The sequence below is a fragment of the Folsomia candida genome, unplaced genomic scaffold (genome assembly GCF_002217175.1).
Source record: "Folsomia candida strain VU population unplaced genomic scaffold, ASM221717v1 Fcan01_Sc013, whole genome shotgun sequence".
NCBI lineage: Eukaryota > Metazoa > Arthropoda > Collembola > Entomobryomorpha > Isotomidae > Folsomia > Folsomia candida.
Window position 1 is genome coordinate 663665 of NW_019091205.1, and position 57711 is coordinate 721375.

Genomic DNA, 57711 nt, shown 5'->3' on the forward strand with positions numbered 1-57711 from the left:
TATGTATAGAATTCATAGTGCATTTACTCTTCAAATATGTAACATTATTTTTATCATTGTAATATTTGAAATATAGTGCTAATAATTTAATGACCTTCCAGCCAGTCGAAAATATTAGGGAAAGGTTTCCCCCTTTGTCCAGAAGATTGTAAACCTGGGTATGAGGATTTAATGTAGCCCAAATTTGAATTGGCATCAATTCTGCCATTATTTCCTGGTTTCTTCGAACTGGGTGCCATTTTTTCTTTTTTGACAATTTCGGGAAATTATGTAAATATGTATAAGAACGAATTATTCACAGACTAATTGCCAACCCGAGTCTGATCAAGTAATTGGGTTGTAGAGGAATGTACAATGTATGTAATTGAGTACGGCATATCTGATAACAAGTGGTGATAAGACCACACAAATTGCCTAATGTTGCGAAATGGATGGAAACCTGAAGCGTGCAATTAATTTAGCAGGTGAGCATGTTGGACTTTGTCTTAAGTGGATTACATACAATTGATGCGGACAAGTGCTTCATACAACACTTGAGTCATTTGATGTTATGCATATGAATTGATTTATTATCGATGATTGTGGAAAGAAATTTGCACAATTTATGTACTCAAGTAAAATCGAATAAGAATAAATAGTGTTCGATCAATAAAATCGAGACGAAAGTATTTCAATTTTTAGAAATTTAATTTTTTAAGCGTAGCAAACTTCAATACACAGTGATTTTTTTTGTCTCAATGGTTTTTATTGAATTGGTATATATTTTTTTATTCTTACTAAAATTTACAAATATGCTTCGCTGCATTCTCAAACCAAAGCAGATATGTATAACTTGAACATTGAATGCATAAAATTGAGCAAGGTTTGCGGTAAATGTATAAATTTACCTCAACCACTCCCGAAATCTCTTTATTATACACATTCCATGGGCAGGTATTTTTTTTACAGTAAAAATTTACTAACGGAATGTTTCTTATGCAAAAAAACTTTACTATTAACAATTTCAATATTATATATATATTTACATAATTTATTAGAATAGCAGTTCACTTCCTCCATCTCCTATTGTAATATTCGAATAACTATAATTGCTAAAATTAAATATTAACTGACCGTAACTTATATGCAGAACAAAGAGAACAATTAAGCATAAAAAGTTTAAAATTACTCCCGGCGTGGCCATATCCTTAATTCTTAATTCTCCCGCGGCAAAGCAGATCGCATTCGAGGGGTTCGATGTCGGGAGGACGAACGCGTATTGAGACACGATCACGGCAGCGAAGGAGACATAGAGCGGGTGAATGTCTAACCGGCGGGATAGCGAAAACAGGATGGGCGTCAGGAGGCTGACAGTGCCCGAATTTGAGGTGAATTCCGTCAAGACGGAGACAATTAGGAGGATGATGAAAAGTAGGACGGGATGCGGAAGTGAGGAAAGGCCCTCGAGTTGTTGGCCGACCCATTCGGACAGACCGGAAACTTGGGCGCCGTCCGAGATGGCGAAACCTCCGCCGAGAAGGAGAAGCACGCTCCAGGGAAAATTGGACTGAAGATGAGACCATGTCATTAATGTTTCGGTGGATGAGCCTGGCACAATAGGGGGAAAGTTATCAAAATAGTGAAATATTTAACGTAGGACTAGACGAAGCAGGCCTAAAACCGTCATGATCAGCACATTTGTATCATTTATCCTTTCTTAAATTCTGGACGATATGTTTGTAGTCGTTGCCAATTTAACAAAATACCCAGTCCAGATTTTTAAGGAAATTTCAAGTTAAGAGGTCATCAGTAAAATTTTAGCAATTTGAAACTAGCTTATCTCACTTAATTTAAAAAAAACTCTATTCTATTAATTAAATTACGGACTACAAATTTGTGGTCGAAATTTAAAAAGAAATTCCCAGAGCTGAGAAATAATTAAAAATGTCTTGATCTTTACGATTTTGGTGATAAGCCATCGAGTCCTACATAATATAGATATGTACCGTGAACGAAATTAGGAATTTTTGCGCATACCTAACTTCTTCCATTTCAAGATAACCTTGGGGTCCTTGGGAATCGTGAACATTACAAACACCATAATTATGGCGACGGACGAATCTCCTATTTTAATTTGTCCAGAGGGAAATAGTACTTCCTGCCACCCGGGGAAGACTTGAGGGTCCCTCGTGAACCAGAGGAGTACAGTAAGCCCAAAAATTACAGAAATGGCCTTCTCATGGAAACTCAAGGGCCCTAAATCTTTCAACTTTTGGGACAGATTTTTCCTCACAGTGTGTGCATCCGTATCTTGAGAAATGTCGTCGTCCACATCGTCTGGCAAGGATTTCTTTCCTCTTAAGTGAATAAAGCCAAGGACACCCCACACAATGAGGATGTTGACGAGGGCGATGGGAACGCCGAAGGCGGCCCACGTGGCGAAATTTATGTCGCGATATTTACCATTTTGACCAATGTTTTCTCTGTTGTGAAAAATAGGATATTTCTGTAAATTAAGGGGTGGATTTTCATAAATAAATAACGGGTCCTATTTAACTGATCATAATTTAATACTACTTCCGACCATAATTAATACTTTTATCCCAAATACTTTCTTTCATCATAATGGAGTCTAATTTGACCATAACTAGAATACTGACTTATTCATAATAAATCCTCCGTCTACCATAACCAAGTTATTGGCGAATACTCTTCAGTTTTTTATGCCAGAGCGAGGATTATACAAGTATTGAGGAAAAATATATCTTTGTTAAACATAGTAGGGTCAGTGCGGATTAGTCTGGCCACTTTTTTCCGAATCTGCGTTCTTCAGTGAAACAAAAAATGGTTCCGAGTCAAAAATACTTATTTTGAACATCATGCATTATAAACTAACTATTTCGCTTTAGTTTATGATCAAAAAAAGTTTTAAAATATAATTGGAAGTAATATTTATCAATTATTTAAAATAAATAAAACAAGTGTGCACATTAACCCACCAAATGGGGTAAGTGGGGCCAGTGGAGGGGTTAGTGTGGACACGCATATGTTTTAGTGCAAATATATTTGCATATTAAAATGCTTTTCGAATTTAAACATTTTCGAATTCATGCCAGATTATACAAATATTGCGTAATTGCGTATATTTTTTAAAGACGGAATTTGAAAATATTCGAATATAAATTTGGACAATTTACGGACAAGATATCTGCCGAGAATAATTACCGCTGCAAATTGTCCAAATTATGCAGTAAGGATTAGAATCCAATTACTAAAATCATTCACACATATCCACTGTGGGAAGCAAGCGATAGAAAAAGTTGATACATAAAACGTTACTTAAAATGCTGCGTTTAAGGAATGATTGCCGCTACATATGTTTTTCAAAAAAGCATTTAAAATCTTCCAACGCTGGTCTCAATTACTCAATTATCGATCAAATTAAAGGTTTCGCAGCCTCCACAAGACACTAAATGTATACCCATTGAAGAGAAATGCAAGCGTGGTACACCAGAAAAACCTTCCAAGAAATTTGTAATTGACTAAAAATCGAAAAGTTTGTAAAGTTTTTTAAAGTTTCATATTTTAAAGCGATTTTAAAGTGTATTTTTACTTATGGTAAAATCAAGTAATTATTATACACAAGGAAGCACTTTATTATGGTGAGAGATAGTATTCGGGGGAAAAGTATTAATTATGGTCAAAAGTAGTATTAAATTATGATCGGTTAAATATTATCCATAAATAACTACGCAGTTCTACCCTTATGTTTGTGCACGGATTTACACTCTTGAAAATAATGTAATCCTTTTGAAAAGTAAATAAATGCGTTTTAAATTCTATATTAAGTAAACTATTCGATTTCAGTACAGATTAAGCTTTGCTCTGTATCAAACTAACGTTACCCTGAATTCAGTATACTTAAGCGATTATAAAGTCGAGGTGATTGGCCATCATATAAATGAACGCTTATCACACCTAGATAAGCACTTAATGTACAGACATATGTATGTACATACATAATTGTTAATCTGTATGTTACATGTATTCCGCATTTCCTCATTATTTAAGCTCTCACACGATAAATGAATAATTGGAAGGTTTTACATATGTACAAACTGCATGCTTACAGTGCGACAAGATCCCGGAAAATGAGATTGGCACTGGACCCAATGATGACCGCTGTTCCGCCAACATTCGCCCCATATCCGGCCGCCAGGAAGAATAAAATCCTCAACTTTTTTCTCTCCTTGTCGGAAACATTGAACGCTTCGACCAATCCGGAAACGATGGGGACTGCCATGGCTGCTGCCGTCGTGCTGACAACCCAACAAGACAAAAACGAGGTTGTTAGTAAGACTCCTGAAAAATGTGAAATTAAAAGAATGAAAATGTCATCAATTTCAAAAACTCGTCAGATGCGTCAATTTTAACAGATTTTGAACACGAATATAAATATGTACATAATACTCATTTTGCTCTGTGGCACACTGACCGTTTGAACAGTGTTCAATCTCTGAATTAAAATGTGTCAGCTTTAAAAGATTTTCAAAACACGCCTATACGAAATATGCTAATTATTCGAATGCAAAGTTTCACAAACTGATTGTATGCGGTATGTTTAGCAGTTTATGAAAGAAAAAATGCTTTGTTCATTTCACCTTGCTAATACCGTAAATACTCTATTTATAGCCGGGGCTAAAATCCAAAATTGAGTGTCACAGACCCGGTTATAATTGGAGACCGGCTATAAATAGAGACCCGGCTAAATTTTGCTTTGGTTCTAATTTGGATTTCAAATTTCAAATTTTGAAACAATATAAGTGCAGCCAACACAATTTGAGTAATGATTTTCCAGTTTAAGCAATTAAAAATAGATCCTATAAGTACGCCGATAGACTTTGTAAGAAGACTTTGTAATCTAAAATTTTAAAATCCGGGTCTCTGGACCCGGCTATATTTGGAGACCGGCTATAATTAGAATAGGGCTATAAATAGAGGTTTTACGGTACATACATAATCTGCCTGACAGCTTAACATATAAATAGTTAGTGAACATGAGAATGCATGTACATATATATGTATAACATACATAAATCAGTAATTAATTACACGACATATGGAACCACAATAGTTCACCCGCATGGCACATGATTTCTGCGAGATTGCAACTAAATGCTTGCACATGTTGACATACATATGTCCTTACCAAAAAGCAATCTCCACGGGCTGGTCCCTATGACGAGTAGGGTTTTGAGGGCGAGGCGTTTATGCAGACCGCAATGTGATATCCCCAATGCTAATGAAATCCCTCCTAAAAACATCATCCCCGACTCTTTCATGTAATTTCCGACAACCTGAGCTAAAAGAGACAGAATTTAAAATATGCTAAAAAGGTAAATTTGTCTAAATAATTTTACAAGTGCTCTGAAGTCCCAGCAGCGGAAAGAGGGCTACAGGTAAAAGTGACGTGATAGGAATTGGGAGCGCTTCCAGCACCCAGAACAACGCCATGAGAAGAATCACGTAGGAACATTTTAGCTAAAAAATGGTTAAAATTCTTAATTAAATATTAATAAACTCCGGTATTAAAATGATATCAAGCGGTATTAATATTCATATGCCACTAATAAATTTCTTTTGCCAAGAAATAGCTCGGCATTAAAGTTTTTTCATTTAGCAGTAAATTTTTACCAGTGTAATTTTAATACTAAGCGGTATCAACTTTAATACCATGAAATTAATATTTGCCTGACTACACCATATTTCTAACAGTTTATTAAAATCGACAATATTTTACCATAGGTTTTGACTCCTCATTTCCAAAAATTAGGAATGGACAGAGTAAAATAGGAAGTAAAATGCACCACCAAAATTTCCAATTAATCGCCATTTTAATACACAAGATATGATGCACGTTTCACTACGTGAGTGATACTGCATCACATCTTTTACGACAAGGCATTGACTCGTGATTTATATATTTTTTGCCACGAGTGAAACGAATGTGATTCGGAAAATCCAGTTGTAATCAGATAAAAGCTGAACTATGCAAAAATGTAACCACAACTGGTAAATCAATATGTAGACAAGCGGGATGTTCCCCTTATCACGTAAATATTTAACGTGAATCACATTGTTTGCCAGTGATGCAAAGTCCAAGGTGGATCCATAGCCCAAACAAATGTCATGGTTATTGGTTATCTCCAGGGTATTCCGACCCAGGGTTTTATTGGGTTGGGTTTTTTGGGTTTTAATGGGTTTTAATGGGTTGTTAACGAATAAAACCCATTGAGTTTTACCATGTTAAATGGGTTTTATTTGGGTTTTAATGGGTTTTATTCGGGTTTTAATGGGTTTTAACTGTGTTTCAGCTTAAAACTATATTCTAAAAGCTGAAAACAGCTGTCATACGTTAGACGAAGTTGTTTGATGGCAGCTAAGCAGTTTATTTGATTAATACTGTAAGTTTTGAAAACCAGGAATAAATCAGCGAGTGCCACTACAGGTTTCAAGTGACAAAAAATATAAAAAAATAATTTCGAAACGAGGTATGTTTAACTGAGCATACATAATTTAATTACATTTAATTTAGATTTTGCTGTCATAATTAATGCTTTTTTCCCGAATACTTCCTCTCATCTCAGCGAATAAATTAAACAAAACACTATAGTATTTCTTTAATTTATAAAGTTTTTTGAAATGTTTAAAGGCGATCTTAATTATCACCTCCGGAAAAATCGAGTACTTATTCTCGAACATAATACATACGTACTTTCGTTGTTCATAAGTACTCGATTTTTTTCCAGAATTGATAATACACGTTAAGGTCCCATTGAAATATTTAATTTTAAAAACTTTTAAACAACTTGCATTTCATTATGATGAGAGGAAGTGTTCGAGAAAAAGGTAATATATGTAATTATGGTCTCATAAAGTATTAAACTATGCTCAGTTTAATAGGACCCTTTCGAAAAGGATACAAATTCTAACATGGACAAGGAGGATTTGCATATTAACTGAAATTGGATTGCAATAGTAGTGAAAATTGTTGTTCAATGTATTACTTATGTAAAACCTAATAAAACCCAATAAAACCCATAAAACCCAAAAAACCCATTAAAACCCATTAAAACCCGTTACTTGGGTCGTTACTTTTTGATTAAAACCCTGGGTTTTTCCGAACCCTGTTGTAAATTGAAGAACTCAAAATTGTGCTGTTTGCGTATGCACGTATTACTTTGATATTCTCGACGTATTCAGTTACTGCATTTTGTGCAGTCTTTTCGTCAATCGCCACTACTAACTTATAAGATCCGGTACTATCTAAGGAAATACTTGCAACGAATGCAGACAAAAGAACGATTGACGGTCAGTTTGGCGAAAGCCAGTTTGGCGAAAATTTTTTTTTCGCCAATGTGGTAAAAAATTGTCATGAAAGTACTAAATGGCGAAATTATTGTCACATTTGGCGAAAGTGGAAAACTCGTAAAAGTACATTTGGCGAAATTTAAATTTCGCATTTATGTATGTCAAATCGCTCAAAATCACAAAATCCTCGTTTTCGCCAAATGCGACATTATTTTCGCCAAAATGTACTTTAAATAAAATAAAACTAACGTACGGTGAAATGCATGAAATTTGTTTTTCGCCAAATGGGATTATTTTTTGGCGAAAGTTTTTCGCCAACAGTGTTTTCGCCAAACTGACCGACTACGGCAACATCACGATTGGTTTCCTTTTTGCACATATATTTTCAAATGAAATTATTATTACATTAATATTGACATATCTACACTAGCCAAAACACCCCCTTTTCCAGCCTTCCAACAGACGCTGCACCGTGCTACGTGCCTTGCGTAGGTAACTGCGAAGTTGCCGCATAATGGCTCTTGCGGTTGCTATCAGACTCCTTTTGATCTCATGCCTGCACTCAACCAACAATGTTCCGACCGCCACCGCGATAATCGTGGCACATAAAACTAGGACATAATACAGCGCGGGAAACGCTTTCTGCTGAGAATTATTGATTTGGATACTTTCCTGTCTAAAATTTGACATAAGCTTTAGAAATAATTTCTTGTTCAATCCTTGATCAACACTAAGCATGAAATCTAATTGCTCCCACATAGCTTCGAGTAATTCCCATCTCCCACTAATCCCCGATTCCGTTAGTCTTGAAATTACTGTATAAATTGCCGGAGCAATATAATTTTGCCTGCCGAAAGTTATCGTGTTATATCGGAAAGGCGTATCTTGCAAGCTATCGATGACAAACTGCTTTCCAATTGTTCTTAGTGCCGCAGTGAGTTTGGCATGGACAATGGTTTTTTCCATAATTGCGAACATATCTCTTGTCTGAATCTCGTAATTGTTGAGATAGAAAATCTCTGATTTTGAAATTATTTTCGTAATATCAATGATATCGTATTGCAATGACGAAATGAAGACTATCCGTTGTAAAACGTTTGACAGAAGTGAGGCAAATTTGACGTCATCGGTGGTTCTAATAAGTGGTAGTAGAAGTATTTCAAGTAGGTATTCACGCCGGTTGGATCCGGTAACAACTCGGCTGGTCGTAATTATTGTGAGGTTGGATTTAACCAAGTCTTGCAAACTTCTAGAAACCACGGGGACAGGTATAACCGTCAGATCTGACGTGATTGATCCCTGGTACAAATTTTACATGAGGACGTTACATCCAAAAAACCACACGGTAAGCAGGGGAACAGCTTTCCTGTGCTTTTGTAACCAATTCGCTACATCGCTACCATACTGACTGAGCAAAATGGATGTAAATGTTATAAAATCACGAATGAATATGACACTATACTCTGCCTTGTTTTTAGGGAGATTGCGCATATCCCGGTAAAATTGAATTAGAAGAGTTGTTACAATACAAAAAGTTGAGACTAATCCTAAGGTCCACGTCCAGATATCAAAAGGGGTAAAAACATTCCCAAAACTACTTTCGGCTCTAGGAAATTGCGTGACTATTGAAAATTCGTACTTTTCAAACGTTAATTGGGTGAAAAACATTTTATCTCTGTTTCTGTGAAATAAGTCCCAATCATAATCCGTTAAAACGGATCTGAAACCAATAACCGTTATGGGTCTACGTCTAGAATGTATAAAACTGTGGGGCAATGCGGTCATATTGATGCGCATTCCGATCGTATAACTCACACAGTATGGTGCAGACTCCGAAGCGGGGAAGTTACTTAGGCCAATGCCGCAAGAAGGTGGCTTGTCGTAAACCATATCATCCTCCATAGAGTTTAGGGTAAGCAAAACATTTCCCTGCATGTTTGTATGATATTGGATCCAAATTGAGTTGACCAAGTCGAACGAAAATTTGTTGATTAACGTTCCATTACCACAGGGAAAGCACGGAACGAAAATATCATCTTTTACGAAAAATATTATTTTGGACAACTCAATAACAAATGCAATTTTCTGAAAGCGAAATGAGCGAGAGGGAAAAGCCATTATGTATTCCGTGTTTAATTTGACGTTGACGTTTGAGAATAATATTAATAATGGATCTGAAGTAAGTAAAATTTCTGGACGAGCGGATCGTTTTCAGGAAGGAAGTATTTTTTATGGGATGATTAAAATTTCGTATAGTTTTAATACTTTGTCGGTACGAAAGTGGTAGGAAATTTTGTATTCTATATTCCCAAATATCCTTTTCCCCTTTGTCCACTATGATATCAAGGTCAAACTTATCTAGCGCCATTATGGTTATCATTCCTAAAGCTAGGAAAAGTAATATCGAGAAGGGATACATTTTTATGATGGGGTTAAATATGTGGATTTCTTTCAATCTCCGATTTTGTGTTTTAAGACGCGAGTCGAATGTAACTAAAATATTGACGTCAGGTCGCTGCGGAGAAACCATGTCGTTCAAGGCTAGGATGGGGAATCAATATATTATTAGTACAAATGTGTTATAACTACAATGCATGTATAACACGCACTCTTAGAAATGCGGGGAATAAAGTACATAACGAATCCTTGTCATTAAAATTTCCGTGAATCTAAATGATTTGTTCTAGAAGAGAGGATTGTGAAAAATATACTTTATGTATTAAATATGTGAAAAAGGTTTTAAATAGAGAATCTCCCATTGTAGTGATAAATGAATGTTTACTGTTTACTCTAGTTTCTTCACCTGTCGCGAATCATATGTTATACACTCTTTTTCAGATCAAGACACAATCGACGAAATATGTATATATTGTAATAATTATATACATACATAAGTTAAGCAATTTATGAAATTAGTTGTACTATTATCATTATTATTTTGTTTAGTTTATTTGACCAGTGATGAACTTGCAGAAATTAGTTGTACTATTATCATTATTATTTGTACTAATATTATCATGTGTTGTGGTCATGCTTTTCAGTTTAGTTTATTTGGCCAGTGATGAACTTGCAATGTAATTATTAGAGAAATGTATCGGAAAGGTCAGATTCAAACATTGGTTTGCATTTTTACAACCTCAAACTAAGCTAATGTAAATATTAGAATTATAAAATAATGGAAACATTTGAAACATAAAAAACATTTGTATTTATGCAATTTTATAATAATATGTACATATACATATATGTAAATATGTATGTATCCGTTTAAAAATACAATTGTAAATAAACACGGTTTATTAATAAAGAGAAGAATTTGAGCGAAAATAGGCAGTACCGTGATTTGGCTGCGTTAACTTTTTAATCTCATTAAACAAAGTAAATTCCGCTTGTACAAACCACGAAAGAAATACATACACAACTATTCAATTTTACGCAAAAAATGAAAGGCTATGTACATAAATCCGACTAGAGGTAATATGAGTTTTTACTGTAATTCTTTTTTTCTCTCGATGGTTATGCAATATTAATTTTATCAGTTTCAATAATTTTGTTGACTGCGACAGATTTAATGAAGCATTACATTATTGTGAAATCGGTCACAACTTGTGAGTATTTAAATGCATCCAAACATTGGGTAAAAGTGTTTTTCTTTTCATAAAAGTCGTAACATTTTACCAGTTAGTGAAAATTGGTAACCGTTAAGGTAAAACTATTATTGCGACAGGTGTATTTGGCCATAAGGTACTAGATAGGTATATAAAAATATGTATTAGTATACTAAATACAATGGAAGGGTAATTCGTATCATAGCACACGGTACCATTTTAATTTTAATACTCAATTTCTTAGATTTTACTCACCCAGTTGGATTTTAAACGGGCACTCTTTGGAACTATGTAAAAGTAGATTACTTTTGCATGTTTATGTCGGCCAAAAAAATGGTAAATTTTAAGGTAGGCGTAACTAATTTTTTAAAAGCATATTTATGTAGATTCGTGATAACGGCGAAACACAATTTCAAACCATTTTGCCGTACGTAAATATACTCAGATATGTATTTATCTCTCGCTATGTTTCTGATCTGAGTCGAAATTGCATGAAATATTAATCTTAGTTTGTTCATGCAGAACACAACATTAAGGCTAATGCTACCCTTTATATAAACATCTAAACTACGTACATATATTATATACTTCCCGACTAAACTTTGCTCTTGATAAAGTTATGTAGCGTAGCTCTGGATTTATCTATGTACTACATATGTATATGTGATTTTCTTCATATAGAATTGAGATTACGTTTAATTAATAATTATGCAAAGGGTTAAATTATTTTTAAGAGTGTACCCGGGAAAGGGCTAGTTTTCTCAAAGTTGACGTGGATACCCACCGAAAGGAAAAATACTTGAGTAATGCCTCCTTCATGTTTGCCAAATCTGCTTGCAACATGATGAAAACGTGCGTTAGATGAATTATGGCGGGTAGTGCTCTTGACGAGCATACATATGTACGTATGTAGTTATGTAGCTGGAATTTCATAATTCCTTGGGTTGGAGGGTTCCGGGTGGGTCTATCCTAAGGCGGGGAGAGTCCTCCTTAGTCGCGCTTAAAAAAACGTGGGTCACCAAACACTGAGCAAAATCGGGGAGAAACGATGACGCCCATTGAGTTTAATTTGACCCCTGGGGTTTCAACAGATTCTTTAAATTCGGACAGCCCGTTCCTGGAATAATTCCTTAGGTATGTGGGCACATAAAAAAATCACGTTTGAACGGATCGCCCGGGATTTGGTCTTTGTACAACTCGGAACGGTCCCGAAAACGTTGAAATTTTGGAAAATTTGTAAAGACAAACAGATGACCCCCAGCTCGGGGTCACACTGCATCTGGCTCATTTCTCTGGAGACAACTTCTGGATACCATAGGCAAATTTTGGTCACCATTTGCCCGCGAAATTCGACAACAATTTTTTCAAGGTTTCAAACATCTAAGGGGTACCCCTTAGGACTTTTGAGGGTGAAAAATTAAAGTATTGAAATGTGCCAATTTCTGTCTGGAATATTATGTAGACCCAAAAAATAGGTGATTCGGGTGGGTGTGACCCATCAAAAACGTTTGGCATGTGCTCCAAATTTGCCAAAAACTGACATTTTTCCCAATTTCTAGGCATATCAAAGCATCAACATCAACATCTTGTCGACAGGATTTTATGTATTTTTCGTAATATTCAATCAAGATCATGTTACCTCTGCCCAGATTTCGACAAAATTTCAATTTCGCGCCGTCTTTACAATTTGGTCGTTAGCATGCCTTACTTTGACGGATCACTATCTCGGAGTTGCAATAAGCGACTTAACCGCACCACTGGAGGCCACGTCCGTTTCAAGGTTTGCACAGTTGACCAAACCATTTTGCAATCCGAATAAGGATAAAAAATGTTTGCAAAAATCGTACGCATATTTTGCGTTTGACCGGAAAAAGAAGGCATCTTTTCGTAATGATTCCAACCAGCTTAGAAAATTTGATGGGAAATCGGATTTCAAAATATATTCATACTTGATAACGAATGAAATGGATAAAAATTCAATCCACTCTTACACAGTTCATCGATTCTTGAGAAACCACGTGCACGATAAATACATGAAAATTAGATTTCAGAAACTTTCGAAAATTCTCCCTAAAAATTTGACCCAAGTTGAAATAGCCTTAGTTAATTTGTATAATCCGCAACATATCAATATCCCGGGAGATTTGGGGAAGGACAATAATGTTGAAAATGAGATCGAGGGGGTCATCACTAATTGTGGGAGGACCGCTTTAATGGAAAAGACAAGTTTGGTGTTAGCGGAACGAAACCATTTGGCTAGATTCTACCCGGGTGTGTTTACCCTTTCGGGGGAAACGGTGCAGCCTGAACAACACGGATGGTCTTTCCAACCTCCGGGTTTTTCTGGGATTCCAACCTTTCTACATTGGCTCACGGAAGCGGGAATGGCACAATTGTTGAGAAGGTATCAGACCGAGCTTACCTATCAGGTGAGGAGAATCTCTAGCAGGAAGAGGGCAAGGAAGGAGAGTGGGAATAATCAGATTGAGGGAAGCATTCACTAGATTTTTTTGCTATGGGCACACTCACAGAAAAATCGACACCGAATTGACACCATGCCGGTGTCTATATATGACTCTACCGGTTTGGTGTCAAACTGACACGGCGTGGTGTCAATTTCGTTGCACACCGGTGTCAAACTAACATACCGTTGTGACAATACCAACAACGCGAATTGAGAAGTGGTTGTGCGCAGTTATGTTGATTCGATACTGCTAGGTAACAATATATGCGCATTTTAATATATGCATGTCACCATCTGGTGAAAAATCGTCCCCGCATTGTGACAACTGAACTGCAACTTTTAGTGACAAATATTTTATTTTCCATTCAATAATATTAAGCACTTCAACATTAAACACATATTTAAAACATATTCACAATTAACAAATTATTCACTCGCACAAATTAAATAATATTTGTTTTACTTCATACCTTATGCACTTTTACAGAAAAAGCTTATATGTATGTATTTAACACGGTGATGATCTTAAATATGAGTAAATCTTTAAGTTAAATTAAATTTGCAACAAGAGATTTAATAATAATTAAATAGGTTGCCGGGCGGACAAATCCTTATCCGTCAATTTTGGCTCCCTCGTGAGGTCCAGCGACGAATTTTAGCTTTACTGGAAACAATAGGTTTTCTAAAATAAAAATGCACACAGTAAAATAATTTTAATTAAATGAGGGCAAATTAATTTGTGTTACACAATAAGATAAGCTCAGCTGCACAATAATATATTTGAGTTCTAAGTTATTCCAGTTTTTTAAGAAGAGTCAAAATTAATTGTTATAATATTAATTAACTAATCATTAATCTTAATTATTCATTGTAAGTAAATGTATGAACATGCAAATATGGGCTTCATAAGTATGCATTCATAGTTGCCTTCAAAAACATACGATAATACTTCATACGTTAATAATATTTGGTTGTAGTAATCATCAGCTTATATGAAAAACATGCCACGGGCTTTTTACTAAATGGTCCACTCCACCTACATAGCTAAGTTCGTTTAGTTTGTATTGTTAAATAGATAGTTGTGGCTATCATAAATACTTTTACAACACGTGGATGGATGTTTAAATCACAATAGAAGAAATTGCTTTATTAAACGCCCATGTCTTCAGAAGTATAAGCTCAGTAAAGCATAATATTCGAAGGCACAGTGAATGTGGGTCGCAACCCACAAGATACATATTATTAAGATGCCGTGTAAATAACTTCCTATCATTATAGACATAGCTAGACAATTGAACATGTTTAAGTGGCTAAGTTTTCGTTCCCATTAATTTGAGTTATTTACACAATACGTGGTTATTGTGTGTATATGTATGTATGGTGTAAGTAAGTACAAAACGTTCAAAAGTTTACTAAATTATATATAACACTTACGTATGTATATATTAAGTACATATGTATACAAGGTACACATCATGACACACTCTTATTTTATTCTCTACCTTGTGCGCTGAAATTCATATATGGCTACTTTCCATTTTTTTCGTACTGATGCGCCAGTTTTCTCATTGCAAGGAAGGCGTTTCCCAATCACCATTGTTGGACTATTTAGTTAACAACTAGGGAAAACCGCCCGAGATTAAAAGCCCATATTATTTAAATACTATAGTACGGAAATGTTAACTTCAAAATTTTCTTCCTCAATTATGCCCATTTTGCTACTTGCCACGAATCTTTTCCCGAGTTACACAATATGTGGTTTCATTCCGGAAACTGTACCTATTAAGTTGGAAATTCTAATGTCCTACGAGCTAGACATTACTGGGTACTTAAAGTCCTTCGAAAACTGTATATCTATAATTTACACTCCGCCAAACATTTCTGTACGAACATTTCAATCCAGAAATTTTCTACCAATTATGCTTCTCACGTATTCCCCCAATAAGACTTCAGTAACTGGAAAACTGATTGGAAAGACGTTTTCCATGCAGAGACGGCGAAATCAATCTCTAAATTGCTGGGCAACTTTTGCCATTCTGCCTGAAAAAGAACCAACCTTTAACTTTAAGTATACTTACTACAGTTTCGTTTCAAAAAGTTGCTTCATCGAGACTCATTTCTCGTCTCAATATTTTGTTTGGGTTACAAATACCAAGTCGTTTATCAAACGCGACATTACAAAGGTCAACTACGGGGACAGCTTTTCTTTAAGGGAGGTCATAATTCTAGATGTAAACCGTTTAATTGGAACGTTGGCCATGCTACATCTTCAGATGGAGTATTACAATATTTATCATCTTAGCAAACCCATCACTGGCATTTCAGCCACTGTAGAATGGTACGAAATAGAAGGTTTTCCATCCGATTGTTTTCACCAGTTAAACCTTCTAGTTAAAAATGTTTCCCGGTTAAATAAATATTTCTGGGTTGCGGGAGGAACTTTTAGTCAAGATATTCCCGACATTCGCAAACTTTACGGTCGGATTGATTTCAAATCCATGCAGCTTTCTCGTAAAGGGTATCATAATGTCGCCCTTTTAACCAATTTTAATGGGTTTGTCGCCTTCGGGTTGTTACAAGATGTGCTTCACTATGACTATAAAAGCTTGTCCCCTCACCACTTAGTTCCTCCAATTCAGCGGCTTCCCCGCCCTTCTAACACATGGCCAAGATTTTCATTTGTTCCATACGACGTGCAAAAATTTAGTTTTGTATCCTGTTACAAAGTGAGATCTACGTATTCAACACTAACCGCGCTAACAAGTCCGTTCGACTGGGAAATCTGGCTCTTTCTGGTGATTTGTTTTATATCGATTTCTATTATTTTGACCATACTACGCAAAAGACTATCTTCTGATGGGATGCTACTTATAATTGGGATATCCCTAGAAAATTCAGTCCTAAGTTCCCTATCGATTTACGATCTTAAAAAATTGTCTTGTAACCTGGATCTCCCAAGAATTCGTGCTATCATCGGGATCTGGACCATTTTGGTTGGGACAATATTAACCAATTGGTACAAGACGTACTTCACCATGGAGATGATCGTCCCCACAAAGTACGAGTCACCCTGGAAAAGTGTAATGGACGTCGAGGACATTCAAGTACTAATGCCTTTCAATCTTTTAGACGAGTTTGAATCAAACCTCTATAAATTTATAGGATTTGTTCTTCACGGCGATTTTTTTCGTCATCAACAATTCTTCAGTGAAATCCTCGTCCGGTCTGAACCAATCGCAAAGGGATATGTAGGATACAAACGAAACGTAGTTTTCCAGAAAATGGCGCGTCGTTTGGTTAAAATTATTATTCCTTATTTTGGAATTGGGACAGATGGGAGGTATTATAGAAATGGGACATTTTCGATGTACGAATTTAAGTTTAATCAACCACTCTACAATAAAAGTACGTTAAGTGAGTCCCCACTCCAGCCAGTTTCATATCGGGAGCGAGACAATAAAGTTGTGAAAAGACTATCAACTTGCGGGAAGGTTGCTTTGATGGATACAAAAGAGAATATTGCGGCGATTACGGCGTTTTTAAACGATAATTCGGAAAATATAAAGTATCTTCGAGGGGAGGACACATATTTTACGGCGATTCGAGGTTGGCCGATACCTCCTGTGCGAAATAGTTATGTGGAGCAGCGACTCAAATTAATGATCACATCGGGAATTTTTTCACATTGGGAAACTTTGTACAAATTATGGAAACCTGTCAAGGTTTTGGGACATTATGCAAATTGGACGCATCCAAGATTCGATGCGGTATCAAAGTTGGACTTCAATTCGAAAGTTATAACAGGATTTTATATTGGTGGAATTTGTTTGGCGATATGTAGTTTCACCTTTGTTCTGGAATTTTGCTGGTTTAATGTAAGCATTATGCAAAATTTTACTCTTTTGTAATTTACCTTACTCTTTGGCTACCTCAAGTGAAATATGCGTATATGCGTCGCACCCTGAAACGGTTAGGAAAATATATTTATATTACATTATTTTCGTGTTACAAATTCATTATAAATATTGTTCAAGATAAAATTTGATATAAAATTCATAATTATAATTAGTTAAAACCGAAGTTTAAAATTAATTTTATCATCAAAACTTAACATTATACTTACTAAAACGTTTTTACTAAAAACATGTTATCACCAATCTCATATGCAACCCTCATACAAATCTCATAATCTTATATAATTTTATTTAAAGAGATTCTCTTTAAGAGAAGGTATTAAATAAGATTCAGCCGAGAATAAACTCAAGGTTAATTTAATGCCTTTTATGGTTTTTATACATATGCCAAATTAATTTTTAACAGGTTGAACCGATTGAGGAAACCTTGACACTTACAATATGCGGGCACCTCTTGCACTCCACGCAGATACATATTGATTTGGTAGTAACTTCTAACCGGAGCATTTCATTACCACCACTAAATACTAAACCGTATTGCACATTATGTAAATATGCACATATATATTTACTTAAATGATCCTATAGAGTTACATTGTACATATTTACTCCGGCAAGTAATGATTTAATACCAGTTATGTATGCAACATTGTATGTACGTGGGTGTTTTATTATTAATTTTCAAAAGGTATGTTCCGCACTGTTTCTCGCCAAAATTTTGATGAAAGAACAAACTTCAAATACATTTAGGAGGCTGTGATTTTTTTCAGTTCTGTAGGTTAACATTAACACTAGCAATAACCCATTAAAATTTACCTCGAAAATATGCCAAAATTTACGACTTCATATCACTATCATCCGAAAACCGTTTTCCCCTGATGTCTTTCTTTAAGTTTCGAAACGAATAATAATCACTAAGGGTCAAGTCTGAACTGCACGGGGTGTGGTTTGTGCAGGTAAAGCGATTTTCGTCTGCACTATCCCTCGCAAAAAGCCAGGTATGAGGAGGAGCGTTGTCGTCTAAAAAAAGGCCAACTCTATATTTTGACCCCACGTTTCTTTTCAACCGGAGGACGCAGCTCCTTCTGGGTACCTGCATACGCGGCCCCATTTATTGTAGTATTTCCAGCAATAAATTTTATAAGGAGGGGACCTTTGATATCCTTGAAAATGGTCATCATCAATTTTTTGTCAGATTTTTGCACATTTCAATTCTCGGGCGGTGGCAACCCCTCCTGCTTCCATTGAGGGAATTATTATTTGGTCACCGGGTCATAATAGTAAACTCAGGTACCATATTTAGCTAATAAAATATTGAGCAGGTTCAGGTCTTCATTTAATAGGTTAAAATTGGCATTGCAAAAGTCGACTCGATCATGTTTTTGAGATGCCGAAAGCAATTTTGGTACCCAACGGACGGAAACCATTTTCATACCTAAGTCTTCACTTAACATGGAACAAATTGCTGGTTTTGGAACACCCATCTCATCTGCTATATAGGACAGTTTCAATCGCAGATCTCTGATTATTTGTTCCTCTAGTTTCCGGAGCCTTTCTGTGGAAGAAGCGGATTTTGAGCGTCCTGGCGACTTTTTGCCCGAGACCTCGTTTCGCCATCATTAAAAATTATTGACCCAATTGAATTTGTGTTTTGTGTTGGGCAGTTTTCATTGTACATTTTAAGCATTCAACCATAAATCTGCGACACGTATTGCCCATCCAGCATTAAAAATTAAATCACACTACGATATTTAATTTGCAAATCTAGCATTTTTTCCGTCGAGGTAAAGTTTGCCGATTTATTGCTAGTGTTTATGTTAACCCACAGAGTTGAAAAAAATCACAGCCTCCTAAATGTATTTCAAGTTTGTTATTTCATCACAATTTTGGTCAGAAACAGTGCGGAACATACCTTTTGAAAATTAATAATAAAACACCTACGTATGTAATGCATAATGCGTGTATATAAATTGAGGGCAATTGAGTGATGATATGTGTCATAACTTTGAGCAGATAAGTCACTATCAATTAATTTTTTCGTGTACTGACTACCTTCTAAATGTAATCAGTACACGAAAAAATTAATTGAAATCTGACTTACATTGTAATCACAATGAACATTGGAATCCAAAACGTGTGCAAATAAAGAACATGTCCCAATTCTCATTCAGTCCAATATCAAGCTTTATTTATTCAACAGTATAACACCATAATTTGTCTCTGCATCTTAATTAAAAAATTCGCAACGTTAATCCAAATCCAAAAATAAAATGGAGGGTCAAGCCGAAAATAATTTGGTTTCGATAAGCCTAGAAAATGAGAAAGAACCCGAGTGTCTAAAAATCGTACGAGACATGATGGCAGGTGAGCAAGTGTAATAAAATTTGAGGCATTCCCATCCATTACATTTTTGTGATAATAAAGCAATTCATGCAGTAACTATAAAATTTTGGAAATTTATAAAATTTTATAAATATTTTTTACAATGGAACCGCTTTTCAAGCTACACCGGGATCGACTAGCGAGTTACGCCAAAAAAATCAAGCTAAAAATTAGGAGTCACGTGGCACTTATCTTTCCGTTGAATGGCCCCTTTGAAGAAAAATATTGGCGGTTAAGTTCAATTTTTGAGCAAATTTTCTCTTGCTGTTTCCTCCACGGAGCGAAAACCAAGGCGCTCGTGTGAACTTTGACCTCTAATATTTTCTTCAAAAGGGCTACTCAACGGAAAGATAAACGTCTTGTGACTCCTAATTTTTGGCTTAATTTTTTGACATAAATCGCTAGTCGATCCCGGTGTAGCTTGAAAAAAAGGTTCCATTGTTAGTAGCTTCCAAATTTTTACGCTTGCCCAGAGCAAGGTCGCCTTTTTATTTATTTTGCAAAAGTTTGTAAGCTTGCCTTACAAAAATTACGAGTTTGCCAAATTACAAAATTGATAAAAATATATTTCACAGACAGTGAGAAATTGAAGCCATTGATGCAGTTCTGGCCAGAAAAATTGCTCCTTATGTTCATCCGTACGTACGATTTCAACCCGACAAACATCTTGAGAGTGGTAGGTTTAAATTATATTAGAAACAGTGGCCTCGGAAGCCATGAGGACATCTGGGGAAATTACCAATCTAGGACACGACTTTTGTAATTGATGGAGAAATCGAATAACCGTGACAAGCTTTTCCCTGTGTTCGCACTTTTCCGCGGCCATTTGTCACTAATAAAGATTATTTTTCAGTTCTTATTATTAGTAATATGTACTAATTAAATACACTTGTTCCTAATCCGCAGATAAATTCCTTGCACAATGGCATAACGGAAATGTACCCTGACTTGTTCGGACTTATAAATCTGTCCGAACTAAAGCCGATTTTGGACAAGAAAATGTTCAGGCTGGTGAAGCATGCAAGTCCAAAGAATCCTGGCGTTGTAATGTTTCACTTTAGTACGGGAATTTTGAAAAAAAATTACATTTACATACATATAAATAAATGAGGCAATTAACACGGTCCTATGCAATATTGCAAAATGTGTAAGTGTTGTAATTTTAAAAATTATTTGAATAATTTTAAATACATTTACAAACTAAGGAGACGCAGTTGATTGGAGTAAGTTTAAAAAAGGTGTAAGCAAATTCCCCTTATAAATATTTGTAAGATTTCTTATAAGTTTTTAAGTTTGAAGAATCCAGTCAATTTGCAATGTTTCTAAGATCTGCGTGAATTGTCTAATATTTATATTTATCATTCATACCTACATATTTAAATAACTCTTATAAAAATTAATAGAAAATTGGAAACCGTCCGAAATCCCGATCGAGCAATTAATCGCTGTCGGAACCGTGTACTACTACCAACTTGGCCGGGAGTCCAAAGATATTCAGAAAAACGGAATTATCATTTTGGTAGACGCTGACGGACTTGGGTTCAGTCATGCCCGCCAACTTTCGTACGATTTGGTCAAGAAGCTTCTATACTGTATGGTATACACGTCCCCGGTCCGAGTTACCGGTTACATTGTGTACAATAGCTCCTACCTCATGGAAAAGATTTACAGCGTGGTCAAATACGCGGTGCCGGAACGGGCGAGGAAAGATGTGAGGAGGGAACGTTCATATATTACGTCACCAAAAAAGGCCCATTATTAGACCACCCACTTTACCCTTACATATCCTACTCAATTTAAACTTAACACGAGTAAGATAGACGATCCAAAACCAACCAGCCAATTTTGCAATGACGTAATATACGAACGTTCTACAGAGACTTAAAACTAATGTTACTCGTTTGATAAGTAAATGCACTATGAATTTTAGCTTAAGTAAACTAAATCCTAAGTAACGTTAACTTGATAAAAAGTAAAGTTTTACTCGGGATTTAGTATAATTCACTTAATATTTCATTCAGAGTGAACTAATTGTAAGTTTTAAAAAAGTTAACATTATAGAGTGTGCATATATTTAGCGATAACTTGTACAAATGTGTGGATTTTTTGTTGTATTATTTTGTTATTTAATTTTCGTAGATATACCTCCTCAAAAAAGACCTAACCGTGCTGCACAGGATGGTTCCGGATAAACAGTTTTTGCCCACTTGCGTCGGGGGAGAAGTCCCGAATGACGACGCGTTTCAAGAAGACGCTGAGGAAGCAGCGTTTGAGGACCTCACGATACAAAATCTTGTGACAGACCTGCAAAGAGAGGTCGGCCTGGGGAAGAAGTGATGTAAAGACGATATAATATTTTATGTATTTAATACCTAAGTAAAATTGAAATTTAGTAAAATTGAAATATGTAATAAGTACACAAATACATGGGTGGGTCACATTTTTCCCTACAAACAGGGTGGTTTAAATAACACACAGCAATGGGAAATTTTTCCAAGAGAAAAGCCCATAAATCTTCACTAGTTAGAAATTTGGGATTGAGATTTTTGTTGATTCTTAACAACGCTAATGATAAAAATTCTTAAAATATTGAATTTCAGAAAAAAATTTCGGTAACTAATGGAAATTCACAAATTTTACATGCTGCCGTTACATTAAAACCACTTTGTACGATGTAAGATTTTTCAACGGGACAAATCATAAATTTCCATTAAGTTTTACCTCTAAAATTCACCATTTTACGAACTTTCTCATTATATACTCCATTAGTTTTACATTAGGGTTGAATAGTCAGGAAAAATCTCAATTCCAAAACCGCACAACTAATGGAAATTTATGGCCTCTTACATTTGAAAAATTTTCCATTTGTAGCGACATATTTAGGCAAACCAATCTTTGCATATTTGTTATTTCCAAAATGTACTTATTTCTCTATCCATTATGTTAAATTCTGTCTTACGGTCTTCTCATTAATCCATCGCGCAATCAATACATAAATTATTCAAGTTAAGTGAGCACACACTATTTGAAGACTTACTTATATCACACACGCTCAGCTCTTAGCAGAGCCAAATTTCTTGGAATATTCCTGCCTATTCTCAGTTTTGGTCAAAGTTCATACTAATTAAAATACGTGTATAAATACGTTTCTGAGTATTAAACTTAAATATTTTAGTAAGACTGTTTTGATCACGATCACACTTGTATTATCGGCAAGATTTGTACCTCTGTAGCGAAATCCCGAAAAATTGAATTGTATTATAGTAAGAACGATGACGAAATCAAATCACCCTCGCTCCACATTACTGGCACTTTATTACACTGTAAATTTTATTTTTATCGAAACCAAGATTACATTACCCGCTATAAATTTGGCGTCTGTTCTATCGCCCCACGCCTCTTGTCGATATCACCTCGTCTTCAACAATATTTCCACTTCAAACTTACCAACCACCCGTAACGTGCCACTGACCCTGACGAAACGATCCTTTCCGGACAATTCTATTACTTCATGGTTAGCGAGCCCACCAACCGATATCACCCCTCGCCTTGATATCCTTAAAAATCCGGGCTGGCTTTGCGAAATCGTCATCTTGTTTGCCTCAATAAATTCACCAAATTATTCAAAATCACACCAAAGGTCGCTAGGATATTGGATTACTACTCAAAGTAAATACTATGTCAGATTAAGCATGGAAGCCGAGTTTAATGAGATTTATCCCGATTCTTTTTATTTTATCCTAATTCCAAGTAACCCCAAAATATTGGAATCCTATCAGTTCCCTCTCTACACACAACCAATCGAGTATGACCAGTTACTACCCGTGAAATTTGCGGTGTTACTATTTCTCCCAGAAAATAGGGTGACATCCTGTTACCAAACAAGTTTAAATCCAATTCTACAGAATTTCGTATGGACTGCTACAACTTTGAATAAAAATACAATTTTAATGACTCCGTCAAACTACCCGACAAGATCGGAGAAGCACTGGGCCCACAGAGAGTTAACCATGAGCGACCCAATATCTGAAATCTTATTTGAAACAGCCTTGAATAAACTTAATGCATCCCGATCCTACCGCAGTGATGGTATGGACTGCTACCTGGATCTCACCGAAGCCTGCTTCTACCCGAAGTATCACTACGACTACGAAGGTAATTGGATGACACCCCTGTTTCTAGTCAACAGCCAAATTATTATCACAAGTTTCCCCGGCCTGTCATTTATCTCTTGCTCCATGTTTCCGAGGGGAGTTTCGTTTTCCCTGTATTTCGCACCTTACGATCCGATCGTCTGGCTCGTCACTGTTATCACGCTGCTCTTATCAAGTTTCCTCATTTCGTTAGGATTTTACCTTTTTAACAGAGAATTCTACCCGCTTCAACTGTTCTTTTACTTTTTCGGTCTCCTCGTCGATGAGGTGGAGAAGTTGCCTACAAAATTGAGTAATTTCCTACCCTTCCGATTCTTAAGTATTCCCTCCCTCCTGGTCGGCATGTTGCTAAGCACGTGCTACCTTAGTAGTTTCATAATTAATTTAAACTCACCGCTTCCCGGGGAACGAGGTGATACGTATGAACAAATTTTGTGTCCAGAGAAACCGCAAACAATGATAAATTACAATACGCTCCTCGACAGATGTAATTCAGTTTCTGGCATGGACCGTTACAACAAAAAGGATTTGACAGCTGCTAAGGTTGCGAGGAATTTGGGGGGATTCTGCTACACAATTTTGTCTGAATACCCATCACACTCAAAAATTTATAAATTAGCAGACTATTTAAGTGACAAAGTTTGCCTCGATGTCTCTCTTTCGAAATACCCGCCACATCTGCTTCGATTACTGCATTCCATTATGAGCCCAAGGATTCGCTGGTATCCGGAGAAATTGAGCCTTTTAGATAAGAAGGCAGCCTTTTACGGAGTGAATCGGATGATTGAGGAGGAGCTATTGCAGTGCGACAGATCAGCTTTTGCGGGACTATCAAGTGATGTGGATACCTACTATGACTATCTGAGGAGAAATTATCCCGCCAAACAATTGTACCGCGGGAAGAAAACAATTTTTGAAACTGCGACTGGTTTTATTTTTCTAGTTTGGCGGGAATCACGCATGCTGCAATACCTTAAGACGTTTTTGAGTTCAGGAATTTACAACCAGGTTTCTCGTCAGGTTAGCCTAAATGCGACGATATTACGCGAAAGGGAGGTCAAAAGTAACAGATTTCGGTATGAAACAACCTTATTTCGCGTGGTCAGGCTGGGCGACAATATTCAAACTGTTTTCATTCTGCTCGTCACCTGTCTAGCGGAATGTTTCGGCTTGTTCGTGATCGAGTATATCAAACACAATAGGACAAATATCGCGAAGAAGGTTAGATTAATTTGGGAACGATTTATTAAAATTTTGCAATTCATTCGGTACAAGAAAACACGATGTAGGATTAATTTGCGGCGCAGTAATCCAAGACGGAATAATTTTCAAAGTATGACCAAATCGATCACGTCCAACGTAAAGATTCCAACTTGTGATGGATAATGGAATAAAGTAATCGGTTTTTAGTGCGTGGAATAGTTCCTTCTTCAGTTCACGGCAATTTTTAGCGGCCGCTTTGTGATTTTATCAAATTGGACTTTGAGCAAGAATTATACGATTTGACAACAACATTCAACGACAATTCTTAAGTGGTGTTTATGCTTCACGTCACTGTCACGTCCTCCTCCAAATCCGATTTTTTGATTGGTTAAAATTTTTAATTGTGGTAGTGACAATTTCGCTCAGCCAATCAAAAAATCGGATTTTGAGGAGGACATAACGATAACGTGAAGCATAAACGCACCTTTAAGGTATACTTTCAGTATATTGATAAGTCACATTGGTAGGAAAAAGTTGTTGAGACTTTCGGGTGTCGGGTAACCCCAGTGAGGGTAATGGTCGGTCATATGTGCCTTCGATGAGGGTCGTACGGGGAAATTCATAGAAAATAAAACGGTAGGTACTTTTTCAAAGATGGAGGTGTTTTGCATTCATGAATGCCATGCCTCGACAGCTTTTTCGAGTTGTCTAGAAATTTCAGTTTTCAATTTTTTTTAAATCACTGACATTTTGAGTTGTTTCTCACCAAAAAAGTTGGGCTATGTTATTCTTCGGATAATGGAACATTAGGGAGTGCTTTTACTTCCCACAAAGTACTTATAGTCTGAATGTAAATATGTGCGTGACGCTGCAATAAATATATACACATTTACATACATTTGTGCATACATATACAAGTATCGATTTGGTAATAACTTCATACGAGATTTGGTAACATTTTGCTTCTGACGGGTAAATTTTCCATTACCACAACATTATTAAACGGTAATGTACATCATGCATACAATGCCAATAGAATGATTTATGGGCTGACATGATTTATGTAATACCAGTTGTCCAAGGGTTTATTTATGTATGGATATATCTATGTATGCAATAATGGGATGATGTAACAACATGATTTTAGTTTTCATTAATCAGAAGTTACCGATTTCTTTTTTTACAATTTATGAGAAAATGTATTATGAAAAGTGGTGGTTTATACTTTTATGGAACGAAAATTCTGCAATACAACGGTTATGGAAACGGGAGTATTTATACAGAGTGACCGGAGACGAATCAGGTAAGTTAAGCAGATAAGTCACTATCAATTAATTTTTGTGTTTACTGACTACGCTGACAACCTGTAAACGTAATCAGAACATACACGAAAAAATTGATTGAAATCGGAATCGCATTATACATAACTCACAATTCTACTCTGACCATCGGAATGCAAACGTGTACAAATAAAGAACATGTCCCAACTCTTTTCAGTCCGGTATCAATCATCATTCAGTTCACAGCATTAAGTAATAATTTTTCCCTGGATTATAACTAAAATTTTTGCAATTTAAACCAAACTTTAAAAATACAAGGGTGGATCAAGCTGAAAATAATTTGGTGGTGATAAGCTTAGAGAATGACAAGGAAACGGAGTGTCTAAAAACCGTTCGTGATTTGATGGCAGGTATTCAAGTACAATTGCAATTAATAAGTTTCCAGTTTTATTATTTTTTTTGCATTTTTGAATAATGATATAATATAAATATATAAAAACCCTCTGCCAGAAAATGAAAAATTGAAGCCAACGACGAAATTCTGGCCGGACAATTTACTTCTTATGCTCATCCGGACAGACGATTTCAACACTACAAACGTCTTGAGAGTGGTGGGTTTAAAATTAAATCACTAGCAAAATGTAATTTGCGAGGTTCAAAAAAGCATGTTTGCATTTTTTTTTAAATATGCACATATATTTTTCTTAAACCTAATCAAACCTTACATCCATGATTAATTTTGTATGGGGGATGGGAATATTCATCACTCGTTCACATTCTTAAAAACATAAGCAAAAAATCACAAATAATTTTGGTTTGCAAATTATTTCCTTTAAGAAATTTATTTTATTTTCAAAGTTGTTTTTAACAAAATATTTATATTGTGATGCGAATTTGTTATGAATATGCTGATTGATTTTTCTTAGCTGATTAACTAAATTTATTACTAACCCACAGGTAATGTCTTTGCAAAATTGCATAATTGAAAAGTATCCTGACTTATTTGGACTTATAAATCCGTCCGAGTTGAAACCGTTTTTAGACAAGAAAATTTTCAGGCTGGTGAAGCACGCTAGTCCAAATAATCCTGGTGTTGCAACGTTTGAATTTAGTAAGGAAATTTTATTTGATTTACGTTGATATCTAAATTAACAATGACAATTCACGCAAAGATTGGTAACTTGTGAAATCTATGATTTGGATTGATTAGCTAAAATTGATAAAGTCACTGGCTAATTGGCAAGTTTGCAAATTAATGTTGCATACATTTTACAAAATTAGAAGACTCCCTTGATCTGATTAAGTCTGATTACGACAACGTCTTATTTCGCCTCGCAAATCATTTAGCAAATTTGCGGAGGCCACAATATTTCTGTCGTGAGGGGATTTGCAAAATACGACGTTACAAATCTCGCCAATCTGTAAAATCTATTAAAAAACACCCATTTTGACATCGAAATTGACATTTTGACATTCATATCGTTTCCATGGATTTCTGTAGTTTCTCCTGGTGGGGACAAGTATGCGAAATAGTTTTGCGAAATAAGATCATTCCCAAATTGGGAATCCCAATTCCTAGAAAAATTTGCGTAAAAAACCAATGGTTTTAAAACAAGATTTTCAGAAATTTTTTAAAAAGATTTTTAGATTTGAATTACATACCAAAATATTTACATCACACCTGCATATTTAAATAATTCGTTTAAAAATTAACAGAAAGTTGGAAACCATCCGAAATCCCGGTAGACCACTTGATCGCCGTTGCAACGGTGTACGGTCTTCAACTAGGACAAAGTTCCAAAGATATCCAAAGAAATGGGATTATCGTAGCCTTGGACGCTGACGGACTTGGGTTTAGCCATGCCCGCCAAATTTCATACGATGTGGTGAAAAAGCTTCTGTACTGCATGGTGTACACATCCCCCATCCGAATTATTGGTTACGTCGTGTACAACAGTTCCTACCTGATGGAAAAGCTTTACAGCGTGGTCAAATATGCGGTGCCGGAGAGGGCGAGGAAAGATGTAAGGGGGAGATATATTTTTTTCGCGATAATTTTCGCAAATACTTTAGGATATTCACGTCAACTTCGTAAAAGCGGAAAACATCACTCCGCACAATACCTTTGCAACTTTTCAATTTTTGTCACAAGATTCCACAACTAATCAGATTGCTTAGAACAGTCATCGTAAACTAGTTTTTCGTAAATGCGCGTTAAAAATTTATTTTCATTCTCTTCTCATTTTCAGTTTATGTACATGTTTTCATTTAAACTCACTCGTTTTTATATGGCACTGATCTCGCAAACACGGCAAAGTTGCATGGATATATTGAGGGTATTCAATTTTTCAGTGTACCTTTAGTAGAGTAGCTTAGGAGGAAAAAACAAGGGGTCAAGTTTGGAAAAAGTAGTAATCTTAAGTATCTATGTAGTAAGGAGAGTTTAGAAGACAAAATCTTACGACGCTTACAAAATCTTGCACCCGTCGTACCTAAATTAATGATGCGAATAAAAAATTAATACCCTCATTGTGAGATGACGTTTTTGGGTAAAGCCTATTATAAAATGTTTGAATTTCTTTCTTGAATATTTTATTTTTGTAGGTTTATGTTCTTAAAAAAGACCTGACCGCGCTGCACGCGTTGGTTCCGGATAAACAGTTTTTGCCCACTTCCATCGGCGGAGAGGTTCCGAACGACCTGGCGTTTCAGGAGGACGCTGAGGAAGCAGCGCTCGACGACCTCACGATAAAAAATCTTCTGACCGATCTGCAAAGAGAGTTTGGAGTGGGGAAGAAGTGATGTATTTAGCAATTTATTTTCATATATATAATATATAACTCAGGTTCAAGTTGGTAAAATAATGAAAGTTATTAAACGGTCACAAATGTTGTGCTCATTTTTACATAAAGTTACATCCATGTTTACTTATGCATATACATATTTATGTGCAAATACCGGTGGGACTACATATGTGTAAGGAATAAATGTGATAAATGTACTAGAAATGAGGGAGCTTTTCAGATTATGAGTCTCACACAGTGACCGTGGAAGTGGAGGAAATGTCCAATCGATTATACGATTTTCCCATCCTCCCGATTTCCCGCGGCCACTGGTAGTAAAATTATTTAAAAAAAGTGAACATTTTAACTGACAATAGGGTTTTCTTTACATGGCAGTATTGAATTTTTTAAATCATGACGTAACATGTGCTTGGTGCATGAGTTTCTGGCTAATCTCCACATGGTGACTAAACCTCTCCTAAATCATTACCAAAAAATAGAGCACTATAGTACCTCCATCGGGTGACGATTTGTCTCCAAATTATTTTAGTGTAGTTAAAGTACAACATTAGAAAAAATTATATGAATTGCTTTCACTAACTTCCTAATTGGTGTATGTATGTATGCACACACTCATAGCCAGACCACCCGGTAACGGCATGGAAACATCCCATCACCATCATGGTAAAAACAAAAACCCCGATCATCAAAGCCACGCTTATCACCGGACTTCTTCAGTGTATGTACATATACTCGTAGCGAGAGAGAAATGCATATTCACACATTCATTCATCCATTCAAAGATAAGTCAATGACAATTATATAATCATGCACGTCATGACGATGAGCAGATGTAAGAGCGTATTTATGTAATGATTTATGCATGTAGTACAAGTTGTCTAATTATATAAACCCATCATTACGTAAGTATTTACATTCTATCTTATGTATTAATGCGTAAGTTAAATCGAGGGAAATTATACAACCATGGGACGTTGAGCAGATAAGTATGCACAAGCAATTAATTTATTCGTGTCCTGATAACATTTACAGTGTAGTTCTGACCACCGCAATATCTGCAAAGTTGCACACATAACTAAGAAATTTCCCCAATTTCTATTCAGACAGATATCAGGCATTGTTCATTTAACATTATATACATACATAACTAAATCAAAATTTTGCAATTTTTTAATGGTTGATCAAGCTGGAAATAGTTTAAGTTTAGAAAATGAGAAGGAAACAGAATATCTAAAAATCGTGCGTGACATGATGGCTGGTATGCAAGTGTTATTTACATAAATACAATTATAAAGATAATTGTCCTCACACTCTAAATAAGTTGGAGACAAATGTTCATCTGTGGAGGTGCTCTATTTTTGGTTAATGATTAAGGAGACGTTTTGGCATCAAGGGGAAATAAGTCATGAGCTCGTGTAAAAGACCACTGACGTCATTAATTAAATATAAAAAATCAGTATTTTTGCGTAAAAAATCTTAGATACATTACAAAAATCCACTTAATCTTACATTAAAAAACTTACGACGCCGCGGACGGTGTTTCATACCTGAGCCTTTGATTGGTTTCCCGTTGGTGAGAAACCGTTTCCTCAATCATTGCCCACAACTAGAGAACTTACGTAAGAACGTGACGATTTATCCCCAAATTATTTAGAGTGCAGTATTTTGTAAGAAAGGCAAAACATAAAAATACATTTTACAGGAAGCGAGAAATTGAGACCAATGATGCCATTCTGGCCGGACAAGTTACTCCTTATGATCATCAGAACGTACGATTTCAACCAAACCTCCGTCATGAGAGTGGTGGGTTTAAAATTGCATGGCTTAAAAAAAGTATTCGTGTCCATTAAAAAATATAACCCTTTAAAGCTTATGTACATTGGTTAACTAACCTAAACTAAGGGTTATACGAGGAGAATTCATTACTATTTCGCATAATTATCAATGTCGACTAAAAAAAAGTTGACAAGTTTCCATAAAAGTTTGGGTCGAAAATTCATTTGCGGACTCCATGACTAGAATTTAGTTGACATTTTTTTCAAAATTATGTAGATTTCTATTTGAACTGATTACGCTCACTCAGTACTACAAATGTATAAAATTATTATAAAATATTTTTATTTAATTTGTTGAGATGCGAATCCTTTATGAAAACCTCGATTAAGTTTTTGGTGACTAGATAAATTCCTTGCAAAATTGCATAACGGAAACTTACCCGGACTTATTTCGGCTTCTAAATCTGACCGACTTGAAGCCGATTTTGGACAAGAAACTTTTCACCCTGGTGAAGCACTCGAGTCCAAGGAATCCGGGGATTTTAATTTTTCATTTTAGTAAGGGAATTTTCAACAATTTACTTTACTCATACATAAATGAAGCAATTCACGCAGTCCTACATACATACATAAATGTGTAATATTTGTACAACAATGTTACAAAATTAATAGGCGCCCCTAATTTAACCGAATAAAGTTACAAAAATTAGTTAGTCAATTTTCCTTCGAAATATTTGCAAAAGTTTGCAAGTTTGTGGATTTTCAAGGATTGCGCGAATTACTCCACATTTATGTATACTTATTTAAATAATTCCTTTAAAATTTAACAGAAAATTGGGAACCATCCGAAGTCTCCACAGACCAATTGATCGCTGTCGGAATCGTGTACTACTACCAACTCGTGCGAAATTCGAAGGACATCCAGAGGAATGGGATTCTCTTTTTGATGGACACTGATGGCCTTGGGTTTAATCATGCTCGGCAACTTTCATACGATTTTGTCAAAAAGCTTTTTGCCGTCATGGTCTACTCGTCCCCGATCCGATTTGTTTGCTACGTTTTGTACAATAGTTCCTACCTGATGGAGAAGATTTACAGCGTGGTCAAATATGCGATCCCGGAAAGGGCGAGGAAAGATGTGAGGATGTGATTTACATATACTTTTAAAAATTAAATGCACTCTCAATAATACATATACAGGGTGGTTTTTAATATCACGCTTCAACTGAAAATTTGTCAATAGAAAAAATTCGCAAATTTGCATTAGTTACCAAATTTTGTGTACCAAATTCAACATTTTGGGAATTTGTCATCAGTTTTCCCTCGGTTTAAGAAAAATCTCAATCCCAAATCTTGCAAATAATGGGGATCGAGGGGCTCTCCTCATTGAAAAATTATCCATTGTAGTATCAACGCAGTTTATCTTTTCCCATCCCGCGCTGGTATGGTGGGGATACTAAAGCGGGAACCAAATTTTGGGTAAGGTAAAACTGCGTTGATATTAGCGTGGCATTTAAACCACCCTTCGCATACATATGTAGGTATACATACACATTTAATTTGTGCAAATCTGACAAAATGTGTGAATTTATTTTTGTAGGTTTATGTCATAAAAAAAGACCTAACCGTGATTCACGGGATGGTTCCGGATAAACAATTTTTGCCCACTTGCATCGGCGGAGATATTCAAAATGATGTGACGTTTCAGGACGATGCAGAGCAAGCAGCGTTTGAGGACCTCACACTACAAAATCTTGCGACAGACCTGCAAAGAGAGTTCGGAGTGGGAAAGAAGTGATGTAATGGTGTTATTGTAATTTATTTAAGTAGCCAGGTGAAAAATTAGTAAAATAATTTAAAAAAACGATGAAAAGTTCGTTAATATGAAAATGAATGTATCGGTTCGCATTTTCTTTTAGATCGAGTCCAGTTTTTTTAAATGCATACAATATAAAAATAATTACATTTTAATGCAGCACTTTTACATAGCATACGTATTTATGCATATTTACATACATAAGCACTTTCGCCCAACAAATATACACTCTCAATAATTTTTTGACGATATTGTTACCGGCGGAGGTACTATGCAACTCTACCGCTCGGGTAATAATTTATCACCGAAGGGTAGCATATATACAGAGGCTAAATCCTGCTCAGCCCCTATGTCAACGCTCAGGTAACAAAAATATTACCGATACCGGAGGCAACTTCTTACCCTCAGAAGACAATTTGTTACTATAGTGTTACCACGCGGTAGAGTTGTATAGTATCTCCACCGGTAACAATTTTATCAAAAAATTATTAAGAGTGTAGTTTTTTCATGGTGAAGATAACGCCAAGGCCAAAATCATGCTCGCAGAGAAATAAGTGCATGCACAAATAAACCACGATAAAATTCATAAGGTATGGGAAACAAAGTAATAAATGGTCTCATTTATACATACATACATATTGCATGTATTTACATACATACACTGTGTATACACACATATGTAAGTATGTACGTGGATTTGAGTGTATGCATGTAAAGTTGTTAAGTTGAATCTATTTATTTCCAAACGATTTTATGTCTTTAAATAATTTGCTATTGGTACCAGCAGCACTGCAGTACAATTTAAATACATACATACACTCTTAATAATTCGGTAAAGTCACGCAGGTAATGATTTCTCGGTAATAAATTTCGTAATAATATTTTACCAGGTAGTAAAAATTCGTTACCATGATGGTGAAACTTTATTACCAAGTCATTACCACACGGTACAACTTATCATTACCACTTTGATAGAGTCATATACTTGTGCCTTTCGGTAATGTTTATTACCAGATTATTTACAGTGTACAATCGAACCACAACAAATCTCAAACTCTCAATTATCCAAACTATCTACTTTAATAGATATCCTAGACGGTTATGTACGTGGGTGTTTTATTATTGATTTTCAAAATGTATGTTCCGCACTGTTTCTGGCCAAACTTTTGATGAAATAACAAACTTCAAATACATTTAGGATGCTGTGATTTTTTTCAGTTCTGTAAGTTATCATTAACGCTAGCAACAACTCATCAAAATTTACCTCGAAAATATGCCAAAATTTACGACTTGATTTCATTATCATCCGAATACCGTTTATCCCTGATGTCTTTCTTTAAGTTTCGATACGAATAATAATCACTAAGGGTCAAGTCTGGACTGCACGGGGTGTGGTTTGTGCAGGTAAAGAGATTTTCGTCTGCAGCAGCCCTCTAAAACAGCCAGGTATTTGGTGGTGCGTTGTCGTCTAAAAAAAGGCCAACTCTTTATTTTGACCCCACGTTTCTTTTTAACCGCAGGACGCAGCACCATCGGGGTTCCTGCACACACAGCCCCATTTATTGTAGTATTTCCAGCAATAAATTTTATAAGGAGGAGACCTTTGGTATCCTTGAAAATGGTCATCATCAATTTTTTGTCAGATTTTTGCACTTTTCAATTCACGGGCGGTGGCAACCCCTCGTGCTACCACTGAATGAGTTATTATTTGGTCACCGGGTCATAATAGTATACCCAAGTACCATATCCAGCTAATAAAATATTGAGCAGATTCAAGTCTTTATTTAATAGGCTAAAATTGGCATTGCAAAAGTCGACTCGGTCCTGTTTGTGAGATGCCGAAAGCAATTTTGGTACCCAAAGGACGGAAACCATTTTTATACCGAAGTCTTCAGTTAACATGGAACAAATTGTTGTTTTTGAAACACCCATCTCATCTGCTAAATAGGACAGTTTCAATCACGGATCTCTCATTATTTGTTCCTCTAGTTTCCGGAGCCTTTCTGTGGAAGAAACGGATTTTGAGCGTCCTGGCGACTTTTTGTCCGAGATCTCTTTTCGCCATCATTTAAAATTATTGACCCAATTGAATTTGTGTTTTGTGTTGGGCAGTTTTCATCGTAAATTTTAAGCATTCGATCATAAATCTGCGACACGTATTACCCATCCAGCATTAAAAATTAAATCACACTACGATATTTAATTTGCAAATCTGACATTTTTTCCGCCGAGGTAAAGTTTGCCGATTTATTGCCAGCGTTTATGTTAACCCACAGGGATGAAAAAAATCACAGCCTCCTAAATGTATTCGAAGTTTATTATTTCATCAAAACTTTGGTCAGAAACAGTGCGGAACATACCTTTTGAAAATCAATAATAAAACACCTACGTACATGTCACTTTGCATAATGCATTTTGCATACAACACTATTTCCATTTAACCTAAAGGGCGTAAATTTAATGAATCACCACCATTCTAGAGTATGACGATGAATGTGTTTCTCCAATTCCGAAAAGAAGACAAACTGTTTCTGGCAGAAGTAGCATTCTCGTCGTCTCGCGGGATTGTGACGCCTCGAGTGTTGGGCTAAATTTCCTTTCGAGTGGCTTTTGTACTCGCATTTGTCACATGAATGAATCTTCTCCGCATTCGTGGGATGTCTCGCTTCCACGTGATTTTTCATATTGGTTGGTGTCGAGAATCTCTTGTCACAAAATGTGCACGAATGATTCCTCCGATTTTCATGCATAATTTGGACATGCCTTTGTAAGTCAGCTTTACGTGAAGAAATGTGAGGGCTAAGTTCACACATGAAAATCCTTCGGGTAGATTTTTCCAAATGTATGATCTGTAAATTATGTAAATAAATAAGTATGTATATCTGAATTTCCTTCTTATTACATACGTAGCCTGATACCTATCTATTTATTAGCAGGGTAAGGAAAACTCCGGGGTTTTACATGGGTTTTGCACTTTTGCGGGTAGTCGGGGTTTTCGGGACAAATTGAGTCAGTGTCGCATGTATTATGTTGTGAAACAATTTACTTGTTCAGTAATTTCGCGACAAAACTGCTTACAATGCAAGTCTTTCACGTGTACAACTCGTATCTGGTTAGGACCAATTTTATTTTGTTCACCACAAAAAATAAGCATACCCATATTTTTTAATTTTTCATAATGCGCTAATTTGAGCGCGTGGCGTGAATTTTAAAACATTTTTCAGCCAAAAACTCGGTTTTTAAAAACTCTGTAAATTTTCGAACTTTGGCGCGAATCCAAAAATTCGAAAACATGTCTCTTCAGAATGACTTATTTGACTTATAAAAATCCAAATGCATTAATGTTTGAAAAATTGAAAATTTGGAAGAGTTTATAATTTTAATGAATTTTAGAAACTGGCAAAAAATTTGAAATTCAAATTTCGAGACAACTAGATTCTTCGTAAGTCAGGTAAGTCATTCTGAAGAGACATGTTCTCGAATTTTTGGATTATCACTAAAATCCGAAAATTTACAGAATTTTTTAAAAACCGAGGTTTTGGCTGAAAAATGTTTTAAAATTCGCGCCACGCGCTCAAATTAGCGCATTAGAAAAAATGAAAAAATGCGAGTGTGCTTATTTTTTTGTGGTGAACAAAATAAAATTGGTCCCAACCAGATCCGAGTTGTACACGTGAAAGACTTGCATTGTTAGTAATTTAATTTTTATACCTAATAATTTTGTGGAATTTTTACTTGGCAATGCCGTGTTATCAGTTTATTAAATTTAAAAGCATCGACTCCCCTAACTAGCCGTGGGTATTGCTAAAATTTGCTACCCTAAAACCCAGAGTAGCATACCCTGCTTATAAGGACTATTCATTCCTACCTCGTGAGTTTTCATTGTCGTATGGCTAGCGAATCTCCTCCCACAAGTGGAACAAGTGTACGCTTTCTCCGTCGTGTGGGTGGAAATGTGTGACTCAAGTTCTCGTCTGGTCTTGAATTCTTTACAGCAAAGTGTGCACGGAAATCGGGTCGGGTTTTCGGCATGTTCAGATTTTATGTGCATCGAGACATCTCTCTTGTTCAGGTAGGTTTTTTCACATCCAGGAAATCCGCATGGCAACCGAGGTCGTTTGATTGTGCTGTGGACGGTATCCATATGTCTTTGTAAATTTCCAGGTGTGAAAAATACTCGATGGCAAATGTCGCAACTGGGTCGGTCCAGGTTCGTGTGAACCGTTTTTATATGTTTGTGTAAGGTTGGTGGATTTTTCAACATTTTTGCGCAGATCAGATGTATTTAATGAGTAAAGTGGAAATTGATGTATTTAAGCGGTTGGTTGAATGTTAAAAGTAGTATAATTCTGGAAATATGTATGATTACTTACCTCACATTTCACTTTCGCTTGAGGATCGTGCGTGACCATGTGACGCTTTAAGTTTTGTTTTGTGCTGAACGTTTTTAAGCACGTGGAGCACGTCCATCCATTTTCACTACTTGGATCCATTCGAAATCCTTCAGTCTTACGTGGAAAAATAATTGAGCAAATATGCAAAGCCGAACTGCACTTTTCTTACATTCACTAATTGGTTGAGATTCTCCCAGCGTTTCGCACCGTATCGGTAATACATATGTAAATGTGTGTGTTAATTTATTCTGTACTTTAATGAACCAATGTTCCAATGCTGGAATGGGGACCTTTACACTATCCCCTCCGCCAGGTTGAACGTTTAAACCCAAACTTCTGTAAATAGGTTTTCTTCTATCTGTTAATTTCAGACCAAGTGTATTTTTAGAAGAGGGTACTGGTATGAAGCTTGAGGCGAGTAAAGATATGAATGGCCTGCATGCAAAAGGGTAGGGTGACTTGAAGGAATATATTTACCAGCATGTAAGGCATCGCTTGTTTTGGTTGTAAAAATAAGGTTAACCTCTTAACGACTAACAATGCCATGGTGTGAAGTGTAACCCTCTGATTTGGTTGAAATTTCGAAATTATGTGGTCCAGGTCAATACAACCAACATTTCTTCAGTCAGTTTCTGCGATGGTCCGAATTTGGCAAAATATTTGGTAGTTGGATTTGCTGAAACATTAGAATTAAGGTGATATTGCAGTTGAGTTTGGGATTCGAATTTTTAATGTGCACAACTTTCCCTCGGTCCACGTACATGTTATTCCAATGACGATTTTTAAACCTGCTCAACTACATTTTAAAACGTGAAGATCTGTATTTAAAAATGGATCATTTTTTCGTTTATTATTTGTTATCAACGTTCTGGGAATATTTGAAGTATGAACAGAAGTACACGTAAATTTTAGCTGGGCGTAGTAAGCTAAATATGCTCATATCGCATGGTAAATAATTACATCAGACAAGAGCCACAACAAATTTTCTGTAGTATCTCTGTTCTCGAGTATGACGACGACACAATTTACAATAATCTCTAAATAACCATGGGTCTCCTCAGACACGCGAAAAAATCGTCGCTTCGAATTTAGCCTTGTTTTTCGCTTATCAATAGCATGGCAAAAATTATGAAAACTGCAAAATTTTATTCCAACTCCAGCTAACCGACCTTAACTCCACTTCCGAGTTTAGTTTCTGCTCGCTTATCCCAGAGCTCGCTTATCAGGAAGTAAGCGAAAAACGAAGCGAAATTCGAAGCGACAATTTTTTCGTGTGTCGGAGGAGGCCCTATATTAATTTAATTATCGAGATATGTGTACATATATTTGCACAGCATATGCAACACATATATGAACTGACGTATGCATTACCTTTGATGTTATCTTTGGCATAAGCCAAAGTATGAAAGACGAAATAGTGAAATTAGTGGATTGGGGATTACTAAGACAAGAATGATTCTGACCGAGTTACGCTAAAGTGTCTCAACAACTCAACTAGAAAACTGTTTTGCCCATCATCGCTCACGAACCATCCACCAATTGTTTCCTTTGAAGCACTCCAGGCACTGGCAAGCAACAATTCAGTAAGTAAGTAATAAATTGTCTCATATAAATACACATTGTATGCATGAAAATTTCAGCAAAGCTGAATCTATGTATTTATTTGCAAGCAATTTCCTAAGTTTCAAGTTCAAGTGTTCTTTTATTCAAGTGTCAATAGATATCAGCTAATTACAAACTGGTTTACAAACCATGACACAAAATACATATACTCTAAATAGCAACTAGACTATGTAAATAATATCTATAAGGTAGACAAAATATAAATGAATAACTAACAATAAGTGGAATTTCTTCTACCAATAATAAACTCTCGACATTGTGTAACAAATTTTGGGTATGTAATGTTACACTGGGAGTGAGTTCCACAACTTCGACGCACTTACATACTATTAAGCAATTGAGGCCCAGCGCTGTGCGGTATCGAGGTACTACAAATAGGGGCCATAAGCGTTGTGGTGTACTGCTAGCCGTGGGATTTTTGCTTAAATATGCGGAACGCATATTTAAGCAAAAATAGATCACGCCGCTCCAGTATTGTAAATAAATTAAATTACATTATTAAATTACATTAAATTAGTTTCAATAATTTGCTATTAGTACCAGCCAAAATTTTGTTAGTGTGCAAATCCCAATTATATTTATTAAATACTTACATAGATACCCTAGACAAACGTAAATTTTCTGGGTTCTAGAGTATGCCGACCAAAGTGTCTCACCAATCCCGAGAAGTAAACAAACCGCTTCTGGCAGAAGTAACACTCTTGTGGATTCGGTGGATTGTGACGCTTCACGTGTCGGTCTAAATTTTCTTTCAAGTGACTTTTGTACTCGCATTGGTCACAAGAATGAATTTTCTCCGTATTCGTGGGGTGTCTCGCCTCCACGTGAAGTCTCACCTTGCCTTGTGTCGAGAATCTTTTGTCACAAAAGGTGCACGGATGGTTCCTGCGATTTTCATGCACAACTTGGCCATGCCTTTGTAAGGCTGTTTTACTTAAGAAAGTTGCAGGACAAAGTGCACACTTGAAAATCCTTCGGGTCGATTTTTCCAAATGTGTAACCTGTAAATAAATATATATGAATTTCCTTCCTGTTACGTAGCCTAATATTTATTTAAATAAGAGGACTATTTATTCCTACCTCATGAGTTTTCATGGCTGTCTGGCTAGCGAATCTCCTCCCACAAGTGGAACAAGTATACGCTTTCTCCGTCGTGTGGGTGGAAATGTGCCTCTCAAGTTTGCTCCTGACTTTAAATTCTTTACCGCAAAGGGTGCACGGAAATCGGGTCGGGTTTTCGACATGTTCAGTTTTTACGTGGTGTGACAAATCATCCCTACGCAAGTAGGTTTTTTCACATCCAGGATATCCGCATGGCAAACGAGGTCGTTCGATTTTGCTGTGAACGGTGTCCATATGTCTACGAAGAGTTGCATGTTTTAAAAATACTCGATGGAAAATGTCACAACTGGGTCGGTCCCGGTTCGAGTGGAGCCATTTTACGTGGTTGTGTAAGGTTGCTGGAGTTTTCAACATTTTCTCGCAGATCTAAGGAGTAAAGTGGAAATTGATGTATTTAAGCGGTTGGTTGAATGTTAAATGTTACAAATAGTTTGAATTTTGATGATTACCTCACATTGCACTTTCGCATCAGAGTCGTGTATGACCATGTGGTGTTTTGTGCTGAACGTTTTTAAGTATGTGGGAGACGCCCGTGTATTTTTTGGGCGTGGATATTCAAAATCTGCCAGTCTTACAAAAAGAATTGAGCAAATAAGTTCAAATTGCACTTTCCTTTGCTGAATTGGTTAAAATTATCCCTTTGTTTCCCACCGAATTGGTAATCAGTGTTTCGCTTGGCAAAAACCAGATTGGCCAGACCGCCGGTCAAAAGCGGCCAAAAGTGGCTTTTGACCACTTACCAGAATAGGTGGCAAATGGTCAAAAGTGGTCAAAACTGGCCAAAAGTGGCCAAAATGCAAAAATGGGGCATTGTGCGACAATGAAGAATGATAAATTAATGATTTGACATTCAGGATTTCATCAGGATCTAGCAGAGCAAGTTGAAGGCTACTTATCTATGTTTGATTGGATCTAAAATTTTAAAATTGGTTATTAACTATACAAATAAGCAATAAATTACACATTGCATCATTAATAATTGACACAGGAATAGTTATGAATTGACCAATTAAATGAGCAATTAAAATATTCAAGTATCGAGCAAATGTATAAATTACTTACTACATTTGTCCACGTTGAATTTATTAGATTGGTAATTATTACAGAATATTTCAATTACTTTGTAAGAACTATGATTATTCTTTGTGCAAAGAATAAATAATACTGGCCGAGAGTCTGTTTAACCCCGCCGCGCAAACAATTAGCCAATAGAATACTTTTGACCACTTTTGACCACTTTCTACCATTTTGGCCATTTTCGACCACTTTTGACCACTTTTGACCACTGGCCAACAAAAAACGATTTTAGCCGGCAAAAGCGAAACACTGTTGGTAATATGTAAATATGTATCTATGTGTCTACTTACATATTGAGTATGTCCGTTTTGAAACGGAAAAATGTGGAATGGTGACGAAGTTTACAACCTCTGCCAGGTTGAAAGTCTTAAACCAAACTTCTCAAGGGTTACATATTTACATCCACATATTGTATAAATCTCAGAACTAATGTATTTTTAGAAAAGGAGGATAAAGAATGTTGGTGAGAAGCCTGAGGGGTAAATGGTCTCACGCGATGGCAAAGGGTAGTAACTTGAAGCGACATTTTTTCACCATTCAAGGCATCCCTTCCCTTGGGTTTAAATAACATGATTACCTGAACAATTAAGGATGTTGGTTCAAGCCCGAGGGCGAGTAAGTGTGGCCTGGAATGTGTAGGCAAGTGTCATATGTACATGCTCTACATCCACGAAGGATTGAACTTTTACAGAAATTGAGAAGCTGACCCACTTTAAGTCTCAAATTCCCCTCTCAGCATAACTAAAATTCATCTGAGACTAACAATATGGCGTAGTTTCTCAGAATTCTCAATTTCTGAAAGAGTTCAATCCTGCCTGGAAGGAAAGTATGTACGTACGTACTCTCCATTGATGCACAGTTCAATTTATACAGAAATTGAGAGAATTCTGAGAAACTGCACTACGCTCAGGATCAGTCTCAAAGTCACCTGTCAACGTAAATTTAGGGAATTTGAGATTGACTGGCTTAATTTCTCGGAATTTCTGTAAAAGTTCAACTTTATGTAAATGTAGAGTATGTACATGCTGTGCCTCTCTTACGGCTGATGATTGCTCCTTGAACCTGTCAAGCGGTATGGACACTTCATTTCTAAGGTTAAGTACACGGTGAGACATTCTATTTTCAGCAAATAATTACTGATTTAATCAAAGATACAGAGGTTATAATGCTTTTAACATTTAAGTAGAATTCTCGAAATCTTGAATATCCTTAATGAATAGAAATATCGGCACAATTTCTGTAAAACTGTCCATTCTCGGCGGCCCATTCCCATTGAAGTACACACCGGTCACAGCTGAGTCCTTGGGGTAGTTGGATTTGTAGGCTGGTGACACCTTGCCGGTCAATCTCGTACACTCGAAGGGAACCGTCCCCGAAACGGAGTGGGTTTGCTCGGAAACAAGTCTCGCTCTCGTACCCGGTCCGGCTGTAGTCGCAAAGACGGAATTCGTGCCAACCACCGTGCACGGCTTGCCAGTGGATTTGAACGTCGACGGTTTGTCCAACAGTGTAGTTTCGAACGATCAGACCGCGCTCGTGTTCACCGCCGATTTCGTGACGCCTAGGAAGCGCTTGGGTGATTGGGTCGCCACAGAAGCCGCATGCGTTTATGTTTGGATAGGAGACCTAGGACAAAAGTACTTTAATTGTAGTTTTGAATAAACAGAAATAAATGCTAAAACATAAATTTAATTTAAATACAAAAAAAAATTATAACTAAAAAGATAAAAAATAAATTTACTATCATAAATTTAAAAAATAAGAAATTAATTTGAGTAAAATTTGAAATGACACAACGGTTGAGTACATAAAATTACTTTAAAATTACACGATCATACCTGTTCACATTCATTTATTCACTTAGGAATGAGTAAATTATTCATTCATTATTTCATAAATTTCTAAATAATGGGGGAGAATTTTTTCAAAATTTTTGAATGAATACATATTGAATAAATTTTCATTTCATGTTCATGAAGAATGAATGACTAATTTTATTCATAATTCTTATTTCACTTTAAATTCGAAATGCATGGAATTAAATCATTCTAATACGACAATTTGAGATAAAATGAGGAATATTGAATACCAAAATAAATATTTGCTTTAAAATTTTGACTATATAAGACATGCATGAATATTTTTTTCTAATTTTTAAATTGAATGAATTTTGAGTGAAGAAATATATATTTTTTGAACAGGTATGGGTCATAATTATTTACACGTCTATCTTACCTGTTCACCACCACAATGCAGTTCCGTGTCGTCCGCAATGTGTCCCGGGTTAGCCCAGGCGTACTCAGGATGTCGCCATAATGTTCCGCGATGAGGGGGATCATCAATTCGACCGTGCCCCAGGCAACCAACAACAAACAAGGTCAGGGCGAGAATACGTTTCGACATGATTAATGGCTGCTGGTTATGGACAGACTGCTGCCCCGTAATCGAAGCGAAGATGCTTTTATATACAAACAATAAACAGATAAGTGGATTTGCCCATCAGGAAAATGATTGGCAGCGCCTCATGAAATTAATTTTACGGCGTAATAATAAAATGTAAGTGTTCTGTGCACCAAATCGGTGCATACATATTTGTGGGATGAGTCCTTTCACAATGCATACCATGGATGAATTAAAGTCAATAGCTGTCATCAAAAACAGTGATTGATTGACTTGCATGTGACAATGTGCCTCATTCAGCGTGATGAGTCGAACCCTAAATTTGTTGGGTGCATGCACTCTAAAAAATGGAGTAACTCAAAGGGGTAACTCAGTTACCCCTTTGAGAAATAAATCAATTCTCAATTGATTTATTATCTTTATTGATTTATAATATTTTTATAAATCAATTCCAAACGAGTATATATGCGCTTGCACGTTTAAAGTCATTGATTTTTGCCGCGGTGACGATTTTAGAGCTTCAAACCTTTCTCTAAACAAATTCGGATACGGTTCGTATGTACAGTAGCTCATTCTTTACACGGGACTTTCTACCATACAATAAAAAAATATTGGAAAGGATGTAAAAAAGCAGGCCGTTTTGTTTTCGTAGTCGTTTTGAAGATGTAAAAAATTTTGACATTTTTAACCGGGCGCTGGGGATCAGAAAAATCGGCGACTCATTGACGAATCGTCAATGAGCTAATACATACAACTGCGTGCAGAAGTTCGAAGCTCAAGTAAGTACACGAGACAATATCGCAAGTATAAATACCTACATAAAGGTGTCCTCATTATTTTATTGCTTTCGATTTAGAATATTAATTTAGAGAAAAATTACCATTCAATATTTTAAGAGTGTGGCAATTAATTTTGTTGTCATGCTTAACAAACACCTCGTGATCATAGAGTGATTTGCGTCTTTTCAAATTAATTCATTAATTGATGACCATATAAATAAAATACGCTGTCATATTTAATTGGTTGGAAAGAATGCGGGTGATAAAAACTGATTGATAGGTAGCAAGTCCCATTTTCATTGTGATTGTCTTTGAAGTGTTTGAAGAGTTATTTATGTTGACATCGCTTGGACATTTGTTTGGATATAAATATAACTGTCCTGTCTCAATTGAGGTTTATTAATTCGCCTCGCTTGGAAGCAGAACCATGTCGAAACTTTTGTTCGTGTTGGCCACGGTGATTGGGTGTCTGTCGGCTGTCGCCATTGACCACACCCCTTGTCCCCTCGCCCCACCTGTGATAACTCCTTTAACCGAAACAAATCCAGGGGCACTTCAAATGGCTGGGGTGGAACGTTGTGGTAAAAATTTAAAGATATGCATTTATTTACAAGTTAAATACCTAACTGATTTAATAATTATTTGAAATCCCTAAAAATACATTATTCTTCCCGAAGATATTTTTACTCATAATTTTAAAAATTCTTAAGCTAAATATAACTATGGTTATATTATAAAAAATATTTGATTATATTAAACATACGATTGCATGGCAAAATAAACATTTTGAAATTGTCTGCTTTCTCACAGTAAATATACATAAATAATTGAAAATATCGTTGGTATCCTATTTGCACGGTTTTGGCGGAAATTTCTTTCAAATTTATTGACAACTTTTGGTTCTTCTTGATCCTTCTGTAAGTCAATTGATTGGATGAATCAATATACAAAAATAAATCTTACTATTATATTTCCCAGCACATACATAAAATAATCATTTAAGTTCACAAGTTTGAATAATTTTTTACGACGCTAGTCTTAGTTTTTTTGAGTAATGATTTACAATGGTATGGTGCAAATAAAATTGTATACTCCAGTGAATAAATCTGGTTGAGAATAAATTACTATTTGTTATATTAAACTAAATTTTACCCCAATTCTATATGCAATTTTAGGTGACGGGGTTCTTCTTGATGTCCGATTGGACGGATGTACAACCGCGCCTTGCACTTTTCGTCGAGGACAATACTACAACATTGGGGTCGACTTTATAAATCGTAATAAATAAATATATTTATGTTAATGTAAATATGTATATTTATACGTTTAATGAGTATAATTAACTTGTAATTTATATATTCTATAAATACAGCTGAGAGCGGGGACTATGGGAACGTGTTCTTCAAAGCGCTGACTTACAGAGCTAATGAAGTTCAGATTATCGCGCCAGATTTGTACCTGGAAGGTGTGAGGATAAACTCTAATACACAATACCGGTTCGACTATGACATCTACATTCCGCCCACGGGCTTCACTGGCGTAAGCAAAAAACATTAAATACACATTTAGAAAAGAGATTAAGGAAGATATAGATAGACAAATTTCAAAATTCAGTTTCGATTTTAAATTCTATCGAAATTCAGAAAGATATGTAGCTCGATCTTCTCTTAAGTATTCACCAACGTCAAAAATTTAAACGAAAAAAAGATTTTCTCTCAATTGAAGGAGAATTTGATTTTTGAGAAGGCTTCGTCGGAATACATGGAATTTGATTTTTTTTAGTGTAATTGAAATTTTGTGATAAATGAGAACAAATTGCTGATTGACTTGACAATTAATTTATGTAATTATTTAATCGCAGGACAATTCCGAACTCCGGTTTACGGTTTACCAGAACATGAGGAGGCCACTCTGTGTCGTTATTCCAGCCATAATTGTTTGATTATACCATCCAAACGTGCGGACTTTATTCGAATACTTGATTAAAATTCTATTAGAATTACCTTGAAAGCTTTTTACTAAAGTTCCAAAATTTATAATAAAGTGCAATATATGAAATCATTGCTTCCGAAATAAGTAGCGAAGTTGTATGATTTTATCAACCCATAAATTTAATCAAAGTTACTATAGCATTTTTCGTAAATATGGTTCCATGGCTATTTTCATAATTTGTCTCTATAATTTTACGATTTATAGCAGACCAACCGCTATATATTATCTAAGGCAGAACTAAAATTAAATTTTAATCCCACTACATATGCCATTATTTATGCATGCAATTTAGTTTCATTTGACGTACCAAACATATTAATTTCAGCTTTATCAATAAGGCGATTTTATGTTTCATGTTCTTTTAATTTTAGGAGAGACTCAACTCTGTGTCTCATTTACATACACTCTAAATAAATAAATAAATACTCCGGGTTGAATTTAAAAAATCAAAGGACCAAGCGACAAAAATCTAACCTACCAACCTACGTGCAAATTTCACAACCTTGATAAATTTTATACAAGGGTTAAATAAATTTTATCTCTATTTTACTCAACGTGAAGTAAATGTTACTTACTTTATTTAGAGTGTAGTTCAACCGTTTTAAGAAGATGATTGTGATTGCCACTGGCTTTGTGAATTGGAAGACTGATATTGAAAAGATTTCCAGTTGAATTTCATACCGTTCATATTATTCAAACTGGGCATTGGTTTAAACTGATATCCCTTAAAATCATGTCCGATCTCATTATTGCTGTTAATCCTACTCCCGAACGAGTTAGCTGTCTGGATTATCCAATCATGATATTTTGCTATATTTGTATACGTCGTAGCCATAGTTCCACTGCAGACGTCCTCACCCATTACAACAATTCCGTACAGTACGCCGTTGCAGATAAGCGGCCCTAAAAATTTGAGATTATTGCTTATTTATAATGGTTTAGTGCGAAATTGGGGACTACGAGATAAATACTGAGAGTATTCATTTCGAGTTCGAATCGTTAGCAATGTTCGCAAAAAAATAAATTTCGCAAGTTGGCAAAATATTTTGACTTAAAAATTGAACTTGCCATGGCAATTAGTTCGCAAAATATTTTTTCTACAAATATGGAAAATTATGCAATGGGAAAAGTCTTTAAATCTCTATTAGGTACCATAGTTTTGCTGTATAAAAGTTGTGAAAAATTTCATACACCAGATTCTGCGAACTGTCATTTCGGTTTCATTTTTGCGAAATGTTTCTATTTGGAAAAATTAGCAATTTCGAAAAACTTGCGATGTTGCGATGAAAACATGTGAACTCGTAATGAATACCGTCACTAATGTAAAATTAGATTAAGTAATCCCAAATTGGGTAAACAGAGTTGCGTCGCTATAATTTTTTTGTAATGTTCTTATTACCTCCAGAATCTCCACCGCAACTGTTTCCTTCTCCAAGCAGTCCACCAGCACATACCATCGTATTCGCGTCCCAGGTTCTAGCATTTATTGCCCTGCACACCGTTCCACTTCGGATTCTGACTGTGACTTCTTTCAAACTTGTACTACTATCCTTTTGGCTGTTACAAAAAATATATGAAAATTGTGTAACCTTACGATACTATAATTTATTTGGCCGTGAAGGATCGCTCACCCAAATCCTGCCAGAATGCACTTGGTTCCTATTTAGTCAGACTTTTGATTACTTTTTTTGTATAAATTAAAAGTATTTGGGAGTCTCCCGAATTAATTACGAGTTCGCATCGTTAAGAACGCTAGAAAAAAGTTCGCGAAAGTTTTTTTTCTGATAATTCATTTGAGAATTTGTGCACCTCTAAGGGTAGAATTTAGTTCGCAATTTTTTTGCAAAGATTGTGTCGCTATGCGAATAGGCAAACTCGTAATGAATACCCCTTTTGTTTCTTAACCTGGTTGGAAATAGACTCCATTCTCGGCAATTCGAACCGGCTGGATTTTCGTGCCGAGTTGAAACGGTTGGGTTAATTTTATCAAGGCGATGTCATGCAAGCCGCCCCGATTGACAAAGTTTGGCGCGATCACGTAACTTGAGGCTGTTCTCATTTCTCCTTTGAACTGTTCGACCGAGCCGGCATAGATAAGAAGGTCACTGGCCGATCTGAGTTTCCCAGTGCCATCATAAATGCTGGATTAATAAGGTGGCAGGGTTTAGTGTTACTAAATAAATTTAAATTTTTTAAATTTTTTAGAAAATATTAACCAATGGGCGGCAGTAATGACGACGATTTCGCTGTAGAGGACGCCCCCACAAAGCAAGCCTGCCGTACTGATGCTAACTTGATAGGGAAGGTGACCAGGTGCAACGTACACGCCGGGGCCAACGGTCGCTGTATTATGTGTGAATTTGTAAAAATAATGAGGGGCCGTCCATAAATTATGTACATGTTTAAGGGGTAGCCTAGGTCTAGAAAATCGCGATTTTAGCGTTAAGTAATTTATGAACGGCCCCGGAGGGTCTTCACGTCACCTTCATAACTGTCCTAAACACCATAAATTTACCATATCTAAGAAAATGCTATTCTTACGAAGCTTCGTAAATATGCCCAAGGTTTAGGCGACTTTTTCGTTCCTAAAACAATTTAGCAAAAATAAACCGTAGTAACGTTAGAAGTAGCTCACCCTGTCATAATGATTTGCATATAACTTTCCACCAAAGGTAGGGAATAAGCGGACAAAATAGATTATAACTTTCCTAGATTCTTGCATCAATTGTGCAATATAACCGGAAACATAATTTTGGTGCGTAGGGCGTCCCTTCCCCAATTATTTATTATAAAATTTATATATTTAGCGTCAATGGTGCAGAATAATCGAACAAATAGAACAGCATTCTGACATGATTTTTGGTGGGAAAAAGATGGCCCAATTGTTACGCATCATTGATTTTTGGGGAGAAATAGATCGCCCAATTGTTACGCATCATTTTTAATAACCAATTGCTCGGTACTAACGGTGCTACTTATTCCAAAATTATAGTCCTATCTCGATCTATCTGCTGAATTAATGTGCACCATTTGCGTCAACGATTGTTTGATACCACTGGTGCTCCTTAGTCCTTTAATAATGGAGCAGGGACTTATTAATCAGCATCAATTGATGCAAAAAGGTCGTTAACATACAGACGGATGGACAAGAGGAATTCAATAGCTCTCGTGCTACGCAGGGTGAGCTAATAAATAAATAAAATCATGATATTTCATGCACTATACATATGTAGTTACCGACGATATTGGCAAGAAAGAAATAACAATTTTTACGAAATATTTTTGAATAACTTAATTTTTTGGGCTTTCACGTCAAGCCTTTGTAAGTGACGTACAGAAATTTATGAATATTTTTGTTTACGAATACACAGTTACCACATTTATGAAAACCCACAACCACACCCACCGAAAAACAGCTTTCTAAACTAAGTAATTTAAGTGAATTATATTTAACCCAGAGTAACATTAACTTGATAAAAACGGAATTTGACCCTGGATTTATGATAGCTTGCCTTAATAAAACGGAATTTGGAGTGGATTTAAACATGCTTTTCAAACATATGAAATTCTTCTTAAGAGTGTATGGACAACTTCATGAAGAAGTTAAAAAATATCGAAACTTAACTCAACTCACCGTTAGCTTGTTGAAAGGATTTTATTACCAAGATGAGAGAATACAAGAACAAATTGCGAATTGGCGACATCTTTAAATGAGATTCGTTCTAATTCCGTCTGGAGAATCAAATGAAATCAGTTGAATATTTAGTGCTAGTCTGATTGCAAAGTGAAGTTCTATGTATGTACATACCATTTTTAAGCTTAAATTGACGCTAATTTTTTTGGCCCCGTTGTAAACTTGAAATTACGTAATTATGACGACCTTGTCACTTCGACATATTAGGGTTATATACATACATATGTAAATAATAATGTATGCATTTGTAATGATAATGGTGTGAATATAGATTTTAGAAATATTTATCTACCACTTTGCTAACATACGAGTATTTGCTCATGTTCTTTAGTTTGCAACGAGTACAAATTAGGTCTGAATAGAAGCAATATGCAACACACATTTTTACAAATCTAGTATTAAACTAGTACCAAAAAATATTCATGTATGTGATGTTAATAATGAAAAGTATATATTAAAGTTGTATGCATTTATCATATTGTAGCAAATTTTTCGGGTTCTGCATATGCAATTTTTTAGTACCAAACGGTAGAAATTTTAATGCAGGGAAATGAATACCACTTTTAGGGTCCGTTTTGAGAGAGAATTTTCCGGGATTTTCGACCCCTCGTTTTCCGGTAGTAAATCGAACTCACGGGTCGATCCAACAGTTACGCAATGCGATGGAGCAAAGGGGACAAATTGATCGTGGTGGAGTGGAGATCCGTTTTCACTCGTTTCACATCTGCTGGAAGAATAGAGCAAAAAGTAAATACGGGTTAATCCAACTTGGGAGATTTCACGTCAAGTTTGTAACTAGATAAGTAACCGGGCAAGGTACACTCTTGATGTGAGTTGAGTTTGTAAACATTTTTGTCTCGTGCATAGACGTACCTTATGTATAGCAATCTTTATTTCAACTGAAAAAGCAAATAGGTATTCAACACTCGAACTTTTTACGAGCCTTTATTTACGAAGTAAAAACATCCTACTGTAGTTCGTAAATTTCGTAAAATTTCATAAGTCAAATTTCCGAAGAGATGTGTGTAAAAGTTTATAGTTTACAAACCTTACGAAAGTTATGTACGTACTTGAGTTCCCTCATTAATTACAAGTTGTACTTAAACGTGTACCCGGCGTACCTCTTGACATTTACTTACTTGCTGTCAATTAACGAGAACGGGGCTAATGTTGGAGGTAAGTTATTTAAAAGACAAGAATTGTTTTTGACATTATAAAATCATTACATTAAATTGTATAATTATTTATATTTAAAAAAATTATTAAAAAAATTATATTAATTTTTTTTAAATCACTCAGAATATTCTGTATTATTTTTTAAAGTATGGAACATTACATATTTTTAGCAAGGACATTTTACGACAGTTACCGAAGATGTAACTGGCCCCAATGGAAGTCTTGATTATGACGTAATAAAATTCTTTTCCTCATTTACATTTTTATGCAGTTATTTAATCTCCAAATTTTTCCCACTACTCGGTACATGCATATTTACAAAGTCTTTTGCGCACCCGTGCACTGTAAATAAAGTTGTGTAAAATTGCCACCAAAGCAACTATTGAGTAAAATTTACCCTGACAAAGGTAAAACTTACTCAAGGTTGAGCAAAAATTTTTCAACGTTGAGTAAATTTTACCTATGTCAGAGTAAATTTTACTAAATAGTTGCTTTGGTAGCAATTTTACTCAAAGTAGAGTAAATTTTAATCAAATTTATTTAGAGTGTGCATAATTTGAATTCAAAGATACATCTAATTGGCCACGTTTGCAAATTCCTTTTAAAAAAATCCTACCTTTTTCAGCTAAATTTCACAAATTCAGCATGTTCTGCTCAATTTTCTAGATATACGAAGTTTGACGCAAGTAAAGGGAAAATTTTTTTTGAATAAAATATTTCTATTCTAAAGGTAATTGGTCACGTGTGCAAATTCTTGGCCACCTCAGACATCAAGAAGTGTCGGCTTGTCTCCTCTTCTTGGAATTATCAATGTACCCCCGTTCTTAGAGCCAGGACACGAATACGAATTGACCTATCGCCTGGATATGATGATGATTGCGAACGTTTGGAAAGCTGGGACCTGTCCTACTTCACGGATAGGATTAACCTCTCCCCGGTCAATATTGATCTGTTTATTCCATCTTCCCACAGTTACAATCTGACACCCCTGGATTTCTCCGCAATTCTTTTATTCAAAAATTTAAAATCATTTATTGTCCATTACCCCGCCAAGCTTGAGTTTCTTTGGATGAAGGAATTATCCACGAACATTGTTTCCTCGTCGTCCACGACGTTGGAGGAATTGGAATTCGAGTGGTTAGAAGACGAGGCTTCCTTAGATTTCGGATCCCTTGGAGGGATCGTTTTTACAAAATTGGTGAAATTAAGGGTCGACAGTAACTTCTTCACGAATGGGCCTGTTCAACCCATTGGGCAAGTTTTGTTTGCAGCATTCCCAAACGTAAAGGATCTCGCAATGAATTGTTTCTACTTGGCACAAATTTCAAAGGAGGGCCTACTACCAAATTTCACACGGTAAGTTTCATAGAATTGCTCGATACAGATTTAAAATTGAACGGGTCATTTTTATTTAATCAATAATTTTGAGTAAATTAGTTGCAATCACAAATTGGTTGGTCAAAATAAGGTTGATAAGTAAATGCTGAAAGAACCAATGCAAGGTTTTGTCAAGAATTCGGAATTTTGTTAATATTGCGAAATTTTGTTAATGCCGCGTCGAGTTGTTTAAGATACTAAGAAATAACGAATACCCTCCATGTCTTTTGCAAATTTTACTCTATCTAATTAAATTTTTAATCGAATTACACAAAATCGGAGATGTCCAATGTATATCATACATATGTAACTTATTCAAATTGATTTTAGGTCCCTCAGTTCCTTATCGGTGGTTGGAGAATTCGACGCCACTAGGCTGGAATGTCTTCTAAAAATTCCCACCAGTTTGAAGAAACTTGAGATCGGGCCTGCTGAGTCCTCTCTGAAAATTGACCATCGGGTGGATGAGCTGCCAACAATTTTGCACCAAATATTAAGCAAACACGCCACCACGTTGGAGGAACTATTTATCCACGTGGAATGGTTACAAGGAGGGAAGAACCTGGAGTGGAAATTTCCAGCGTTTCCCATCTTGAAGAAACTTTGGATCATGAATTGTGATACATTTACCACAATTGTTTTCGAAACCGGCCCGGGATCAGGATGTTTTGAACCGATTAACTACCCCAAATGTTTCCCAGAATTGGAAATCTTGAAAATTTTCAGTCATACGGGCAAGTCGGCCAGAGTGGAGACATTCCTTCCGGAGAAAATGGATCGTCAAGTCGTCGAGTCCGTGAGACAGGTTGATGTCAGCATTTATGAATACAGATTTCGTGTTATAGAAGAAGCCGCTGTTTTGGAAGAGGTTAAAATATATCTGCGACTTTTGTCTCTTTTTCCTAACACGAGAGATTCTGTTATACAGAATTTAGAGAGAGTACTTGTGTACGCTGGTGGAAAAAACTTGGTATCCAGGTATTCAGGATACCGGGAAATTTTGCGGGCGCCGAAGGCGGCCGCAAATTTTTTTTGTCGCCAGAACAAACGGGAAAAAAAACGAGAAGAAAAAAAAAATTGACGAAAAAAATACGAAGCGGAAAGAAAAAATGGGAAGGAGGGAGAAACAAGGGCGAAAAAATACGAAGCGGGAAGGAAAAAAACGGGAAGGAGGGAGAAACAAGGGCGAAAAAATACGAAGCGGGAAGGAAAAAACGGGAAGGAGGAAGAAAAAGGGGCGAAAAAATACGAAGCGGGAAGGAAATAAACGGGAAGGAGGGAGAAAAAAGGGCGAAAAAATACGAAGCGGGAAGGAAAAAAGGGGAAGGAGGGAGAAAAAAATGCGAGAAAATACGAACCGGGGAGGAAAAAAACGGGAAGGAGGGAAAAAAATTAAAGAAAGAATACGAAGCCGGAAGGAAAAAAACGGGAAAGAGGGAAAAAAATTAAAGAAAAAAATACGACCGAAAAAAATACGAAGCAGGGATAATAAATTGCGAGGGAGTAAAACGACCGATAAAAAGACGACGCGGGCAGAAAAAAATTTCGAGGGAGGAAAAACGGACGAAAATGAGGAAGCCGGAAGGAAGATGAGAGAAAATCAGGGTTGGGTAAAATACTATTTGAAATACAAAATACAAATTACAAAATAAAAAATACTATTTTGCATTTTGTATTTTGAGGGCCATGGTTCAGTATTTTGTATTTTGAAGCTAGCCGGGTATTTTGTATTTTGTATTTTCTAATTTTTCGGTCGGTCAATGTATTTTAAATACAAAAATACTTTACAAAATAAATTTTGCAAATATGAGACGAGCTCATGAGAAGAACATGGCTGTGTCAGAATACTACAAAAAATATGTCATATTTATGCAGATGATTAATTTTTAATTTTTAAATTTCTCTCAAGTGTTATGATGGGTATTAAAACTTATTTTTACTTCCTTATCGACACTTTATCGTACGAGAATGTCTTTTTGTAGTGCGAGAAAGATTAAAATTACTTAGATTGAAATTATGTAGGGCTTATAATCTTCGTATCATTTTTTAGATAACAAATGACCTCAAGCATACCCGGAAAAATAATTACTAACTTCCAAATAATGCTGTGAACTAAAATGAGTTTGAAATTTGAACTTGACTTGCATTTTCAGGGTCAAATCTGGCAATAGTATTTTGTATTTTGGAATGTATTTTAAATACGTATTTTGTATTTTTAGATTTCGACGATTTTGGCCAAAAGTATTTTGTATCTTGTATTTTGAAAAATTTGAAGCGTAAAGGAAACCCCGTTTTTCTCTCCCGTTTCTTTTAGGTAAGTTTTTAACAAATCTAGGAATAAATGGAAAGCTGAATGGAGAAGCGCAAGGAGTTGAACAACCGATGAAAAATACGAGGCAGGAGGATAAAATATGAATTCGCAATTTTTCAGTTGACGGGAAAGAAAAAAACGGGTGAGGCGGAGAAGTTACACAACGGGAGGAAAAAGCCGACGGAAAACAGAAAGTAGGAAGAAAATCGGACGAAAAGGATTTGAAACACGGATAATACGAACCGACGTCAAGACTATAAACCGGGAATTGTCAAATTTGCGTTAGGTTAGCATAGTCCGACCTATAAAATGCGTTAGTCGCATCCAGTACAAATACCCCAGAATTATTTATGGGGTTCCTGCTTTTTGGAGGCTATTAGTTGTTTTGCTATGAGTTGTTGACTAATCTTATGCAGCCACTCTCACCATCGTCCGTGAAAGACATTATGCCAAGTTTGATAGTATTTGGGAATAGGTTTTTGAGTTAGGCACCGTAAATACTCTATTTATAGCCGGGGCTAAAATCCAAAACTGGGGGTCACAGACCCGGCTACAATTAGAGACCGGCTATAATTAGAGACCCGGCTAAATTTTGTTCCGCCCTAATTTTAGTCATTATAAAATTAGCGAATAATTTATGTTGACTCGATTTGAGTTATTTTATTTAGCAAAATATGACATCAGCTAAATATTCACTTTAAATCTACTTCTTTTGACGAGGTTTTGTAGTTTTTAAAAACTGTCGTGATTAAATATATGCATTATGTTTAAGATCTTAACACGTAATTCTGTAAATTTTGACCTTATTCGTTGATTAACCGGATGTTCAGTATTTTCGTAGGATTGGGTATGAACAGGGATACAGCGAAAAATACAGGCCATAATTAGAGACCCGGTCATAATTGGGGACCCGGCTATAATTAGAGACCCGGCTAAAATTTTGAAATCTTGGTCTCCAGACCCGGCTATATTTGGAGACCGGCTATAATTAGAATAGGGCTATAAATAGAGGTTTTACGGTACGTATGCTTCTAATGAAGAATTATTTAGCGATCTACATACAACAAAGCGTAGCAGTAAAATTATCTGGGTGGCGGAGATGTGGGGAGCTTGTTTAGTACTTTTAAGTGCACTTCCTCACCTTAGGATTAGAACCATTTACTTTTTCAAGCTATATTTTATTAAATATGAATTCCTATCGGATATCAATATTTTTGTTTAATTGAGAACTCCGGCTTGAGGAGTTGTATGCACAGTGTGCTAAAACTAGCTAGAATCTTTCAGATCGTTGGAGATAATAAAAATATGATAAATGCATTTCAAATTTGAATAAATACCGCAAGTCAATTTTTAAATATTATAAGGCAAATTATGTAGTGTGTAAGATCTTGAAAGGAAGCTGGGGTTTATAACATCCGAAATGGAAATTTGAATGGCGAAACATAAAATTGTTAAGGGAGTTGAAAGTAAGATTCAGTCTAGTCTCCAATAAAATAAACCCGAAAAAACGAGAATCTTATGTGAGAGTAAGTGTAACGGAAAGTTTAAAACAAAACTATTAAAATGATAATCAATTATTTGTATCACCACCCGCTGTATGTTTGATACCACTAAAAAGTTTTAGAAGTTTTTCGTCACATTTTTCGAATTCGTAACAATTTGAAATTATTCGTCGAAATGTGTTTCACCCGATGAGCAGATTTGCTGCCCGTCTTGAACTTAGAGAGCAAAAACCTGTGAAGTGTTGTGCATTGTATATTAACTAAGTTTTAATTGAATAAATATAATTATTGAGTATTTGTTGCAATTTATCTATGTGGTATCAAAAATACGGCGGGCGGTGACGCACATATGTATGTACTATTCACCTAAGAATCTCGTTTGTTTGATTTATTTTATTTTGCAACTTTTTTAATTTTTCCTTTATTCATCAATTAACAGGGGTGCATGGCATAATGATTTGCTGGCATTATTACCACAACAGCGCCCAATGCTGGAAAACTTCCAACCGACTTATCTCAGCCATTTGATTACCGATTTTGTTACTCGCGGAAGCAAAAATATAGCAATAAACATACGAAATAATTTTGCAAGAATTTTCAAAGAAGGTCTATACATCAATGCTGAAGAAACAGCCATGAATCAAAAAGATGGAATGATAATCAACCCGATTTGGACATCTGCTTTATTACATTTACTGTAACCAAACAACCTAATATTATGACTCATAATCTTTTACTGATACAGGCACAAAAACAAAAAATATTTTTTACTTCTCTTCTGTTTTTATTCTCCCCTGAAGAAGACAATAGTTAATTGTCGAAATATTGGGACAATAAATTGTTTTAAAAGTCAACCCACAATGTCCGTCTCAACTAATTTAAAATACGAAATAATATTTTTTATGTCTGAATATGGTTAGAGTTCTGGTTCACAAAATTACTCTATCGAAATTGTTTTGGGAGGAATCCTCTAAGAAACATCCTCCTGGAGGGTGTTTTTGGCCCATAAGTCGGAAATAATCATCTACTTAAAAATGGAGTCGTCAAAAATGGCCTACTCCCTATCCCCAATAGTATGCAAAATTTGAGCAAAATCAGTTGGAAGTTTTTCTTATGACATATTTTTCAAGGTGACCTGTAAACGCACACTTCTGCAGGTTATCAAATGACCTATTTCTGTGATTGTTTTGCCAAGCGTGAGCTGGTTAGCTATAGTTCCCATAAATCTACTTTATCGAAAAGAGGTAGAAGATAAATGCGTCAAATAACTTATGCATCACATTACATATGCTATAAGATTCTTGAATTCAATGGGTGCTTCCACCGAGAACTGGCTCTGTGGGTCTCGCCTTCAACGATGCATAAATGGGGGGAAAACACTTTCGAAAAATTGATTTCAAATCGGAAGCTAACTGGTCGTCAAGATCAACCAGAAATTTGTAACATGAGAACTCATGCAGTTACGCGGTTCATTCCTCGTATATACAGTTAGCTCTGCCATACTGTCTACAAAA

At 35.8% G+C, this 57711-nt stretch overlaps 11 protein-coding genes across 15 annotated transcripts in view; 5 read left to right on the forward strand and 6 right to left on the reverse strand.

Annotated features, from left to right (window-relative positions):
• LOC110855782 (cytochrome b5-related protein) overlaps positions 1-327 on the reverse strand; it is a 2795-nt gene extending 2468 nt beyond the window's left edge. Inside the window, exon 1 of the mRNA XM_022104172.2 lies at positions 95-327. Within this exon, the coding sequence (XP_021959864.1) occupies positions 95-239 (145 nt within the window). The 5' untranslated portion in view covers positions 240-327. The remainder of the gene's footprint in view (positions 1-94) is intronic.
• A 551-nt stretch (positions 328-878) lies between these two features.
• On the reverse strand, positions 879-5914 carry LOC110855783 (solute carrier family 13 member 3). Its single transcript, XM_022104173.2, has 6 exons — positions 5780-5914; positions 5400-5520; positions 5189-5341; positions 4110-4341; positions 2017-2462; positions 879-1587 (listed from the first exon to the last, which is right to left on the reverse strand). The coding sequence occupies exons 1-6, from the start codon at positions 5870-5872 to the stop codon at positions 1034-1036; spliced, it is 1599 nt and encodes a 532-aa protein (XP_021959865.1). The 5' UTR covers positions 5873-5914; the 3' UTR covers positions 879-1033.
• A 13555-nt stretch (positions 5915-19469) lies between these two features.
• LOC110855723 (alpha-tocopherol transfer protein) lies at positions 19470-22896 on the forward strand. Its single transcript, XM_022104131.2, has 5 exons — positions 19470-19700; positions 20294-20394; positions 20625-20778; positions 21122-21429; positions 21858-22896. The coding sequence occupies exons 1-5, from the start codon at positions 19607-19609 to the stop codon at positions 22053-22055; spliced, it is 855 nt and encodes a 284-aa protein (XP_021959823.1). The 5' UTR covers positions 19470-19606; the 3' UTR covers positions 22056-22896.
• Positions 22897-26529: 3633 nt separating this feature from the next.
• Positions 26530-29359, forward strand: LOC118437444 (alpha-tocopherol transfer protein-like). The gene is made up of 5 exons (XM_035856448.1): positions 26530-26765; positions 26866-26966; positions 27313-27466; positions 28072-28379; positions 28960-29359. Exons 1-5 carry the CDS (start codon positions 26759-26761, stop codon positions 29155-29157), a joined length of 768 nt encoding a protein of 255 aa, XP_035712341.1. The 5' UTR covers positions 26530-26758; the 3' UTR covers positions 29158-29359.
• A 786-nt stretch (positions 29360-30145) lies between these two features.
• Positions 30146-32828, forward strand: LOC110855640 (alpha-tocopherol transfer protein-like). Its single transcript, XM_022104049.2, has 5 exons — positions 30146-30417; positions 30862-30962; positions 31339-31492; positions 31765-32072; positions 32535-32828. The coding sequence occupies exons 1-5, from the start codon at positions 30333-30335 to the stop codon at positions 32730-32732; spliced, it is 846 nt and encodes a 281-aa protein (XP_021959741.1). The 5' UTR covers positions 30146-30332; the 3' UTR covers positions 32733-32828.
• A 2120-nt stretch (positions 32829-34948) lies between these two features.
• LOC118437408 (PR domain zinc finger protein 5-like) lies at positions 34949-37458 on the reverse strand. Of its 2 annotated transcripts, XR_004836092.1 has the most exons (3): positions 37124-37458; positions 36619-36877; positions 34949-35599 (listed from the first exon to the last, which is right to left on the reverse strand). XR_004836092.1 is itself a non-coding variant. In XM_035856382.1 (2 exons), the coding sequence occupies exons 1-2, from the start codon at positions 37012-37014 to the stop codon at positions 35216-35218; spliced, it is 780 nt and encodes a 259-aa protein (XP_035712275.1). In that variant the 5' UTR covers positions 37015-37083; the 3' UTR covers positions 34949-35215. The 2 variants fall into 2 exon arrangements, 1 of the variants encoding a protein (XP_035712275.1); XM_035856382.1 differs by lacking the exon at positions 37124-37458 and having other exon boundaries at positions 36619-37083.
• Positions 37459-38824: 1366 nt separating this feature from the next.
• Positions 38825-41332, reverse strand: LOC110855715 (zinc finger protein Xfin). The gene is made up of 5 exons (XM_022104125.2): positions 41257-41332; positions 40339-40459; positions 39848-40255; positions 39604-39768; positions 38825-39135 (listed from the first exon to the last, which is right to left on the reverse strand). The coding sequence occupies exons 2-5, from the start codon at positions 40375-40377 to the stop codon at positions 39097-39099; spliced, it is 651 nt and encodes a 216-aa protein (XP_021959817.1). The 5' UTR covers positions 40378-40459; positions 41257-41332; the 3' UTR covers positions 38825-39096.
• A 748-nt stretch (positions 41333-42080) lies between these two features.
• Positions 42081-43392, reverse strand: LOC110855721. Its single transcript, XM_022104130.2, has 2 exons — positions 43202-43392; positions 42081-42592 (listed from the first exon to the last, which is right to left on the reverse strand). Exons 1-2 carry the CDS (start codon positions 43367-43369, stop codon positions 42176-42178), a joined length of 585 nt encoding a protein of 194 aa, XP_021959822.1. The 5' UTR covers positions 43370-43392; the 3' UTR covers positions 42081-42175.
• A 901-nt stretch (positions 43393-44293) lies between these two features.
• On the forward strand, positions 44294-46218 carry LOC110855784. Its single transcript, XM_022104174.2, has 4 exons — positions 44294-44726; positions 45321-45422; positions 45518-45684; positions 46007-46218. The coding sequence occupies exons 1-4, from the start codon at positions 44573-44575 to the stop codon at positions 46085-46087; spliced, it is 504 nt and encodes a 167-aa protein (XP_021959866.1). The 5' UTR covers positions 44294-44572; the 3' UTR covers positions 46088-46218.
• On the reverse strand, positions 46216-49907 carry LOC118437510 (trypsin-like). The gene is made up of 6 exons (XM_035856558.1): positions 49772-49907; positions 48354-48480; positions 48043-48278; positions 47769-47796; positions 47537-47694; positions 46216-47040 (listed from the first exon to the last, which is right to left on the reverse strand). The coding sequence occupies exons 1-6, from the start codon at positions 49839-49841 to the stop codon at positions 46739-46741; spliced, it is 921 nt and encodes a 306-aa protein (XP_035712451.1). The 5' UTR covers positions 49842-49907; the 3' UTR covers positions 46216-46738.
• A 598-nt stretch (positions 49908-50505) lies between these two features.
• On the forward strand, positions 50506-57210 carry LOC118437375. 4 transcript variants are annotated; one of them, XM_035856330.1, is made up of 6 exons: positions 50506-51007; positions 51178-51240; positions 51738-52363; positions 52715-54698; positions 54816-56161; positions 56637-57210. In XM_035856330.1, the coding sequence occupies exons 1-4, from the start codon at positions 50999-51001 to the stop codon at positions 53463-53465; spliced, it is 1449 nt and encodes a 482-aa protein (XP_035712223.1). In that variant the 5' UTR covers positions 50506-50998; the 3' UTR covers positions 53466-54698; positions 54816-56161; positions 56637-57210. The 4 variants fall into 4 exon arrangements, with proteins under 4 accessions (XP_035712223.1, XP_035712224.1, XP_035712225.1 ...); XM_035856331.1 differs by having other exon boundaries at positions 52715-53994; positions 54604-54698; positions 54816-57210; XM_035856332.1 differs by having other exon boundaries at positions 52715-53989; positions 54604-54698; positions 54816-57210.
• Positions 57211-57711: the final 501 nt, after the last annotated feature.

What these genes read in the sequence shown, in the direction of transcription:
- LOC110855783 (XM_022104173.2), bottom strand. Translation starts at nt 5,872, where the DNA reads ATGGCGATTAATTGGAAATTTTGGTGGTGCATTTTACTTCCTATTTTA. An exon ending in ATGAGGAGTCAAAACCTATG is followed by an intron (nt 5,521 to 5,779) that starts GTAAAATATTGT and finishes ACCATTTTTTAG; the next exon opens with CTAAAATGTTCCTACGTGAT. An exon ending in GCTGGGACTTCAGAGCACTT is followed by an intron (nt 5,342 to 5,399) that starts GTAAAATTATTT and finishes TGTCTCTTTTAG; the next exon opens with CTCAGGTTGTCGGAAATTAC.
- LOC110855723 (XM_022104131.2), top strand. Translation starts at nt 19,607, where the DNA reads ATGGAGGGTCAAGCCGAAAATAATTTGGTTTCGATAAGCCTAGAAAAT. An exon ending in CGTACGAGACATGATGGCAG is followed by an intron (nt 19,701 to 20,293) that starts GTGAGCAAGTGT and finishes TATATTTCACAG; the next exon opens with ACAGTGAGAAATTGAAGCCA. An exon ending in CGTTGTAATGTTTCACTTTA is followed by an intron (nt 20,779 to 21,121) that starts GTACGGGAATTT and finishes AAAAATTAATAG; the next exon opens with AAAATTGGAAACCGTCCGAA.
- LOC118437444 (XM_035856448.1), top strand. An exon ending in CTACAAACGTCTTGAGAGTG is followed by an intron (nt 26,967 to 27,312) that starts GTGGGTTTAAAA and finishes ACTAACCCACAG; the next exon opens with GTAATGTCTTTGCAAAATTG. An exon ending in CGGAGAGGGCGAGGAAAGAT is followed by an intron (nt 28,380 to 28,959) that starts GTAAGGGGGAGA and finishes TTATTTTTGTAG; the next exon opens with GTTTATGTTCTTAAAAAAGA.
- LOC110855640 (XM_022104049.2), top strand. Translation starts at nt 30,333, where the DNA reads ATGGTTGATCAAGCTGGAAATAGTTTAAGTTTAGAAAATGAGAAGGAA. An exon ending in AAACCTCCGTCATGAGAGTG is followed by an intron (nt 30,963 to 31,338) that starts GTGGGTTTAAAA and finishes TTTGGTGACTAG; the next exon opens with ATAAATTCCTTGCAAAATTG. An exon ending in GATTTTAATTTTTCATTTTA is followed by an intron (nt 31,493 to 31,764) that starts GTAAGGGAATTT and finishes AAAATTTAACAG; the next exon opens with AAAATTGGGAACCATCCGAA.
- LOC118437408 (XM_035856382.1), bottom strand. Translation starts at nt 37,014, where the DNA reads ATGTTGAAAAATCCACCAACCTTACACAAACATATAAAAACGGTTCAC. An exon ending in CGACAATGAAAACTCACGAG is followed by an intron (nt 35,600 to 36,618) that starts GTAGGAATGAAT and finishes CATAATTTACAG; the next exon opens with ATCATACATTTGGAAAAATC.
- LOC110855715 (XM_022104125.2), bottom strand. Translation starts at nt 40,377, where the DNA reads ATGGTCATACACGACTCTGATGCGAAAGTGCAATGTGAG. An exon ending in ATGCGAAAGTGCAATGTGAG is followed by an intron (nt 40,256 to 40,338) that starts GTAATCATCAAA and finishes TTTACTCCTTAG; the next exon opens with ATCTGCGAGAAAATGTTGAA. An exon ending in GATTCTCGACACAAGGCAAG is followed by an intron (nt 39,136 to 39,603) that starts GTGAGACTTCAC and finishes CCCTATTTGTAG; the next exon opens with TACCTCGATACCGCACAGCG.
- LOC110855721 (XM_022104130.2), bottom strand. Translation starts at nt 43,369, where the DNA reads ATGTCGAAACGTATTCTCGCCCTGACCTTGTTTGTTGTTGGTTGCCTG. An exon ending in TGCATTGTGGTGGTGAACAG is followed by an intron (nt 42,593 to 43,201) that starts GTAAGATAGACG and finishes CTTTTGTCCTAG; the next exon opens with GTCTCCTATCCAAACATAAA.
- LOC110855784 (XM_022104174.2), top strand. Translation starts at nt 44,573, where the DNA reads ATGTCGAAACTTTTGTTCGTGTTGGCCACGGTGATTGGGTGTCTGTCG. An exon ending in TGGGGTCGACTTTATAAATC is followed by an intron (nt 45,423 to 45,517) that starts GTAATAAATAAA and finishes CTATAAATACAG; the next exon opens with CTGAGAGCGGGGACTATGGG. An exon ending in CGCCCACGGGCTTCACTGGC is followed by an intron (nt 45,685 to 46,006) that starts GTAAGCAAAAAA and finishes ATTTAATCGCAG; the next exon opens with GACAATTCCGAACTCCGGTT.
- LOC118437510 (XM_035856558.1), bottom strand. Translation starts at nt 49,841, where the DNA reads ATGTCGCCAATTCGCAATTTGTTCTTGTATTCTCTCATCTTGGTAATA. An exon ending in ATCCTTTCAACAAGCTAACG is followed by an intron (nt 48,481 to 49,771) that starts GTGAGTTGAGTT and finishes CACATAATACAG; the next exon opens with CGACCGTTGGCCCCGGCGTG. An exon ending in TTGCGGTGGAGATTCTGGAG is followed by an intron (nt 47,041 to 47,536) that starts GTAATAAGAACA and finishes TCAAATTTTTAG; the next exon opens with GGCCGCTTATCTGCAACGGC.
- LOC118437375 (XM_035856329.1), top strand. An exon ending in ATGGAAGTCTTGATTATGAC is followed by an intron (nt 51,241 to 51,737) that starts GTAATAAAATTC and finishes TCTATTCTAAAG; the next exon opens with GTAATTGGTCACGTGTGCAA. An exon ending in CTACTACCAAATTTCACACG is followed by an intron (nt 52,364 to 52,714) that starts GTAAGTTTCATA and finishes AATTGATTTTAG; the next exon opens with GTCCCTCAGTTCCTTATCGG.